At 62.8% G+C, this 64,952-nt stretch overlaps 3 protein-coding genes across 3 annotated transcripts; 1 reads left to right on the forward strand and 2 right to left on the reverse strand.

Moving 5' to 3' along the window:
- Positions 1–1,709: 1,709 nt before the first annotated feature.
- On the reverse strand, positions 1,710–21,045 carry SMIM35 (small integral membrane protein 35). Its single transcript, XM_089773261.1, has 4 exons — positions 20,165–21,045; positions 5,055–5,171; positions 2,455–2,488; positions 1,710–1,815 (listed from the first exon to the last, which is right to left on the reverse strand). The coding sequence occupies exons 1-4, from the start codon at positions 20,169–20,171 to the stop codon at positions 1,710–1,712; spliced, it is 264 nt and encodes an 87-aa protein (XP_089629387.1). The 5' UTR covers positions 20,172–21,045.
- On the forward strand, positions 15,746–38,913 carry TMPRSS4 (transmembrane serine protease 4). The gene is made up of 13 exons (XM_075909329.2): positions 15,746–15,902; positions 23,297–23,330; positions 23,414–23,527; positions 25,413–25,565; positions 25,759–25,888; positions 30,029–30,130; positions 31,183–31,223; positions 32,266–32,425; positions 35,093–35,259; positions 36,320–36,415; positions 36,489–36,631; positions 36,921–37,070; positions 38,776–38,913. Exons 1-13 carry the CDS (start codon positions 15,900–15,902, stop codon positions 38,785–38,787), a joined length of 1,305 nt encoding a protein of 434 aa, XP_075765444.2. The 5' UTR covers positions 15,746–15,899; the 3' UTR covers positions 38,788–38,913.
- On the reverse strand, positions 37,704–54,150 carry SCN4B (sodium voltage-gated channel beta subunit 4). The gene is made up of 5 exons (XM_075909331.2): positions 53,981–54,150; positions 49,352–49,515; positions 47,750–47,972; positions 46,956–47,085; positions 37,704–45,724 (listed from the first exon to the last, which is right to left on the reverse strand). The coding sequence occupies exons 1-5, from the start codon at positions 54,012–54,014 to the stop codon at positions 45,631–45,633; spliced, it is 645 nt and encodes a 214-aa protein (XP_075765446.1). The 5' UTR covers positions 54,015–54,150; the 3' UTR covers positions 37,704–45,630.
- Positions 54,151–64,952: the final 10,802 nt, after the last annotated feature.

The raw sequence follows: 64,952 nt of genomic DNA on the forward strand, positions 1-64,952 counted from the left end.
GCTCTTCTCTGGACCCTCTCCAATTCTCCACATCTTCCCTGAAGTGTGGTGCCCAGAACGGGACCCAATCCTGCAGCTGAGGCCCGATCAGCACGGAGCAGAGGGAGGAATGACTCCTCGTGTCTGGCCCCCCACGCTCCTGTTCATGCAGCCCAGAATCACGTTTGCTTTTCTGGCAGCAGCGTCCCACTGTGGGCTGATGTTCACCTTGTGGGCCACTCTGACCCCTAGATCCCCTTGTGCAGGGCTCCTTCCTACGTGCTCATGTCCCATTTGTACGTGTGCGACTGACCGTTCCTCCCTGAAGGGCAGCGCTTTGTACTCGCCTTTACTGACCTCACCCTACTGACCACTTTAAAACACAGCCCCACCCTCCCATGCACGTGTAACCCCGCCCGGCGTGGTGTCCGCCGCCAAGCTTGGCAGCGTCTGTGTTCTGCCACTATCTGAGTCACCACGGAGTACAGAGCAGAACCGGCAGGGCCCACTTGCTCTGCCCTTGCAGCATGGCTGTGACCCACAGATAGCTGCTCTCTGGGAATGGCTCCCTGCGCGGCTGGGCCACACGCCTTCTCTGGAGGCTCGGGGGAGAGGCGGCTCTCCGAGCGCTGTTGGAGGGGAAGTCACTTGCCTCAGACTGAGGCTGTAGCCCTGGGCTGACCTGTGAGCGAGGGAATTGAAACAGGAGCCTGGGGAAAACCCAGGATTTCCCACCACCCGACAAGCCTCAATCATGGCAAGGGGGTTTTCTGAGGGGAACTCTCCAGAATACGGGAAAGCCGGCCAGCAGCCGGACAAGAGGCGGCTCTAGCTACACCACTGCCTGCTTGGCTCCTCCAAGCACCAAGCAGCAAGGCCAGTCAGGCTGCAGACCAGCCAGTCGCTGCCTGGCCTTGTGTCTTGCTCCTGCCCAGGGACTGCACAGTCCACCTGTGGAACTCCTCGCCAGAGGATGTTGTGAAGTCCAGGACTTTAACAGGGTTCAAAAAAAAGAGCTCGATGGATTCATGCAGGTTGGGTCCATCAATGGCTGTTAGCCAGGATGGGTAGGAATGGTGTCCCCAGCCTCCGTTTGTCTGGGAATGGGTGACAGGGAGGGATCATGTGAGGATTACCTGTTATGGTCCCTCCCTCTGGGGCATTGGCCACTGTGGGCAGACAGAACACCGGGCTGGATGGACCTTTGGTCTGACCCCGTCTGGCCGTTCTTGTGACAGTGACACGTCGGGCAGCGTGTTCAGCGGGGCTGTGTGTGGGCGAGGCCTTCCACTCTCTGTGCACTGGGGTGGGGGCCATTTACCTGTGCTCTTACCTGGGTCTCTCCCTGCCCGTCTGTAGGGCCCACCTGTCATCTCTCCCATCGCCCTGGGACAGCAGGTTCCCCCGTCCCGTGTGCACAGCATCTGTCAGGGCCCAGACCCACAGCGAGGGCCCCGCATGCTACCGGGCACCAATAATGAGCCGTGAGATGCGGGCGAAGGAGATTTTTCCCCTGAGGAACGGAGGGGGATGGGGATTGCTGAAGCCGGCTGCCCTCACTCTTCCCCGTCCCGCCTGCCGTAGCACCGGGAGGCCAGCACTGCTCTGCCTTATCAGCCACGGTGCCACTAACTGCGCTGCTGTATCCCAGCAGACTCAGACTGAGGCTCTGGGGAGGACCCGCCGCCCGGCTCCCGGCCCTGCAGGGACTGAGCCGCAGCCTCTCACCTTCAGACGTGCCTGTCGTGGAACCGCGTGTAGCCGCCTGCCCTGTCGCTCATGGAGCCGCTGACCGTGAAGGGCGGGCCCAGCTCCACCTCCACAGACTTGAGGCTGCTGAAGGGAGCCAGAGAGAGGCGGGGGCCTGATGGAGCCGCTCGGGGCCAGGCACACGCCCACGCCCACGACTGGTTTGTACCAGGCGCTGGGCTGATGGGGACTGGGACGCCCATCATGGCTGGAGCCACCCACATTACGTGCAGAAATGCCCCAGACCCCGGCAGCCCAGCCCTCGGCTCCATCTCGACCCGAACCCAGAGAAACACCGCCCCCTCCACACGTCTAGAGCGAGGGCCTGGGACTGTTGACGTCTGACGCTGACTTGGGGCTGGGCTTGGCTCCAGTAGGCTGTCGGCCTGGCACTGCAGCTCCTGGTCAGCACACAGCACTTAGGCGGAGCGCGAGGGCGGTGTAGCCGAGTAATGAGCCTGGCATTTCCCTTCCATTCCCACTGCTGGGACACTCCAGGCAAAGGCAAGAGCTGGAGCAAGAGACTAGCTGACATCTCCCTGCAGGGAGCGCTGGAAGCACAGAGGGACACACAACTGCCTGGCACCCCCCCCCCCCCATGCTGCACAGTGCCACCTGGCAGGGTGAGCTGTCCTCTGCCTGGCTCGCTGGTACCACAGGGCACAACTGCTGAAGCGCCCTCCCCCCAGGAGCGCAGCCCGTGCCCACCGAGTAGCAGATACTCACCGGATGTGGTAGAGGTTGAAAACAAAATTAGGCCCTGGGAAGGAGAGAGAGGGGCAGAGCGTTAGGCGTGGAGAAGCACTAAGACCACACAATGCACGTGGCCCTGGGAAGGAGGGAGGGGGGGGCAGAGCGTTAGGCGTGGAGAAGCGCTAAGACCACACAATGCACGTGGCCCTGGGAAGGAGGGGGGAGGGCAGAGCGTTAGGCGTGGAGAAGCGCTAAGACCACACAATGCACGTGGCACTGAGAAGGAAGGAGGGGGGTGTCACGTTGCTGAATTGGAGGGAAGCAGCCAGATCGCTGCTGCACCCCTACGTGGGGGTGTTGGCCCCAGAAATTGGTGTGGGGGGAGCCATGTGGGGTATTGAATGGGCGATTATTGTTTGTTGATCTTATGTACGTTATTTATGTGAGTGTATAATGTCTATGTGTGTAGGTAGGAATCTGTAATCTGTGTGGAAGCTGAATATTTCTGTGAATGTGGTTAAGCATGGCTATGGACAGGCTGAGTAGCAAAGCCCTGTGGAACAATGGCTGTCAATAGGCTATGGACACACCCAAAGAATGGGATTTGTCACCTGAGGGCAGCCAGCAGGAAACATAGAGATTGGCCTCTGACCAGGTGACTTGCTGCATACAAGAAGAGGCCAGGAAGGAGATAAAGAGGCCATGTGGTCGATGCCATTTTGTTCTCAGCTCAGCACTTCATCCCAGAGGCAGCACTGCAGGGATTGAAGAGCCCGGAAGACCTGTGAACCCATCCTGATCGTAGGATGTGCAATAAGGACTTTTAAACCAGCAGCTGCAACATCTCTGCTAGAGCCTGCATCGAGAACTGGGGGATTCGGTGCATGTAACGTACTGTACTTTAATAACCTTACTCTCATGCTTTTCTTTCTTGTAATAATAAACCTTTAGATTCTAAAGGATTGGCCCAGCGTGATTTGTGGGTAAGGTCCAGAGGGTAAATTGACCAGGGATCTGTGGCTGGTTTCTTGGAACTGGACAGAACTTGTTCGGGGTAGGTGGGATTGGGTGCTAGGACCCCCCACCTATGTATAGGCCCGGGGCCATCTGGGGCACGGATATTGCTGGGGTGTCGGAGGGGTTTTGCTCAGGAGGCTTCAGGCAGGCAGCTGAAGCGCTCTGTGGGACTGGTTTGTGGCCTGTGTGAAGAGGTCGCCAGTCGGGGGCTGTAAGGAGCCCCGGATTTGAGCAATTCGCCCTAAGCGGACGCCCTCAGCTGTGCCCAGACACGGCCCGGTCTGTCACAGGGGGGCAGAACGTTAGGCGTGGAGAAGCGCTAAGACCACACAATGCACGTGGCACTGGGAAGGAGAGAGAGGGGCAGAGCGTTAGGGGTGGAGAAGCGCTAAGACCACACAATGCACGTGGCACTGGGAAGGCGAGAGAGGGGCAGAGCGTTAGGCGTGGAGAAGCACTAAGACCACACAATGCACGTGGCACTGGGAAGGAAGGAGGGGGGGGCAGAGCGTTAGGGGTGGAGAAGCACTAAGACCACACAATGCACGTGGCACTGGGAAGGAAGGGGGGCAGAGCGTTAGGCGTGGAGAAGCACTAAGACCACACAATGCACGTGGCACTGGGAAGGAAGGAGGGGGGGCAGAGCGTTAGGGGTGGAGAAGCGCTAAGACCACACAATGCACGTGGCACTGGGAAGGAGAGAGAGGGGCAGAGCGTTAGGGGTGGAGAAGCGCTAAGACCACACAATGCACGTGGCACTGGGAAGGAAGGAGGGGGGGCAGAGCGTTAGGGGTGGAGAAGCGCTAAGACCACACAATGCACGTGGCACTGGGAAGGAGAGAGAGGGGCAGAGCGTTAGGGGTGGAGAAGCGCTAAGACCACACAATGCACGTGGCACTGGGAAGGAAGGAGGGGGGCAGAGCGTTAGGCGTGGAGAAGCGCTAAGACCACACAATGCACGTGGCACTGGGAAGGAGAGAGAGGGGCAGAGCGTTAGGGGTGGAGAAGCGCTAAGACCACACAATGCACGTGGCCCTGGGAAGGAAGGGGGGGCAGAGCGTTAGGCGTGGAGAAGCACTAAGTCCACACAATGCACGTGGCACTGGGAAGGAGGGAGGGGGGCAGAGCGTTAGGGGTGGAGAAGCGCTAAGACCACACAGTGCACGTGGCCCTGGGAAGGAAAGAGGGGGGCGTAGAGCGTTAGGCGTGGAGAAGCGCTAAGACCACACAATGCACGTGGCCCTGGGAAGCTCGTTCCTTGGCCCACCCGCCCACGCGGGGGGCAGCGTGCAGTGCTGGGCGGGGATGTGCTGCCATGTGCGGCGGGGAGCTTCCTCGGCTCAAACACGGACCCCTCCGCCCCAGAGCCCCCTGCCCCAGGCCCCACCTAGCCACCCAGCAGACCCCACTCCTGGAACCCAGAGCAGTCCAAGGCTGGGACAAGCTGATCTGGCCTTCGGGGGCCTGGTTTCATGCCCAGCGGCTCTGGGGGGATGCTGCGGCCAGGAGGCTGCTAACTCGGCCAGGCCGTTGTCCCTGCCGTGTGCCCGCGGAAGGGAAGGTCGGTGGGTGGCACTGCCAGCGCCTCTGCGCCCTGCTCCCCCGGCCCTACTCACGGTGCCAGCCGGCTCCTCTCAGGTACCACTTGATCAGGGAGTAGCCGAGGGTGCCCAGGAGCAGCAGGGCCAGGCCGATGCCCAGGATAAGCCCGAGGATGCTGATGGGCTCCACTCCTGCAAGTGAGAACAGGGGTGCTCAGCAGAGGGCCTGTCCCCAGGCATGCCCAGGACATTTCAACCCACACAAGACAGCGCAGTGTGTCTGTCGGCCTGCGGCCCGGACAGGTCAGCCCCACGCCTGTCCCTGCCCCCCAGCCCCAGGCGTGTCCCTGCAGCCCAGTCACAGGCCCCAGGCCAGGGGTCCCTGCCCCCCAGCCACAGGCCCGCAGCCCGGGGGTCTCTGCGCCCCAGCCACAGGCCCGCAGCCCGGGGGTCCCTGTGCCCCAGCCACAGGCCCGCAGCCCGGGGGTCTCTGCGCCCCAGCCACAGGCCCGCAGCCCGGGGGTCCCTGCCCCCCAGCCACAGGCCCGCAGCCCGGGAGTCCCTGCCCCCCAGCCACAGGCCCGCAGCCCGGGAGTCCCTGCCCCCCAGCCACAGGCCCGCAGCCCGGGAGTCCCTGCCCCCCAGCCACAGGCCCGCAGCCCGGGGGTCCCTGCGCCCCAGCCACAGGCCCCAGGCCAGGGGTCCCTGCCCCCCAGCCACAGGCCCGCAGCCCGGGGGTCTCTGCGCCCCAGCCACAGGCCCGCAGCCCGGGGGTCCCTGCGCCCCAGCCACAGGCCCGCAGCCCGGGGGTCCCTGCGCCCCAGCCACAGGCCCGCAGCCCGGGGGTCCCTGCGCCCCAGCCACAGGCCCGCAGCCCGGGGGTCCCTGCGCCCCAGCCACAGGCCCGCAGCCCGGGGGTCCCTGCGCCCCAGCCACAGGCCCGCAGCCCGGGGGTCTCTGCGCCCCAGCCACAGGCCCGCAGCCCGGGGGTCCCTGCGCCCCAGCCACAGGCCCGCAGCCCGGGGGTCTCTGCGCCCCAGCCACAGGCCCGCAGCCCGGGGGTCCCTGCGCCCCAGCCACAGGCCCGCAGCCCGGGGGTCCCTGCGCCCCAGCCACAGGCCCGCAGCCCGGGGGTCCCTGCGCCCCAGCCACAGGCCCGCAGCCCGGGGGTCTCTGCGCCCCAGCCACAGGCCCGCAGCCCGGGGGTCCCTGCGCCCCAGCCACAGGCCCGCAGCCCGGGGGTCTCTGCGCCCCAGCCACAGGCCCGCAGCCCGGGGGTCCCTGCGCCCCAGCCACAGGCCCGCAGCCCGGGAGTCCCTGCCCCCCAGCCACAGGCCCGCAGCCCAGGGGTCTCTGCGCCCCAGCCACAGGCCCGCAGCCCGGGGGAAGCAGTCAGCGGTTGCCTCTCGCTTCCCCCGGCAGCCCAGGGGCCCAGGCTGCTCAGCCAGCGGCCGGCCTGGCTGTGGAGAAGCCGGAGGGGGGAGCTGGAGAAGCCCGGTGCTGGGAAGAGCAGAGTTAAGCTCCAGGCTGCTGAGCTCTGCACCGCCTGGGCTGTGGGGTGCTGGGCAGATCTGCAGCGGCTCGGTCCCTGGGCCCACCATGCCGTGGGTCGGGGGGCTCAGCCCTTGGCTCAGCGTCACCGGGCCGGGCAGGACGCGGGGCCCAGCGCCCTGTGGCAACAGCCCCCGGGGGCAGCCGGCAGCCGCCCACCTCCCTGGGCAGGGCAGGTGCTGGGCAGCGGCTCCCTCTAGCGGCCACATCCCCTAATAAGCCATCTTGTCAGTCTGTAAAGTGCTGCATCGGCCTGGCGCTTTCACCTGAGCGGAAGGAGCCCCTGGCCAGCCCCCTTGCTGCTGCCCCGGCCCAGACCCACGGCCCCCAGCTGGGGTGCAGACCATGGAGCGGGGCCATGAAGCCTCTGCAGCAGCCCTTTGATAACCCCCCCGTCCCAGCAGAAGGGGGGCTGGGCTGGTCTCTGCCCCTTTCTGAGCAGCCCCTCGGCAGCAATTTGTCCCAGGGCTCAGGCAGATGCCTCAGAGACCCCAGGGGTCTAACCCCAACACCCCGTTTCCAGGGGCCCCCTGGAAATCCTGAGGCCTGTTCCTGCCCCCGGCCCCCGGCCTAGTCTCCAGCCCCCTTTTTTCTCAGACTGATCTATAGCAATGGCTGCCTCCCGCACACAACGGGCCTTCAGCTGGGCTCCGGGAATGCAGCATCTCTGGGCCTGCCCCTCAGCCCGGCAGGGGGCACCCGCAATGGCTTCGCCCCGCGCAGGCCTCCATGCGGGGGCTCAGTAGGGATCCGCTCCAGCCAGGCCGTCCACCGAGCTCCTAGCCATTGCGAACATGGAGGACGGCACCTCTGCGCAGAGCCCCCCGGCCAGTCAGACCTGCGCTGCGGACCCGCCCCGGGCAGAGCAGAGCAAAACCCGAGTGCGCTGGCTCAGAGACGGAGCAGGACCCCGGCCCGCAGCGCCTGGGCATGGCGGGAGGGGGCTTTCTGCAACTCCAGCACTGCCCGCTCTGGCCGTGGAGGCTGCTGGCTTTCAGTCCGTGTTTCATTTGCAGGCCCCTCCCAAATTCTGAATGGTGATGTGGCCCCTCTGGAAATCTTGGGACCCCCCCGGATCCCAGGCTGAAAACCACAGGGGGAGGGAGGGTGTTTGGTGTGAACCCAGCTGCTAGAATCACAGGCTGCCGGGAGACCTTCCACCTCCTCTAGAGCTTGGAAATGTGGCCCCAAAACTAAACCCCCACGTTCTCCTTACCGTGGAGCATGCTGTGCAGAAGAGAGAATCTCTCACCTGCGTGGCGCTGGGTGACTACTCCTGACTTAGTTCTGGGATACTTATTTATTATTATAAATCCCGTCAGTTTTCAGCCCGTCTCAGGACCTGTGCCCCACCTGATTTCCAAATGGCTGGGGTCAGCAGTGGTTTCCCTCAGTCACCCCCTCCCAGCCACATAAGCACAAAATGCTCATTGCGAATTTCCCACTCCCTGCTCAGTGGACAGTACAGTAATGCGGTGGCTGGTGTGTCTGGCCTCTGCTGGTGGGAACCAGAATTGTTTTGACTGTGTGTCATAGCCCCCATGCAGCTGACAGCCAAGGAAGATTCTCCTAGGGGGCCTATGCTTTCAGAACAGGAGGAGCTGAGTCCTGTCCCTGTGATATTCCAGCCATGATGTGCAGCACAGTGACGGCTGTGAGGTGGGAGCTGGCCACAGCTTGTTACAGTGCCTGAGAAAGAGGCTTCAGGTACGTCTACACTAGCTCGTTAGTTCAAGCTAGGTAGGGTAATTAGGGCAGGCGGAGTTGCTAATGAAGCCCAAGATTTAAATATCCCGGGCTTCATTTGAATGTTCCCGGGCGCCGCCATTTTTAATCCCCCTTAGTCCGAACTCCGTGTCCGCAGCTACACGCAGCACAGAGTAAGTACTTCAAATTAAAGATCCTAATTCAAACTACCGTTACTCCTCGTGCCTGCCAGCTCCACTTTGCAACTCCAGTTGCCCTCATTTGCCTACCTAGCTCGAACTAACGAGCTAGTGTAGACGTACCCTCGGTACCATGGCACCATGCAGCACACGAAAGTAGCCCCCTCGCTTTGATTTCAGGCCTCTGGCCCCATAGACCGCCCTGTGGCCTCTGAGGTCACCCCGGGCCTGGCATGCCTGGCGGAGTCCTGGGCAGCTGTATGCCTGAGTCAGATCCCGGGGGCCCTAGCCCAGGGGCAGCAGCGCCAGCCAGCCCCAAGTTCCCACCACAAGGCAGCAGAGCGGAAGATCTCGCCAGCAAGCTACAGTGAGATATAAACTTTCCCCAGCAGATCCCAGCATTGGCACAGCCTGCGACACCCCACACAGCGTGTGCCCCGGGGCCATCTCCCCCCTGTCCCTTCAGAGGGCAGCGGCGGACCTGGCTGGAGCAGAGTCCAGATTCCCAGCCCACAGCTGGGCAAGGGGGAGCATGGCTGCACATGGGCACCCTGCAGCCCTCCCCACCCCCAGCCGGCCAGAAAGGCAGCGCCCCGGGAGCCCAGCTGGAATGGGAGAGCCGCAGAAGCAGGAGTTACCTACATCCCAGACCTGAAGGGTGCCTGGGGGCCACGTGGGGAGCACGGTCACAAGTCCCTTTGGCCCGGCCTGGAACCAGCCGGCTCCGTTACCAGCCCCTGGCCCCGAGTGCTGAGTCACACCGGCCTGGCCAGCCGCCGCACGCAGTTAAAATGGCCCCAGCGACCCCACAGCTCCGCTCTCTGCAGGTCAGAGCCAGACCTGCTCCCTGGTCCCTCCCATGAGCCTATGGACGCGGGCTCTGCTCTGCCTCCTCTACAGAGCCACTCCTGGGGCGTGAGGGGCCGGAGCAGCAGCCTGGGTGGAATTTGCCAACTCGTCCGGCTCTTGCTGAGCCCCGGGAGCCACCACTAACCCAGGGGCCTGTGGCCCTTTGCAGCTGCGCAGCACCGGAGAACAGCAGACCCCTGGGGCTGCCTCCTGCCACCAGCTCCCCCAGCACCCTCAGGCCTGATTGAGGGGCTCCCGGGTCACTAGCTGCACTTGCATTCGGCCGCGTGTTGGGGAACCTCGGGCCAAGCCCCAAGCGCCTGGTAGTTCCAGCAGCTCTGCCGCCCTCCTTGCATGCCCGGCTCTGCCGCTGGCCCCGGAGCAGCCCCCGCGGGTGGTCTCCTGCCTCGCTGGGGGCCGGAACAGCAAGTCAGGAGCGAGGGGCATGAGCAGAGATTAGCGGGGCGCCTGGCTGCCGCCAGCATCTCAGTCTCGCCCTCCGGCAGCGCCATTAACGAGCCCCCGGGGCCCAGGGGAGAGAAAACGCTGTTTATTTACCTGCCTTCCGCTCCGCCTGTTCCCTGGCTCCCTGCGCCCGTGGGGGCAGCTTATGTAACACGCCCAGCCCGGCAGATCGTCTTCGCCAGGCGCAGCGAGAGCCGTGCTGGGGGAGACGGGCTGCCCTGCCCGGCGCTGCCTGCGCCTCTCCCCGTTGGCATGACCTGCTGTGTGCGTGCTGGAGGCACGGCCGCTCCTCAGACGGCCCCCGTGGCAGGCTGGCTCCCGGCCACCTCTCGGCCTCCACGTGCCTGTGTCCAGGCCCAGGGAGTCCCTGTCCTCTCTCCTCGTGCCCCGCACAGCCCGGCCAACCCCAGCAGGGTCGCCTCAGCCCGGCTGGCCCAGGCCGCCACAAGTGACTCCCTGCACCCAACAGTAGCAGCGGGCTCGGGGCCGTCCTGCTCCGCACAGCCCTGCGCCCCAGGAGGGGGTGGAAGGGAGGCCGAGGGGGATCTGCTGGCCCGGGGCAGGCGGGAGGCAGAGCCTGGCTGGACAGTCGCCCTGGCTGAGGACTGAAAACCTGCCTGACCCCCGATAGCCCTGGCGGAAGGCTCCTTGCCCTGAAACGGGCTGCCCCACAGGGCACTGGCACTGGCAGCTGAAGGAATGGAGCCGGGCCCTACTGCGCAGCGAGCAGGGCTCAGCAGGAGGCCAGGCAGGTGCCAAAGCTGGGGCTAGAGCGCTCCCGGGAGACAGGGCCGTTGATTGCTGCCTCGTGGAGGGGCAGGCTCCCCCGCGCCCAGCACCACCCCTCTCCGGAGTGGCAGCACCCGGCTGCCCTGTCCGTGCGCAAAGCAGAGAACAAGCAAGAGCAGCCCGGCTCCCCGCAGAGACCTCAGCCAGCCTGGCGCTAACGTAGGGTCTGCCAGGCATTGCCCCGGCTGTGACGTAGTGGGGGGTAACCTGCTAACTCTCTGGCTGCTGTCTGTAGCACCACCGAGCAGACAAGCGATGAGTCACTATGCAAAGAGGGTATCCCAACTGGTTTGGCCAGCTGACCCCCATGGAGAGGAACAAAGGGAGGTGGATGCTGCCCTGGCTGGGGGGCAGGGCTGGAGGAGAGTGAGTGAGTTCCTGGCTGGAAAGCAGGGGAGAAGGAACTGGGGAGGGGGCTGGGATCCCCCCATCTCAAAGGGGGCACTGAGGCCTCTTAGCCCCAGTTCCTGGAACCAGATTACATCTGTGCTGTATCCTGGAGGAGCAATAAACCACCCTCAAATCCACTGGCTGGTGGAGTCTGTTTGTGCCATTTTGGGGTGCAGGAGACGGGGGACCCCCAATGCGCCGTCACACCGGCCCACTGCTAAGGCCGCTGGGAGCAGAGAGCAGGCTGGCTGGGCTGGAGCAAAGCAACTGGTCACCTAGCGGGCCAGAGGGAGTTTGAGAAAGGCCATTGTGAGAGGTAGCTCGTCAGTCTCTCTCTGCCGCCTTCTCCTAGGGCCGGGCTCACCAAGTGCCCAAGCCACAGGCCCAAGGCATCTCTGGAGATCAGAGAGTTTGCAGCAGGCAGGAAGCTGGACCCCCGTGTGGCTGCGTGGCCCTGCCATGCACAGCCATGAGGTGTGCAAGCAGCCCGCCGGACATTCATCGTCTGCCGAGGGACAGCCGCACATCTGCAGACGGTGGGTTATCACCCCGGAGACGTGCAAATTGCTGTGTCACTAGGGCAGGGGTGGGGAACCGAAGGCCTGGGGCCCAGATTTTGCCCCCATCTTGCCTGAATCCAGGCCCCCAGGCTCAGGGCTCCCTCCAGCATTGGGGAGCCTGTGTTGCCCCCCACCTTCGCTGTTCGCCGTGGGGCTGGAGCACACAAAATCTACTAGCCAGAGGAATGTGGAGAGTATCTTTCTCCTTCCATGAATTTATTTAGTTCTTTTTTGAAACCTGTTAAAGTCCTGGCCTTCACAACATCCTCTGGCAAGGAGTTCCACAGGTTGGCTGTGCACTGAGTGAAGAAAAACATCCTTTTGTTTGTTTTAAACCTGCTGCCCATTAATTTCATTTGGTGACCCCTAGTTCTTGTGTTATGGGAACAAGTAAATAACTTTTCCTTATTCACTTTCTCCAGACCTGTCATGATTTGATGCACCTCTATCATAACCCATCAAGTGATGCGATCTGACCCTCACAGACAGGGGCCCTGGGGGTTATGCGCAGACACGCCCAGAGAGAAGACCCCCTTTTGAGTAGAGGGTGATCTAGTGCTGGCATCCCGGCCTGCAGCCCACCCCTGCTTAGTGCAGCATGAGCCAGGTCCCGGCTTGTGGCCCTGACTCAGGCTGTTTAGCTGCCAGCGAGGGCCCCTCGGCTCACCAGTCGCTGGTGAATCCTAGCAAGAGACTGCTGTGGCGGGTGTTGGGGTTTCCCCGTCTCCTGCACCCCCGTAGTGGCACGAACAGACTCCACCAGCCAGTAGAACAGAGGGAGTTTATTGCTTCTCCAGGATACAGCACAGCACAGATGTCATCTGGTTACAGGAACTGGGGCTAGGATGCCTCAGTGCCCCCCCTTGAGATGGGGGAGACTGGGCCCCTAAATTCCAGCCCCTTTCCCTAGGTTGTCTCCTCCATGATCCCCCGACAGAAACTAACCAACTCACTTCCAGCCCCACCCCAGCCAGGGGCGGCTTTCCACCTTCCTTTGTTTCTCTCCCTGGGGGGTAGCTGGTCAGACAGGTTGAGAGACCCTTGCCTAGTGACTCATCCCCTGTCCTGCTGGGCCGTGCTACAGACAGCAGCCAGTGAAGGTCACTCACAGCCCACTGCCCAGCATAGCAACCAGCCAGGTACCCCCACTACACAGTTCTCCCCCCTCCCAGAGCGAACTGAGCAGGGTCACTCCGCTCGTGACCTAGGGAAGTTCAGGTCCTCTGCGTGGGTGTTCCCCTTGACTCGGGCTGGCCACAGCGAGCCCCCCCCCCCCCTTTCCAGAGGCTTCTGCAGCGCATCCCCATCCCCCGGCGCCTCGGAGCCTGCCAGCTCCAATGGCCCCGCTGGCTTCGCCCAGGCTTGCGTGCCAGGCCCGCCAACGGGGAGGGGAGGCAAAAGGAGCAATTGCCAGCCCCCGGGTGATTAGAGGCTGGTACAAGTGGAGCCCAGGCGGACCGTGGGCACGCGGGCACGGCTTGTGCGTACATGGGGGCCCGTTGCCTGCTCTGCCCTGGGCCCAGCATTGCTGTTGGCGGCCCCGCTCGCTCTACCTTCCGCTGCCCTTTGTTTGGCCTGGGCCAGCCCTGGGCTACTCGGGACCTTGTCACGACGGAACAAGGTGTCCTGGCCCCCACGGCCCTGCAGCCTGCCCCGCTGCTTACACCAGAGCCTGGTGCTGCCCAGTGCACCAGGACGGCGGCACGTCCCGCCGGTTTGCACGGGGCAAGGCATACGGAGCACACGTGTGCTTCGGAGACACCCAGGCAGAGGGAAAGGGGCAGGCTGGCTGAGCCCAGGCGGGCGGCGGCTGAGCCAATGAGGGGCGCGCACAGCCAGGCCAGGGACACAATGGCGCAGGGGAGCTTTGGCTGCCGCCTGCCGCCATCCAGCCCAGGGTAGGCAAGCGCTGTGCAAAGGGGCGATTTCACATCAACGCGTGCGGCTCACAGGAGGAGATGCTGGCGCAGCGACTCAGAGTACCCAGCCAGAAGGGATCCTGGTGATCTGGTCTGAGCCCTTGAATAGCGCCGGTCAGGGACCAGCCCCAGAGCAGATCTGGTAGAGAAACTTCCGCTCTGCAGAGCCCTGCGCGGATACATTTTGCATCCACATCCGCCAAAAGGCACCGCGGCTATCTGCAGCCACAGCCCCGGGTGCTCGCGGGTATTCAGCGACGCGCCATGTATTCGCAGGGCTCTACCACGCCGCGTTTCAGAACCGCCAGTGACGGAGACCCCCCGCGCCCTGGGTCAGCGGCTCCACAGGTTAACGACTGGCGGGCCGCACCTCTGTATTTTCCGGCGCTACCACAGGTATTGGCCATGCAGCTCTCCTTGGCCGTGGAGCGCCGTTCACCTTTCTCCAGTGATCCCTTGTAGAGAATCAACAAATATAGTGCTTTGGCCACGTGACAGGGCATCCCAAGGACGAAACCAAGCAAGAGTCCTGAGCCAACAATAACAAAATCTGCCCGAGTGAACGACCTTCGAGAATGCTGTGTTTGGGACTGTGAAGAAGCACAGTTTATGAAAAGCAGGATGTGGACTTTTGGGAAGTTTGAGAGGGTATAAAGATAGTTGTAATCTTGCAATAAAACGATTTCTTGCTTGCACCGGCCGGAGTCCGTGCCTTCATACACCACAATCCCTCACTTTGAAAAAGTGACCTGCCTGCGGCGGCATATCCACTCCCCAATCCGTGGGCCCCTGGGCTCGGCCAGCAAGGGCTGACGAACTCAGTGGAGACCCCCCATGCACAGTTACCTGGGATGCTATCGGGCAGGGCTGGCGGATACCGAGCTAGGTCCAGCACTGACCATCTCATCCCGTTTGCGTAACAACCTGGGCCTGCTATTCTGGGAAGTGCCACTATGCTAACTAGTCAGCAATGAAAATAGACACCCCGCCCCACAGCGTCTAATGGGTTTACAGATGCCGGAGCTCTCTAGCAGGCTCCTCTCGACCTCGCCACAGACCCTCCGAGCTCATTCTCCTCCGTTGCCACGGACTAAATCCGTTAGGCAGCCGCATGCCATACGTGGGGGGGCACTGGCTGCCCGTACCCACCCCCCTTGGCACTGTCATGTCATTCCACCCTCAGCCTGCTGGGACCTGCTCTGGCGCCCACAGCCCGCCCCTTTCGTTACGGCGCAGAGCCAGGGCGGACAGGAACAGCCGCTCCCTGGGGGTCGGCGTGCGACGCGGGAGGTGGGGGGGGCCCTTGGCGCGGCGTTGCACGAGGTTCTCCCGGCCAGCAGCCTGCGGGAGCAGCCCCAGCACGGGAGGGGCAGGCGCCCTGGTGATGTTCTCACGTGAATGGGTTTTTAATTTCCAGTCATGACCGGTTTCGAGACCATTTCCTCAGTCTCATTGCACCATACCAGGGAGCATCTCTGGTCACGGCTGGGACGGGCTCCTGGCCCACTGACGTGCACCCTCCCCTGCGCGGTCCTGCCCCAGGGCCCTGGAGGCTCTGGCGCGAGCCCCTTCTCCGGCAGCTCCCTGCCACGGCCCCCAGCACGTGGCAAATCTGAGGGAGTGACGCTGCACGACCCACGGCCCGCAGGGTGCTCAATGTTACCCGGCTGAGACGCGGCGCCCGAGACGCCGGGCGCGCCCAGGCCTCACTCCGCACTGGTGTGCTACGGGAGCGTCATCGTGATGTCCCCATGGCCAGAGAGGTGAGCGCCTGTCCCAGGGCGGGTCTGGCGGCAGCGGGAACTGTCTCTGCTTCGCGGGCTCACGGCGCTCCGCACCACGCACACAGGCCAGGCCAGGGGTACGTAGGTGGAGCACAGCACCCGCCCCTGGAACGAGGCCCTTCCCGGGTGCCGCGTGGCAGCCGTCGAAGGCCCAGCAGCCGCACAGCAGCCAGCGCAGGCCAGGGAAGGAATGTGCATGAAGAGGGGGGCAGGGCCGTGTGCTCAGTGACTCACTGCAGAACTGTGTGTCCCCTCCAGGAACAGGGCGAGCTGGTGACCTGAGAGGCCAGGCCTGGGGACTCCCGCGCCCCGCTCTGCCCCTCCCCAGTAATGCGGAAAGAAGGGCGCCGGGCGGAGGGGAGGCTGCGGGCGGGTGCCTGCTACCCAGGGAGAGGACGCGCCAGCCAGGCCAGCCTTGGCAGCCGCTCTGGAGGTGAGTCCCGCCCCGGGGTAGCGGCAGAGACGATTAGGCAGGTGATGTGGATCTGACAGGTGGGTATCGAATTACAGTCCAAATGAGAATTCCTGTTTGGCGACTCCGGACGGGGTTTTAAAGTGCTCTGCCCCTGTCCAGCCGCCAGTGCTGGGACACGGCCCTGGGGAGCGGGGCAGAGCGGGGACCGCCGCAGAGCATCCGGGACCGAACAAAACGCCTGGGTCCTAGGCGCCCAGGCCTCCCCTGGAGCCGGGAACCGACTCTCCAAGGGCACCTGGGAGCGGGGCAGCCATGGTGAGTCACCGGCATGGGAGCGCAGAACAGCTTTTGGGCCACCGTCCTTCCCCAGGGATGGGGGACGCGCCCCTCCCTATTCGCTGCCATCCCACGGCTCTCCGGCGAGAGTGCCACGCCTGGTGGGCTGGCGAGCAGCGCCGCGCCGCCGGGGTAGGGGTGGGGGGAAGCCCTGGCTCTCCCGGCACCGCTTTCAGATGGCCTGTTCTCCCCGGGCTCTCGTAGCCAGCTGTAGCTCTCAGCCCAGGCGTGTAACCCCCTCTGCCTCCTTCCTTCTGGGCTTCCTGGCTTGCTTGCTACTGCCCCCAGCCCGGGGCTTCCCTGCCTGCCTCTCCCCGCTAGGAGCAGCACAAGCACCCCGTGGAATTCGCTGCCCCTCGCACGTTTGCTTGCCGGGCTCCGTGGCGGGGTCCTGAGGTCCACGTACGTGTGTTCTTAGAAGGGCCGCTCCCTAAGAGTCTCGGAGACAGCTGGGCAAGACCAGGGCCCGCCTCCCCGGCAGAGCCCCGGGCGCTGGCCTGCCCCACACCTCGCACGCCGCCCAAAGGGCAGGCGCTGGGGAAAGTGGGTGCACAGTGCACTCACACGACGGCTGTGTGCACAAGGCTCTTGGGAAAAGCTGCCCCTCCCCCACGGCAGCTGCAGTGCGAGGCGTTTCCCCGCGGCCTGGCCCGTGCGGGAGGGGAGAGCACGGGGCTTTGCTCAGAATTCGTCCCCAGACGAGCGGAGTGCAGGCCCAGGGCAGCAGAATCCCTTGATCTCCAGGGCAACAAGCCCCAGGCCTGCGCCGACTCGCTCTGAGGAGGACGCACCCCTGCTGCAGCTGACAGGCATGGAAGGGGCCAGGGCGTGACCGCGCCGTGGAGGTGGAGGTGGCATCTGGCCCGTGGCTGCGTCCCAGAGGCCTGGCGGGCGATAGAAGGCTCTGCAGAGAGCCCGGCTCGCGCTCACGCGCCGGCTGCCTCCTCTCTCTGCGCCCTCCCCCCGGGCTGGCTGTGCCACGCGGCCAGCGGGAGCGGGGAAGTCAGACTGGCGCAAGCAGGGTCACAACCCACCCCGAGGCCCCGGTTTCGAACGCCCATCTGGGAGTCACTCGCTCGCTGGTTTGTGTTGCCAGGGCGCCCAGCCGCTGCCTGTTCTCGCGGCGAAGACGGCCAGGTCACTGGAATTACTGGCGGCAGCTCCCGGATTCCAGGGCAGCGATGTGCTTGCTTTACTTCGACCAGCGCAGGTCCTGCCTGGCTTTGCCTGGAGCCAGCGCGGCGTTAATGCCACGGCGCGCTGAGGTCAGCCAGAGAGATGCTGCCCCCTCCCTTGGGCTGGTGCGACCAGGCTCAACTGGCCACGTCTGCCTCCGACACGGCAGCAGGGTTTCGCTCCTGCTTGGCCGGGACGTGTCCCCGAGGCAGCCGCAGGGCCAGAGCGTTGCAAGGGCCCCGGCTGGGCTCCGCAGAGCGGGAAGCTCCGTGGCTGGAAGCCGCCGCGTGGGAGGAGGCGGGAGCTCAGCAAAATCCCTGCCAGCGCCGGCCCAGCGTGGGAATTTGCCCCTCGGCGTTTATGCAGCTGCCCGGGATGACTGCAGAGGGGCTCTCCTTGGTGTCCTCTCCCCACGCTGGCACAGGCCCTCTTGGTTGTGAGACAGGCTCCAGGGGCTGGGCGGGGCGGGAAGTCGAGGCCCCGGGGGGCGCTGACACCCGCACCCGGAAGGACTGGCCACATCAGAGCCCTGCATGGCGCCTGGGGGCAGCGCTGGGATTTTGCGGGTGAGCAGCAGGGCAGGCTGTTGCCAGAGGCTGAGGCAGGGCCCACACGTAGCAGAGAGAGGCCGCCTGGAGGAAATCAAGTCAGGGATGGGCAGATGAAAAGGCAGAAAGCCAGACTGGCCCCTGGCCAAAAACACATCCCGCCCCCGCCCTGCGGAGGCCAGTTTCAGTTGGACGCGTTCCTGGAGCTTTCATTACGCTACAGAATCTTTAACCGGAGATTAATTTTTAATTCCCGGAGACTCCAGGGCAATCCTGGAAGGATGGCAACCCGAGTCCTCGCCCCGGCGCCCTCACACCCACTCCTCAGACACAGGCTTCTTCACACCAGACTCCTGCACCTGCCTCCTGGCAAGCAGCATGCTCCGCCTTCCCCCCGCCGGCCGCCCTGCCAGGACCCGCCGCGGAACACGGGCGTGGAGGAGAACGCTCCTGACCAGGCTGCCCCCGGGAGCAATAGCTTGGCCCATGAACATCCCTCCCTGCGCCACTGAACTTCAGGGGAAGTTTGTTAGCAGTTAGCGCATTGCACGGGCTGTGAGGCCTAGTGGGAGGATCGGGGCGGTATTGCAGAGCACTGCCGGACAGCTCAGTACATCCCCGTGAAACCCCCATTCTAACACCAAACCACCGGGACTCGTGGGAACCCCACGCGTGGGTTTCCCAAGGGTTTCCAGTCACCTCGGAAAAGGTATGCTGGAATTCGAAAAGGTTGAGAAAAGGGGGTATGGAACGGCTGCTGTGTGGGGAGAGATGGGTAAGACGGAGACTTTTCGGTTTGGAAAAGAGACATGGCATGATGGTGGGCTATAAAATCATGACTGGGGTAAGCGAGTGGACAAGGAAGTGCTATTTACTCCTTCCCATGACACAAGAACTAGGGGTCACAAATAGAATTAACAGGCAGCAGGTTTAAAACAAACACAAGGAAGTATTTCTTCATACAATGCACAGTCAACCTGTGGAACTCCTTGCCAAGGGATGTTGTGCAGGCCAGGACTTTGAAAAGGTTCAAAGAAGAGCTGGATAGATTCATGGAGGGCAGGTCCATCAATGGCTATTGGGCAGGGAGGGTGTCCCTGGCCTCTGTTTGTCAGGGCTGGGAATGGGCGACAGGGGCGGGATCACATGAGGATTCCCTGTTGTGTTCACTCGCTCTAGGGCTCCCAGCATTGGCCACAGTCAGCAGCCAGGACGCTGGGTGAGACGGGCCTTTGGTCTGCTCCAGCCTGGCCGTTCTGATGTTCTTAATGGGGATCAACGCCTGCATTTCCACAGCAGCCTGCAGGGTTGGGCAGGGGGTCAGCAGACCCTGGAGTTGAATCCTGAGCCTGACATCACGGGCAGTGCAGGCGAGGGAAGGCCTGTCCCAGACCCCACCCCTACCCTGTACAGCATCCCAACGCCAAGAGCCAGCCCTGAGCAGACAGCGCAGAGGGAGCTCAGCACAAGGGCCCCGACCCCAGAGGAGAAGGGTGGCTAGTGCCAGGGCACTGAGGCACCGTCCCTGCCTTGTTCCCCAGGGACTCGGCCCTGCTCTAGGGAGGGACAGGCCGGTGCTGTGCCAGGCCCTCGGGCAGGGGGAGAGCCGTTCTCACCCAGCGGCAGCGTCTCGAAACCCGGCGCGGGGAGCAGCCTCCGCTCGGAACAAAGGGAAATGGAGGGGGGAGGCGAGACCCGACGGAGGGGGGAGGCGAGACCCGACGGAGGGGGGAGGCGAGACCCGACGGAGGGGGGAGGCGAGACCCGACGGAGGGGGGAGGCGAGACCCGACGGAGGGGGGAGGCGAGACCCGGCGCCGGCTGAGCCAGACACCGCCCCTCCCCGAGACAATGGGTCACGGTGCGTGGCTCCAGGGAATGCAGGCAGAGCCGGCGCCGGAGCGTTTGGGGGCGGGTGTGGGTCTGCTCCTCGGGTGTGGAGTGTGAGGGGGTGGCATGTCATGCCCATTTGCTCTCCTCTGCCCGGGTGCAGGGCGGGGAGGGTCACTCGCCGTTCCTTGGCAGCCATGGGGCCATGCCTGCCCTCGGCTAGGACACATGGCGCAGTGCCCTCAGCTCCGCTCCGCATGGCTGTCCCAGACCGTGTTGGGGGCGTCTCTCCAAGTCCTGCCTGGAGGCCTGGGAATCGCAGCTTCCATTAAAAACAAGGCCAGTCTCTGCCCCGGGGCTGGGGAGGAGGCGAGAGCCCCCCCGGCTGGGAAAGAGGAGCCAGAGGGCGAACGCCACCAACGGAGCCGGGGTTGAGATCCCGTGACGCCGGGGGCCTGACTCCTGGTTTTCACACGCTGGGGACGGGCAACCCGCTGCTGGATCTTTAACTGGGAACAGTCGAGAGTCGGAAACCACACAACCCTCCCCCCCACACACTGGGAAAGCGGCTCCCCTCCCCCCCAGCAGCTCCCCAGCCTCGGGCCCTGCTGACTCGGCGTCCCCCGTGGGCCACTTTGCCCTAGAATGTGACGCCCACCCTGCAGGGGCACAGAGCCCTGACGCTTACCTGCCATGGCGCGTCCCACGGCGACTCGCGCAGGGCCGGAGGGGACACTAACGCGCCACGGAAAGGGGCCGGTTCCCACGGGCCAGGCGCTCGCGCTGCAAGTGAAAGCGGCCAGGGCCAGGGTGCAGCTCTCGGCCGCACGGCCAAGGCATCCGTGGGAGAGGGAGAGGGGCTAACCCCACAGCCTCCCCGGGGGCCCCGCCACGCTGCCCGGCCTCTGTCGAGCGGCAAGCGAAGAGAAAGGCGCGGCGGCTCCTAGGGCAAAGCGCGGCTGGTGTGTGCAGCAGGGCAGGGCCTCTCCTGCACGCCGGCCTGGGGGATGGATGGGGCTCGGTGTCACCACGGTCTCCTGAGACGCTGCTGCACGGGGGTTGTTTACGCGTCTCCTAGCAGCGGCAGTAGCTGTCCCTGCTCCTCTGTCTGCCCTTAGTCCCTGGGGGCGGGGGTGGAGCCCTGCCTGGCTTCACAGGTGTCACATCCACTCTGCACGGGGCAGCCGACCCATCGCACTGGACCCGGCTGGCCATGCAAGACCGGAATGCGGGGAATAAAAGCCGCCTGCCCCTTGCTGCAGCTTTATTCCTGGGCTGGGCCGGGATTTGCCCTGGGGAAGTTCCCCTCCTGCCCTGGACAGTCACTGGGCTGCTTCCACAGTGTGTCCACCTGCACCGAGCGGCAGGCTCAGCAGTTCTGCCCTGGGGCAGGGTCTGCCGCCCACAAATGCCCAAGTCTCCCTGGTACTGACACTGCTGAAAGACGCCAGCCGGGGAGGCCCAGAACAACCCCTCGACCCAGGCGCTTTCAGATCTGCACCTCGGGCGAGCTGGGAATTTCTCACCCCTCTTGAACATGGGTTGAGCCGGAAGTCTTTGTTGAAATCCGGTTCTTGGCCAGATGGCTGCAGGTAATCCCTCCCTTGCTCCTCCTGCCCCCGAATCACACCCGGCAGCCCCGCTGCTCTGCGCAGACGTTCCCCGCCGCACAGCTTCGCCCAGCGCGGCCGAGAGCTGCTCCTGGGCTCCGCCAGCGCGGCCTGGGCGCTAGGAGCCCGTTCCCCAGACAACTGCAGCCTTTGTTCTCGCAAACCGCAAGCTGAGATCCAGGGGTGAGCTTATTCCTTGGGGCCAGTTTGTGCGCCAGGAACTGGGGGAAAGGCCCCAGCTGAGGCGTCAGGCCCAGACCCAACAAAGCATCCTCACCGAAATGTCGGGCTGCTGGGGCCTGGAGAGCTCACCTCCCCCTCCCCTCCCCCCCAGCGGCAGGACCGGAGAAACGGAGCCCTTCCCGGGACAGGGATTGCGCAGCCTCGGCGGGAGCCTGTCGCGGGGCTGAACGACTTTCCCACCCTCTGACCGTGCTGTAGGGTACGCCCGAGGCACCTTGCCCGCCTTCCGGGGACAGGGAGAACAGGGGAGCCCCGCCCTCTCCAACACAGGCTCTGCTCGGGTCCCCCTCACTTCTATTGTGAGGCTAAACGTGCCCAATTTTTCCAACTTTTCCACCCTGGTGAGATTTTTCTAAAGCTTCTTGTGCTCGCCTGGGCTCTCTGCCACGTGCCCGTCTCTCCCCTAGAGCGCGGTGCTGCCCAGTGCCGGGCAGAGTGAGGCAGACAGCCCCCGCGCCGCCCACACAGCGCTCCTGGCAGTGCCCCTCAGTGCGCCAGGAGCCTTTCTCACTGCGGCATCAGGCCGCTGAGTGGTTCAGTCTGTCGGCCGCTGGCACCCGGGCGCTTGGCGGCAGACGGGCCCCGCGCCGTTCCCCAGTTTGCAGCTGTCGTGTGATTCGTCCGTTCCTGTTCCGAGTGAAGCGCTTCGCCCTTGTCTGGCAGATTTCGGCCTGTGGCCGTCAGACACGTTCGCCGTTGGGCCAAGCCATTTTGAACTCTGACCCGTCCTCTGACGTGCTCGCAGCCCCTCTGCACCGATAGACGCGCACTCTCCACCCCGCTACTGACTAGCGCCAGCCCTGGGACTCCCCGCTCCACCGCAAACCCCTGAGAACCTCCCCCACGGATTGCTGTGCTCACGGGCTGCCAGGTGGGACTCTGCGCAAACTCGAACGCCTCCCTCCCACCCAGGAAAAGCTCACACGCCTCGCGCTAAGCAGAGGGACTATCCCCTGCCTATGCCCTTAGTGACCCGGGAGAGCGCGCGTCCCCTCGCCGCCCTGGACGCGCACGCCGGCGCCGTTCAGCCTATGCCATGCAGCTCTATCGCTGGCAAGGGGCCAGGGGAACAGCCAGGCACTTCCCCCCGCTGGGCCCACGCAGCACCAGAGACCGCTAGCATAGCCTGGCTCAGGGCATCGCCAGGGCACAGCTCGAGTGCCGGTCTGCTCAAGACCTACGGCGGGACACCTGGGGCACCTGTCGGGCGAGTCTGCTGGGCTCAAACCCCAGGAGACAAGCATGTGACGGGAACAGACCTCTTGGGGCCATTCGGTTGCCTGGGCAAAAGCAAGCTCAGGATCTTAGCCTTTAACAGGGTGTGACGGCACGTTGGGGGTCCCCCGTCTCCTGCACCCCGAAATGGCACAAACAGACTGCACCAGCCGGTGGAATAGAGGAAGTTTATTGCCTCTCCAGGATACAGCACAGCACAGATGGAGTCTGGTCACAGAGCTGGGCTAGGATGCCTCAGGCCCCCTTGAGATGGGGGAGACTGGGCCCCTAAACTCCAGCCCCTTTCCCTAGGCTGTCTCCTCCATGCTCTCAGACAGCCAGCAACTAACTCACTCTCTTCCAGCCCTGCCCCCCAGCCAGGGCAGCATTCCACCTTCCTTTGTTCCTCTCCACGGGGGGTGTCTGGCCACTGGTTTGCATAGTGACTCATCCTGTTTTGCTGGGTCGTGGTACCCACGGCAGCCAGTGGGGGTTACCCCAGAGCCAGCAGCATAGAAACCAGCCAGGTACCCCCACTACGTCACACAGGGACCACGAGGGTCATTCCACGGGGGACCAGTGGGAATCTCTCCTGCCCTCAGCAGGCTTTAGATCCCACCCGAGCATCCCGGCCGTTGGCGTCCAAGCAAGCAGCCTGCACCGTGCACTCTCTCCCCAGGAGCCCTTCCCCCACCAGCTGTCCTTCCACTGCCTGGATTCAGGCCACTGACAGCTGTCCCCTTCCGTTGCAGGAGCCGGACGCTGCGTGGCCCCTGAACAGGAGAGGTAAGGGCCTCCGGGTCTCAGGCATGGTGAGCTGGAGCTGTGCTCCAAGACCCCGTGCCCACGTGCTGCTCTCTATGTTGCAGGCCCCCCTCCGGCCCGCAAGCCCCGCACTGTGGCCCAGAACTTCAAGCGCCTCGGCATCCCGCTCATCGCCACCATCCTGAGCCTGGCCACCATCATCGTCATCGCCTTCCTCAGTAAGGCCCCCGCCGGTCACGCCTGCACAGCCACGCGCTGCCCTCTCGCTCGCACGCCACCCCCTGCCACGCAGGCCTGGCCACGGCACCCTGGCAGGGCGCTGGAGTGAGCGCGCCGGAGGCGCCAGCCTTTCCCCGGCAGAAACGGGGCCTCACGCCGGCTCAGCCATTTGGTCGCGGGAGGAACAGGGCACGATGCAAAGCTGGAGCCCAGAGCCCAGTCCCCTCCCAAAGCCAGGGGCTCTTGGGGTCCAGGGGCCTGGGGAGGCTGCCTGTGCTCCGGGATTTCATCCCAATGCCACCTCTGTGCCGGGTGGCGTTGGACTCCGGCGTCGATGCAGAACTTGGGGGGCAAACTACAAGGAGCCTTTGTCTGCCCGCGGGGGCGGGCGCAGTGAGGCCTGGGCTGGAGTTCTGTGTGCCACGAGAGGAGGGCTCCCCCGCGGGCTCTGGGGCTCGGTAGCCAGCCGGGCCCGCCAGCGGAGTCCATCGGCTGGGCTGCAGACAGTGCGGAGTCTCATTGCCCAGGGGAGCAGCCGGTTTTCTCCCTCTCTGCTTGTGGCTTTGCTCTGCAGCAGTTCTGCAGAAAAGGCCCTGGGGGCTACAGTGGATGAGAAGCTGGATATGAGTCAACAGGGGGCCCTTGTAGCCAAGAAGGCTAATGGCATATTAGTGTGCATTAGGAGGAGCATTGCCAGCAGATCCAGAGATGTCATTATTCCCCTTTATTCCGCTCTGGTGAGGCCACATCTGGAGTATTGTGTCCAGTTCTGGGCCCCCCACTATAGAAAGGACGCATTGGAGAGGGTCCAGCAGAGGGCAACCAAAATGATTAGGGGCCTGGAGCACATGACCTATGAGGAAAGGCTGAGGGATTTGGGTCTGTTTAGTCTGGAGAAGCGCAGAGTGAGGGGGGATTTGAGAGCAGCCTTTAACTTCCTGAAGGGAGGTTCCAGAGAGGAGGGAGAGAGGCTGTTCTCAGTAGTGACAGATGGCAGAACAAGGAGCAATGGTCTCAAGTTGCGGTGGGAGAGGTCCAGGTTGGATATTAGGGAAAACTATTTCACTAGGGCTGTGTCTACACTGGCACCCTTTTCCGTAAAAGGGATGCTAATGAGACACTTCGGAACTCAAGTAGGAATAAGGGCTCTTCCGGAAAAGGGCTTATTTTCCGCAAGATCCCGTCTAGACTGGCGCTTTTCTCCGGCAAAACCCCGAGCCGGAAAAAAGCGGCAGCCATGTTCATGCAAATGCCACGGGGGATATTTAAACAGGAGTGTTGTGAGCCAGACACGAGGAGTCGCTCTTCCACTCCACTCTGCGCTGGTCAGGCTGCAGCTGGAGGGTTGTGTCCAGCTCTGGGCACCGCATGTCAAGGAAGATGTGGGAATTGGAGAAGGCCCAGAGAAGAGCAACACGAATGACGTAAGGTCTAGAGAACAGGAGCTATGGGGAAGACAAAGAACTGGGTTTGTTTAGTTGGAAAGGAGAAGACGGAGGGGACGTGATAGCGGTTTTCAGGTATCTCAAAGGGTGTTATACGGGGGAGGGAGAAAACTTGTTCTCCTGGGCCTCTGAGGACAGGACACGCAGCAAGGGGCTCAAACTGCAGCCAGGGAGGTTCAGGTTGGACATTAGGGAAATGTCCTGCCAGGAGGGTTAAACGCTGAAATAAGTTGCCCTGGGGGTTGTGGAATCCCCATCCCTAGAGCTATCCAAGAGCAGGCTGGACAGACGCCCGTCAGGGATGCTCTAGACAGTGCTGGGTCCTGCTGGGAGGGCCGGGGACCGGACTCGATGCCTCTCGTGGTCCCTGCCCGTCCTGTGATTCTATGAGTGTAAGATTCTGTCCCAGCCACGTTGGCCTCTGTCCCTTTCCCTCCAGTCAAAGCAGCTCTGGAACGCTACTACTTCCTCTGCAGCAAGAGCTTCACCTTCATCCCCCTGCAGCAGCAGTGTGACGGGCAGCCAGACTGCCCCTGGGGCGAGGACGAGGGGAACTGCGTGCAGCACGTCCCGGACGGTCCCCCCGTGGGAGGTGAGTGTGCCGCCTCGCTGGGGGCAGGGGGCGGGCAGGCCAGGGAGGTGCTAGAGCAGACAGAGCCTTTTGCTGCATTTAGAAAGCACCGCGCCCAAGGGCCCAGGGCTGCAGCAGGGATGGGCGCGTGGGCCAAACTGCAGCTGGCTGGAGGGGGCCTGCGACGCGGCTGACTCTCTGTGTTTCTCCCCAGTCCGCACAGCCCAAGACAGAGCTGCCTTGCAGGTGCTAGATAGAGAGACCGGAGCCTGGTTCTGGGCATGTCACGATAACTTCGATAGGACCCTGGCAAAAGCAGCCTGCAAGCAAATGGGCTACAGCAGGTACCTGCCTTGCATCTCGCTCCCCCTGCTCCCCGCTCACCCCCTCCCTCTCCACTCCCCCTGCGCCTTGGAGATTAACACTTCCCGGAGTGGGGAGGCGGGAAGTGATTAATGCTCATTAGCATGCAGAGGTCAGGCCCAATGGCCAGCGCTGTCTCTCTGGCACCCTTCCCGCTCAGCCTTGCCGGCCTATTCAGAGCTTCCTCTCTGCTCAGGCTGTGCCTGGCTTTGGGGGTTGAGGGCCCTGGCCCCCATGTAGCCCCCCAGAGTTCCTGCTTCTCCAAGGCCTAGCTCCAGTCTCACACACCGAGTGCGATCGCCCCAGCCTCCCCTACTGAAACAGAAGCACCCGTAGCCCTGGCCCCGTAGCTGGCACCCTGAGGCCCTTCCAGGAGCTCTGCAGTCACCCTCGGATCAGGGCTTCCCTGCATGCTCCCAGCCAGCTTCACCACTAGCCCTTACTGCTGCAACCCGCCCAGCCCACGCGTCTCCATCGGCCCAGCCACCCCGGTGCTTTCCCGCTCCCTTTGCCAGAGTGAGGGCCAGCTGCTGCTTTTTATAGCCTGCCTTGCTCACATGATCGGTCACATGACTTCAGGGTGATTTTCCCTCCCTCAGTATTCCCAGCTGCTCAGGATTGCAGCCCCAGAACAGCTGGGCTGGCCTGATCCACCCACAGCCATTTCAGACAGACCCGCCCCCAGCCAGGCCTGAATGAGTAAGCGAGCGTGAAAGGCTGCGTGTGCCGCTCTGGCCTGCAGCTGCTCTTCCCAGTGAGCAGGGCTCAGTGCCTGCTGCTCGGCTAATTGCAGCCTGGCCAGCTCCAAGCATCCACCAGGAAGGGCCCCGCGTCACGAGCCTGGCTGAGGAGCACGAGATTCACACACTGGGAGGGCGGGGGGGCTGGTTTTGTTTGTTTTTTCCTCCTTCAGGTGTTGGAACCTTTAAGGTTCAAGTTTTTGAATGTTCCTCTAAGATCCGGGGGGGGGGGGGCTAGAAACTTCCTTCGTTAGGGCAAAAACGCGAGGACTCGCACCTAATCCCTGACTCCCACAAGGTGGGGCTGAAGCAACGGGGCTGAGAACTGGTAACAGCTTATGGGCACCTAACTCCCTTGGGCCCCTTTGAGAATGCAGCCTGCTCGTGACGCGGGCCCTTCCTGGTGGATGCTTGGAGCTGGCCAGGCTGCGAGCAGGAACTGCCCCTCACCACCCTTCCCCGCACGCCAAATCCTTTCCCCTGAACAGCGACTGAGGCATTTTACTAGCACGTACAGAGCTATCTGCAGGGGAGCCCCCAACGCAATACGCCCTCCCGGCACCCCACTGGGCATGCAGTGTGCGAACGTGCTCCGCTCCCGACAACGAATGCAAAAGACAAAGCGCCCCCCAGCTCCTTTCGGGGGACGGGGTTGCTACGGAGACCCGGAAGAAGGGTGCCCCTCTGCAGTGCTCACTGAACAAGAAAGGCCCCCCCTTGGTTCTTCAGCGGCCTGTGCCCTGAGTGGGGTAGCTGGCGCTGGCCGTGGACCTCATGTAAGTAGGGGAATGGTCCTGCTATTGTGGGGAATTTTCCTGGCTTCTATACCACCCCAGTGAAATGAACCAGCGAAAGGATCCGAGTCCCCGCTCCCACTTCCTTTACCCCACGGCTTCCCTGATCCTGAGGGCTCCCCTTCACTCTCCTGAGTAGCAGAGTCCTCGAAACCCCAACAAGGCTGGGCCCAGGTTTCCTGGGGCTTAATCCCTGACCTTGTGGTCACTAGGGGCAGGAGTTAGGGTGTCCCCACTCCGAGGTGCTCTCTGCACACTGCAGGCCTTCTTGGCCCAGTGATCACTTCATAAGGTTCTAAGCAAATACAATTTATTAAACATCAACTGATTAAAGAGAAAAGAATAAGAAAAAATGAGAAAGTTTAAATGAGAACACACAGCCCTGCTCTGTAGCACGGGGACACCAAAACAGCAGCCTGCAGAGTGTAAGGACAGTTCGCAGTCTCTTCCTTAGAGGCCCCTTAGAGGCCCTGGATGTGCTGCAGGGGGGCTGCAGGCTGGACACGCTTGCTCTGGCAGTGACCACACAGCCTCAAGCTCTAAGTGGCCAGACCCCTCTCCCAGTCTGGCCTGCTGGGCCTCTTGGCTGGTGATATCTCCCTGCCCAGAGCCTCTCCCCACACTTTGCTGGTCCCAGCTGCTCACCACACCCAGCTGCAGACTGTGCTGCTTTGCCAGTCTCCAGCTCCTTGTGTTGCTTCTCTGTCCCTTTTGGCTCTCTGAGCACTGCCAGTCTGCTGCTCAACACAGGGTCTGCGCTCCTTGGGCTGTGTGTGCCTGGCTCTGGTGCTGCAGGACTGCCCCTCAGCACAGCTTGCACTCCTTGGGCTGTGTGTGCCTGGCTCTGGTGCTGCAGGACTGCCCCTCAGCACAGCTTGCACTCCTTGGGCTGTGTGTGCCTGGCTCTGTCCCTGCAGGACTGCCCCTCGGCACAGCTTGCACTCCTTGGGCTGTGTGTGCCTGGCTCTGGTGCTGCAGGACTGCCCCTCAGCACAGCTTGCACTCCTTGGGCTGTGTGTGCCCGGCTCTGGTGCTGCAGGACTGCCCCTCAGCACAGCTTGCACTCCTTGGGCTGCGTGTGCCTGGCTCTGTCGCTGCAGGACTGCCCCTCAGCACAGCTTGCACTCCTTGGGCTGTGTGTGCCCGGCTCTGGTGCTGCAGGACTGCCCCTCAGCACAGCTTGCACTCCTTGGGCTGTGTGTGCCTGGCTCTGGTGCTGCAGGACTGCCCCTCAGCACAGCTTGCACTCCTTGGGCTGCGTGTGCCTGGCTCTGGTGCTGCAGGACTGCCCCTCAGCACAGCTTGCACTCCTTGGGCTGCGTGTGCCTGGCTCTGGTGCTGCAGGACTGCCCCTCAGCACAGCTTGCACTCCTTGGGCTGTGTGTGCCCGGCTCTGGTGCTGCAGGACTGCCCCTCAGCACAGCTTGCACTCCTTGGGCTGTGTGTGCCTGGCTCTGGTGCTGCAGGACTGCTTCTCTACACATCTTGCTCCTCTTAGCTGTCTCTCAGCTCTCCCCTTGCTCAGAGAGACCCAGAACAATCCCAGCTCACAGGGAGGACGGGGCCTGGCCTCTCACTTTCCTCACTGGCCTGTCCAACCTGTCAATCAGGCCGAGCTGAGTGTTGGCTGCTTTCCATTGTCTCTGGGGTCTGTCAGTCTCAGGGCCCTGGTTTCTCATGGACCCTTCCCCTTTTGACACTGGGAGCTGGCGAACCAAAAACTCCCACCGAGTTTCAGTAAGGGGCTATCAGTCCCCTCACACTCACAGGGTCCGGGGCTGTTTGGGGCAGCCTGCCTCCCCGTGGCCATTGGGGCTGGTTTCTTGTTCCAGCCCCGTTTTTCTCTGCCTCCTTCCTGCTGCTTTCTCTCCTCGGCCCCTGCCTGCCGCTCGCCCTGTCTCCTGTGAGCACGTTGCCGACGCAGCGCGAGCGCCCCACAGCGAGATCAGACGTGCTCTGGCATCTGGACGTCCCTGCCCTTCCCGTTCCCAGGGGGATCCCAGCTGGGAGGGACGGGGGGGCAGCACAGTCCCACTGGGCCATGCACGCTGCACCCCCACGGCTTTCTCCCCGAGCGTTCTCCATCCGGGGGGCTGCCCCAGACTCAGCCCCACTTCCTGCAAGGGACCATGTTCTGCTGGCAGAGCCCCCCTGCCCAGCCCGTGGGCTCCTGTCTGCTCCCAAACCCGCTGGGCCAGGACCCCCAGACGGCAGCCCTGGGCCTTTGCCAGGCGCCGCGATGCTGCCTGTAACGAGGAAGATTGCACTGGCCACCCCACACTTTCCCCAGGAAAGGTCCCGTCCCACAAGGCCGGGGTGAACCCCAGGCCCGGGTGCCTGATGCAGCCCCTGGGTTGCCTGGATCTGGCCCCCGAGGCTTAAGGCCTCCCCCGGCAATAGGGAGCCCTGCTGGCACCCCCGGCCCCCGACTGAGTTTTCTGTGGGTCAGTGGCCCCCAACCCCCAAAAAGCTCCCCACCCCTGCACTAGGCCATGCTACATCCCCGGCCCAGCAGCAGGGAGGGGGCTGGTCATGGCCAGCTGCCGGGATGGGGCTGTGTTGGTAAAAGGCTGCCTGTGCTCTCCAGCACCCCCACGTTCAGCGCCGTGAGCATCGCCGACACGCGGGGCCTGCCCCTCAGGGAGGTCACACTGAGCCACGGGGGCCTGCAAGGGCAAGACTCTGGCAGGTGAGTGGCAAAGCGCCCGGTAGGTCCTCTGAGGGCGGAAGAACGTGGCCGTTCCCGTGCATCGGGCACAGAAGGGCTGCTGAGAGCCGCAGGGGCCTGGCCTGGTTCCTGGGGCTGAGAGCGGAGGCGTGGCGGTCCTTCGCCTTCGCGCCTAGGCAGCATTTCCCTGCAGAGCATGACGTGCACGTGGCTGCTCTCCTCGGCGTGGCCAGCCGCTCCGTGGCCCTCTCCCCGTCTCAGCGGGAAAGCGGAGGCCCCAGACCCAGGATTTTCTAAGGCCCTGTGCTCAGACCACGTCTTTCTCCATCAGGCGGTGGAGATGTCAGCTGGCGCCCCTGGGATTCAACACAGCTGGCTGGCACGCCCCTTGCGGACGGTTCCCAGGAGGGCCTCCACCCTTCCTGGCTGGCCAGCTCCCCACCACCCTGAGCTCTTAGTGCTGCTGGCCCCAGAGCGCTACTGAAATCCCTTGGGGCCAGGGCCAGAGAGATTCCCATGCATGACCAGCTCCTGCAATCTGACCGGCCAGCAACGCTGGGCCTCACGGCTGCGCTGCGGCGTCACTGACCCTGGGCTGGCCCAGAGCTGCACAGCCCCCCCCCCACTCCCATGGGACAGGCCTCCAGGCCTTGGCAGGGCCTTTCTGCCAGCCAGTGCCCGTGGGGAGCGCCTGGCAGCTGGCCCTGGCTGCCCTGTGGCACAGCGTAGCCGGGTGCCATTAGGAACACGGCTGCCCCTTGCCGGAGCAGGGGAACGTGTAGCCGGGTGGGGAGACCAGCAGCGTGAATCGTCTCTGGGGTGGTGCCTGCAAAGTGCAGGTTAAACCGCTGCTGTGCTGGTCCATGGGGCCTTTGCACGGCTCTGGGGGCGGCCAGTCGGGAACCAGCACCGCTGCAGGCCTCCGCGCAAGCCCCGGGGTTTGAGGGCACAAAGGGTTCCAGTCCATGGGCCGGAGGTCGCGCGTACTTAGCACTGTGGGGCACACGCCCTCCGGCCCACGGGCAGAGACGCCCTGCGAGAGGCGCAGCGTTTCACCCGCCGTTCTGTTCCAGGCAGTGCCTCTCGGGGGCCGTTGTTTCGCTGGTATGTGCCGGTAAGTCTGGCTCCGTTATTAGTACGACTATGGGGCAGCAGTGGGGCAGGCGCCGTTCTCGTGGCTTGGCGGGCGGAGTTCAGGGGGGACAGACGTGCTACAGGCAGGAGCCCCGAGCTGCCTGCGCTGGCGGTTACGGAGCAGTGGAAGGAAGAGCAGCTGGTCTGCGCCGGGCTTAATGTCGTTGTGACGACGCGTCGGGATTTTCCCGTCTCCTGCACCCTGAAATGGCATGAACAGACTCCACCAGCCAGTAGAATGGAGGTTGTTTATTGTTCCTCCAGCACAGCGCAGCACAGATGTCATCTGGTTACAGGAACTGGGGCTAAGAGGCCTCAGTGCCCCCCTTGAGATAGGGGGGTCCCAGCCCCCTCCCCAGTTCCTTTTCCCCTGCTTTCCAGACAGGAACTAACTCCCCCTCTTCCAGCCCTACCCCCAGCCAGGGCAGCATCCACCTCCCTTTGTTTCTCCCCATGGGGGCCGCAGGTCAGACAGGTTTTTGAGTCACCTTTGCATAATGAGGTTTTCCCTGCTGGGTCTTGCTCCAGACAGCAGAGGTCACCACAGCCCAGCAAGTCCCCCCACTACGTCACAGTCGTTCATTCTGCTAAGCCCATGAAGGGAACCGTTGGGAAGGGAAGGGAATAAACTCGTTGATTTAAGCAAGCCTGGGGAAAGTGCAGAGTCTGTGACGTATGTGTGAGCCCAGCGGTGTCAACGGAAGGCAAAACACAACCAGATCCCTGTGTTCATCCCCAGTCGTGTGGCCCAGGCTTACGCTCTGCACACACCAGTCTGGAACATGTCTAAAGGCACCTTTTCGGGGGTGGCATGTTCTTGGGGGTGGCACTTTCTCGGCGGTGGCACATTCTCAGGGTGGCACGTTATCGAGGGTGGCACGTTTTCGGGGGTGGCACGTTATGGGGGTGGCACGTTCTCGGGCGTGGCACATTCTCGGGCGTGGCACGGTGGGCGGGGATCGCGCTCCCACGTGCTGAGCTCAGCTATTGACTTGCTGTCTCTTCCCGGTCCTTGGACGCAGCCTGTGGCCAAAGCATCAAGTCTCCCCGAGTGGTTGGCGGGGGCCTGGCCAGGATTGAGGCCTGGCCGTGGCAGGTCAGCTTACAGCACAGAACCCAGCACCTCTGTGGGGGCAGCATCATTGGGCCCAGCTGGATCCTCACAGCAGCACATTGCTTCAGGTGAGCCTCCCCGTGCAATCCCACCGGGAATGGGGGCAGGGCTTGCATTTAACTGCGCACACAAGCCAAGCCCTCCCTTCGGGCGCTACAGGCCAGGGCTCCGTGGAACTGGCACTTGACAGCCCATGAAACACTTGGCTGAAATGAAAAGAATGGGATGAGCATTCACAGCCTGTTGTGATTATAGGGGCGTCGCTGGAAAGCGAATAAGCCATTTTGTTGCTGTTTTCAATTGTAAAAAAATAAATAAAAAGAAGCCAGAAGCCAGTTTGGGATTTGTTTGGGAATCCCCCCCCCCCCCCCACACACCCCGTATACATTCCCACAAAACCTTCCAGTTAGCCACAAAGCTGCTGGACATGAAGAAAAGTTTGGATAAAAGCTTTTCAACAAGCGCTAATTCCAGCTGTAGCCAGCTATACACACACCTGGCTGTATATAGCAGAGCGCGTGTAAAGAGTGTGTGTAAAATGCTACAAGCTTTAGCTCCTGCCAGTAACTAGAATTCCCCCTCCTTTAAGTAATTTCTTTTAATATTGCAAAATTATACTCTAGTTAGATGCTTAGATCTCTTAGGGTTATTTTTGCTGCTTGGTGGTGCTTTACAATTCATGTCACGTCTACAATGCATCACCAATTCAGAAAGAAAACAGAATTCTTTATAGTTTCTCTAATCGTAGTGGACCAAGGCTGTATGGGCTTTGATTAGATGTAGTGCTTTTCCTTTCACATCCTTCAAGGCCCACTGGAGAACTCGAGTCATTATTTTGAAGCAACAAGGCAGCTTATCCGTATGGTAAGTGGCAGTGCCTTTGATCTGTAAAGCCAACACATGTACAGCCGCAGAGTTTGATTTCTGGAGCATCCAGAAGTTTGACCTCTGCAATGTTTTGTTTTCTGAGCCTCACAGCAAGTTATCCCTGATTCCCCCTTTCTCTTCCCACGCTCCCCAAAGACGGGCGAGGTGGAAAGTCCATCACAGGCTTCGGTCGCAGGAACAATCATTTGAAGAGTTTGTTAAGCAACGGAACGTGCGTTCTGGAGGAAGGCGACGTTCAACCTCAGTTTATCTGAGACTCTTTCGTCAACGTGTCTCATGCTTTGTGCGCGTTGATCTTGCTTTGTCTTAGAATCATAGAACCATAGAATACTAGGACTGGAAGGGACCTTGAGAGGTCATCGAGTCCAGTCCCCTGCCCTCATGGCTGGACCATCCCTGATAGACATTTATCTAACCTGCTCTTAAATATCTCCAGCGATGGGGATTCCACAACCTCCCTGGGCAACTTATTCCAGTGTTTGACCACCCTGACAGTTAGGAACTTTTTCCTAATGTCCAATCTAAACCGCCCTTGTTGCAGTTTAAGCCCATTGCTTCTTGTTCTATCCTCGGAGGCCAAGATGAACAAGTTTTCTCCCTCCTCCTTATGACACCCTTTTAGATACCTGAAAACTGCTATCATGTCCCCCCTCAGTTTTCTCCTTTCCAAACTAAACAAACCCAGATCTTTCCATCTTCCCTCATAGCTCATGTTCTCTAGACCTTTAATCATCCTTGTTGCTCTTCTCTGGATCTTCTTCAATTTCTTCACATCTTTCTTGAAATGTGCCACCCAGAACGAGACACAATACTCCAACTGAGGCCTAACCAGTGCAGAGTAGAGTGGAAGAATGACTTCTCATGTCTTGCTCACAACACACCTGTTAATGCATCCCAGAATCATGTTTGCTTTCTTTGCAACTGTTGACTCATATTTAGCTTATGGTTCGCTATATCCCCTCGATCCCTTTCTGCCATACTCCTTCCTAGACAATCGCTTCCCATTCTGTATGTGTGAAACTGATTGTTCCTTCCTAAGTGGAGCACTTTGCATTTGTCCTTATTAAACTTCATCCTGTTTACCTCAGACCGTTTCTCCAATTTGTCCAGATCATTTTGAATTTTGACCCTATCCTCCAGATTAGTCACAACCCGTCCCAGCTTGGTATCATCTGCAAACTTAATAAGCGTACTTTCTATACCAATACCTAAATCGTTGATGAAGATATTAAACAGAGCCGGTCCCAAAACAGACCCTGGCAGAACCCAACTTGTTACTCCTTTCCAGCAGGATTGTGAACCATTAATAACTACTCTCTGAGTACGGTTATCCAGCCAGTTATGCACCCACCTTATAGTAGCCCCATCTAAGTTGTATGTGCCTAGTTTATTGAAAAGAATATCATGCAAGACCATATCAAACGCCTTACTAAAGTCTAGGTATACCATGTCCACCACTGCTCCCTTATCCACAAGACTCGTCGTCCTATCAAAGAAAGCTATTAGATTGGTTTGACGTGATTTGTTCTTTACAAGTCTTGAGTTCCTTTAGGAGGACCCTCTCCTCGGAGGCAGGGTTACTAAGAGCCTGGCTGCAAGCAGTGTAGGTGCCGTTATATCTTGTATTGGACCAGCTTCTCCTGGGGGCAGAGACAAGCTACGGCGCTACCCCCAGCCTCCTCTGCAGGTTGTGCCGCGTGATTGCTTCCTGCCCAGAGGGCGGAGGGGGAGCGCTAGTTCTGATCCCCAGCAGAGACTCAAGGCCCGTGTGACTTCTCTAGCTCTCCCCTGAGCGCGACACCGCGGGAGGGAAAGAGCCAGTCACCACAGGCTGTCTTTGTGCACAGGAACAACCTGGCCCTTCAGCACTGGCGAGTGAAAGCCGGGTCCGAGACCCTCTCCAGCTTCCACGCCCTCCCTGTGGAAAAGATCCTCCTCATGGACAGCAAGTCTGTGTTTCCCAGAGACAGCGACATCGCCCTGGTGAAGCTGGCGGCCCCTTTCGCTATTTCAGGTGAGCAAGAGTCTGTGCTAAGCCACCTTCAGACATGCTGTCGGAACGAGCATCCCATGCCAGTCGCTGGGCAGCCGCAGCCTCTGGCTTTGGCTGTGTGGGCCAGATAGCTGGAGCCTCTGCTCCCACCAATGGTGCGTGCCCACATCACAGGCTGGGGGGACACGTGAAGGAGTCTGATGCAGCCCTTTGGGGAGGAGTGGCACGCCAGCATGGCACAGGGGCTGTTAGCAAATCCACGTGGGTGACATAGCGCCCTGGCAGTGCCTGGCTCAGCCCACGAGTCTGATGCAGCCCTTTGGGGAGGAGTGGCACGCCAGCGTGGCACAGAGGCCATTAGCAAATCCACGTGGGTGACGTAGCGCCCTGGCAGTGCCCGGCTCAGCCCACGAGTCTGATGCAGCCCTTTGGGGAGGAGTGGCACGCCAGGGTGGCACAGAGGCCATTAGCAAATCCACGTGGGTGACGTAGCGCCCTGGCAGTGCCCAGCTCAGCCCACGAGTCTGATGCAGCCCTTTGGGGAGGAGTGGCACACCAGGGTGGCACAGGGGCTGTTAGCAAATCCACGTGGGTGACGTAGCGCCCTGGCAGTGCCCGGCTCAGCCCACGAGTCTGATGCAGCCCTTTGGGATGGAGTGGCATACCAGGGTGGCACAGGGGCTGTTAGCAAATCCACGTGGGTGATGTAGCGCCCTGGCAGTGCCCGGCTGCGTGGATCAGCCCACGAGTCTGATGCAGCCCTTTGGGGAGGAGTGGCACACCAGGGTGGCACAGGGGCTGTTAGTAAATCCACGTGGGTGACATAGCGCCCTGGCAGTGCCCGGCTGCGTGGGTCAGCCCACGAGTGCACCTGGCAGGCAGACAAATCCAAGCCAGTGAGCGAGAACAGAACAGACCCACCGGCCCCGCCGTGGTGCACGGTGGCTGAGGCCACGGAGTGGCTGTGTAAATCCCAGCGTGGCCGTCCTGGCGGGGGTGTGGGCCGATCCGTCTCTCATGCCTGGGCAGCCACAGGAATGTCTGACGGGCCTGGTCTCCTGACTCTGCCTGTCCCCTGCAGACACGGTGAAGCCCATCTGTCTGCCCTCCTTCGATGCGGAGCTGCCCCCTCAGGCCCCGCTGTGGGTGGCAGGCTGGGGCTACGCGGAGCAGGATGGTGAGTTCAGGCGGCCGGTCCCCCCGGCGCGGCGGGGCGCAGGGCAGCTCTCACTCACCTGTCTTTTCTCGAGGCGCGTTGTCTGAGGCCCTGCGGCAAGCCCAGGTCCAGCTGGTCGACAGCAGCAGCTGCAACGCGAGTGCCGCCTACCAGGGGGCCATCTCCCACGAGATGATCTGCGCGGGCCTCGTGCAAGGGGGGGTGGACACCTGCCAGGTGAGCACCTCGGAGGGGTGAGTCCCGCACGAGGGGAGCAGCCGGCTCGTTCCAGGGGCGCACGGGGCCCTTGCAGGACTGAGGGGCCGGGCCGTGCAGGGTGCTGCAGGGGCAGGAGGGGGGCTGGGCCAAGGTGTGTGATTCCAGACCGCACCACGCACCCACCACCTGAAAACCAGGGGCTCCAAGTTGGGCCCAACCCACCGTTCACTCTGGGCCTGGGCCCCCTCTGACCGAACGCCTCAGGCCGCGCTCGCGGGGGCTAACAGCAGGGTTGTGTCCCTCCCAGGGAGACAGCGGCGGCCCCTTGATGTACAACCCGGGGCGCTGGCAGGTCGTGGGGATCGTCAGCTGGGGCCACGGCTGCGGCAGGCCGAGCACGCCCGGCGTCTACACCAAAGTGCAGGCCTATCTCAACTGGATCTACAGCGTCCAGAGGGTCAGTGTCTAGGGCTGCCAGGTGGCCAGTTGAGCCGGACGGTCCGGGATTGGAGCTTTCTGTCCGGGAAACAAACTGAGAAAACACCGGCCACAGGACTGTCGGGTGTGAACGAAGGACGTTTTCTTGTTCTCATGAGTATCCGGACGTAGCTGCTCGCGTGAGCGTGTCTCCCGGCCAGGCAGCACGCGGCTACGCAGTAGAGAGGAGGGGGGCGGTGGCAGGAGGGAATCCCTGGGGCCAGACTCGCCCACGCGCCCCGCCAGGACCATGCGTGGGACGGGCAGCACCCTAGCATTTACGTGCGCCCTGGTCAGCCCCACTCCCCGCCGGCCGGTTCCCCTCCCACTCGCCCCCACGTCAGCCCTGCTCCCACTGACCCTTCCCAGCCAGCCCCGCTCCCCGCCGGCTGGTTCCTTCTCCCCACACTCCCCCCCAGCCACCCCACTCCCACTGACCCCCTCCCATCCAGCCCCGCTCCCCGCCGGCTGGTTCCTCCTCCCCACACTCCTCCCCAGCCAGCCCCACTCCCCCTGAACCCCTCCTGGCCAGCCCCGCTCCCCACCGGCCGGTGTTCCCCCCGGATCAATCCCGCTCCCCCCGCTCCCCTCCCGACCAGCCCCGCTCCTCTCGTGGCCACCACTCCCCGTTCTGAGATGATGTGTGTCCAGTATTTTTGGTAGCACTTTGTAGACTAACAAAACATGGTGGGATCACGAGCTTTCGTGGGCACAGCCCACTTCTTCGGATGCCCGAAAGCTCATGGTCCCTTCTACGTGTGGTTAGTCTATAAAGCGCTACCAGACCATCGGTTGTTTTTGTCTGCAACAGACCAACTCAGCTACCCCCTGACGCTTTGGGATTTTTTCGAAACCCATCTGGTAACCCTGTGAGTGTCCTGCCGCTGAAACCTGCTGCTCCAGGCATCCCCTGATGGGGTCGTCCCTGCTCCAGGGCTGGGGGGACAGGGGCGGCACCCCTCGGCTGTGAGCCAGAGGCCAGGCCCTGGGGCCTCCCCGCACTGTTACTGCAACACACGGCATGGCCAGGGCACAAGCACCCGCCAGCCTGCCCCCTGCCTCGCGGTGCCCGCCCGCAGCACAGCCCTATTGCGCCCACGGCTGGCACGCAGGCAGTGGGGAGCCAGCCTGCACCGCACAGCAGCAGAGCTACGGAGACAGGCCTGACTCGGGCCTCCTGCCGTCGGGTTCCCAGAAAATCTCACGCAGCGCTGCTGGGGCTGAGCGAATCAGAACTGCTCCTAGGCTGCGCCCTCCGTAAAACGAGTGTCCCTGGGGCGCTTGGCCGCAGGCCGGGAGCGCTGCAGAGTGGCCCCCCGCTAGGTAATCAACCGGCCCCGGCACAGCTGGAGGAGTGGGGTGCTGCTCCTCCCCTGGAGGAGACTAAGTGGGCAAACGCCCATGGAGAGGCCAGCGCAGGTGGTGCAGGGGGATGCACGTCCAGAGGTTGGTTGCCCAGGCTCTGGCCCCTGGCAGCACCTGCCCCAGAGGGACCCGGCCTGTGGGGGACTGTCCCTGCCAGCACTAGAGGGGGCTGCAGGGGACGGAGGAGGGCCAGGGCCTGTTCCACCCCAGCCTGGCTGTGCTTTGGGAGCTGAGTGGGCATCCGAGCCTAGAACCTGGTCCAACATTTACTCCCGTGTCTGTGATGCCGGTTTTAATTGCTTGTCTGCTTCCCCTCCCAGTCCGAGCTCTGAGACGTCGCCCACGGCAGCTCCCCGTTGCCAGCCGGTGTGAACCCCCCAGCCCTGCCTTGGGTTCTGAGCTGCTGGGAGACCAACGTGCCGCCCCTGCCCCCGGATCCCTGCTCCGACGGCCGGGCAGCGACAGGACTCAGCTGGAACCAGGAACCCACCTGGCTCGGCGCCACCCCCAGAGCGGATGGGGCCTGCTCTCTGCAGCCGCCCGAGGCCATGCAGCCATCCTGTGGCACTGCTGATGGAACGAGCCAGCCTGTCCCTTGCCGCCTGGCCTGGCTTGGCTCGGGAACGGGTTCTCCGGAAGGGGAGGCCCTTGCGACAGGATGCACCGGCCGTTCTTTGCACAAGCAGGTGGGATGCAGCCCCCGAGCCCCACAGCACCAGGCTTCGGGGCCATCCAGCCCCGGTGAGCCCGACCCCCCTGCACCTCTTGGGTGTACAATGGGTGTTCTGTCAGAGGCGGGCCTGCAGGCTTTGCTGGGGGAGAACCGGCTGTAACATGAGCCAGGAGCAGGGTTGCCAGATGGTTGAAACAAAAATACTGAACCCTTCCCCCCCCCCCCCCAAAAAAAAACACTAGGAAAAAATTCTGTTGAAGACCAAAGTTGTTGAGCAAAAAAAAAAAGGACTCCACTCCAAGACTTAAACAAAAATAAAATAAAATAAAAAATTAAAACAGCATGTCCCCTTTAAGAGTGAGTGCAGGGATAGAAACTGGGGATAGGTTGAGCACTAAGACCCAGGGGAGTCATTGCTTCCCCTTGATCTTTTTGCCAGCAGCCATTTTGTGCGGGCAGCCGTGCGGAACCAGGTAAGCATGGGGTCTGGGAGGGAGGGCGGGCACTGAGTGTCTGTAGGGTTGCCAGGTGCCCGGCATTTTTGCCTCCTGGCCAAGGAAAAAAATTAGAAAATATGGGACATCTTAGGCATCTGGTATTTTCTGAATTTTTTACCAGACAGGAGGCAAAAATATCAGACTGACCGGGTGAATACCGGACACCTGGCAACCCTAGCCAGGAGTAAGAGCAGTCGGACACCAGGGTTCACAGCCATGGCTCAGGAGCGCAAGGGGAAGCCAAAAGGGAGGCCTCACTGACTCAGACTGTAAGGGCAGAGGGGCCCATCGTGACCAGCGGGTCTGATTTCCTGCAGGCTGCAGCACCTCAGCCCCACTCCTGTCCTAGACTCACTGCCTCCGAGTTCCTGACCCCAGCCCAGGAGGTCGAATGACAGAGAATCCACCATTCGCACTAGTAGAAACCAGCAAGCATCCCATGCCCCTGCTGCAGACAAAGGCAACCTTGCCCACCCAGCCCCCAAGGGCTCTGCATGTCTGCCCCACCGCCCGGCAAAACCCTCCGCCCAAGCCCCGGGAAAGGGCTCTCTGGAGCCCCTCGGAGCAGCCTGGCCTTTGGCCACCCGCTGAGGAAGGAAGGGCCAGGCCCCAGGAAGCCTGAGTGCAGGTCTCCCAGTAGGGCCCCGTGGAGCGCCCGGGGGACCCACGCTCTTTCCTGGAGCAACGCAAAGCCGCAGGTCTCCGTGTGTACAGGTGTGACTAGTGAGGGGGCTGCCTACTCCAGTGGCCCTGGGCCCACGCTGGTGGGCATGCACTGGCTGCCATGTGTGCTGGGGTGACCCCTGCTGGCCTCTGGCTGTAAGCACTGCCCAGTGCTGGTCGCCCCCGCCCCAGACAATGCCCAGCAAAGGTTTCTCCCCTAACCATGAGAAGGGGGTGGCTACCCGGGGGGATGGGTGTTCTGTGGTTTTTGAGGAGCAGTTTTGGAAAACACGAGGACAGACTGAGCCGACTGCTGGGGGTTGAGGGGCCTGTGGACCCCACCCCAAGGGGTTGGAGGCTGCCCGCCCTGACCCCTATGCCCACGTCGAACCCGGGCCGTGCTGTGCCTCTGAGAAGCAATAAACCCCCGTTCTACAGCTGGCAGAGTCACGTCTTGCTGCCGATGGGGGTGCAGGGTCGGGGGGTCCCCCCAGGCGGCCCAGATCCGTCGATCGGCGGCTCAGTCCGAGAGACGATGCCAGTCGGGAAAGCCAGCCGCCGTTCCCTGCTCTGACTGCTACCCAGCGCCACAGCCAGGCCCAGTGGCGGGGACAGAACCCAGCAGCCTTCGCTGCCAGGCCTGGTAGAACTGCTTGCCCCCTGCCCCCCCCCAGCCCCATGCGCTCTCCAGCCCGGGGCTCAGCTAGCACTGGAGCTGCCTGGTGCCAGCCAGGGAACTGGGCCTGCAGCAGCTCTCTGGGACTCAGCGGCACAGGCCGGCCTGCGAGCCTGGCACGCGGCCTTTTGGCACCGGGACGTTTTGTGCCCCGCCAGGCAATAGCCCCGCCCCGCCCCGTGGGTAGCATCTTCTCCAGAGTGGCTGCCATTTTCTTCGGGAGCCACGCCTGGCCTGGAGGGGGAGGGGAAGAGAGCAAGAGAGGAGGGTTTCAAAGGCAGAATCCCCCTCGGGGCCCTTCAATAGCGTCCCCCGTGCGCTGTGGGTCGGGCCCCAAGATCTTCCTGCCACAGCCTGAGGGCAGCTCAGCCTGCAGCCACCCCCGAGCCCGCGGCGGAACCTGCTGAGGCGCCAGGCTCCGCCAGTCCCCCGGCGCCCGCCAGAGGTTCCCGTTTTTACCGGGGGTGCGTGAAAGGTGGGCGGGTCTTGGTGGGGCGCGGCCCCCGGGCTCAGAGGAAGGCAGCCGGAGTGCAGGGCTTTCTAGGCGGCTCAGCTCTCCCTGCAGCCCGCTCCCCCCGGTGCCAGGGCGCGGCTGAGCCCAGGGAGAGCAGAGCACGGGGGCCGCGCTGCTCGGCAGAGAACAGGGTTCACCCCGTCGATGCACCTAACGATGAGCGTGACACTCGGCTCTGCCACCCCCCAACCAAGCGACTCCAGCCATCCCGGCAGCGGCTGTACCACGCACTCACCCACAGCCCGGCCTAGGGCTCCCGCCGCAGACCAGTGACCGGGGTGGGACAGATGCCCACGGACGGCCACACTCTGGCAGACGCTGTCTCGGGCCTGGGCTTCTCCGCTCAGCACAGGAGGCTCTCGTGCCTGCGCGTGCTCCTCCAGCTCCGTGCCCACGCCGCACACCAACGGCCAGGCCCCACGGCAAGGGCAGAAAGGACCCAGGCGAGGGAGTTTCTCTACTAAACATAAACTTTTATTTCATTCAAGGCAAAGCTAAATAAAACTCTATAGTGCAAAGTGTTTGGAAAGGCATCGGACAGTGTCCCTATACATTCAGTATTTACAACTATGTACTGTGTCTGTATGTACACATATACATGTGTGTGCGCATAATGTACAGTCCCCTCCCTGCCCCTCACGGGACAAGGTGCTGGGGGACACCCCGTTTTAAAGCGGGGGAACAGCTCGGGAACTAGTGGATTTTCCAAGCTGGCGGAGCCCTCGCTGCATGCCCATTGTGCAGTATATCTATAAATCCAGACGTGTACAGGCCCCTAAGGGTCTCAAAGGGATTGTTACGCGGTCTCTAGGCAAGCCGGAGGAGTGGGCCGTGCACAGAAGAGCATTGCATGTCGCGTGGTAGGTGGGACATCCCCAACACCACTTCTAGAAAAGACTAACGGCTCATGACAGCTAACAATCATTCTAACCCACCCTCTCCGCAGCGCCGTGGGCGTGGAAGTGCTGCACAGAGGCTGGACTGGGGATCTCACGGGGCAAGGGAAGATTTTTGCGTCTTTTGGTCTAAAACATCATGAGCGACGATGACCCGCGAACCGGACTTTGCATTTGCGCAGCCCCTTTTGTCCAAGGAGCCGAGCGCACGTGACAAGCAACCCCCGAGGCAGGTCAGTGCTGTCAGCCCATTTCACAGACAGGGAAACTGAAGCACAGAGATTTCCCCGGGCTGCCCACAGACACACAGCAGCAGAGCAGCAAACAGAACCCAGCAGGCCTACCTGCCTACTCTAACCAGTGGCCAACACTGTCAAACCTTTCAGAGCGTATCCCCATTGCCCTGCATCCTGAGGAGCTCCGTGAGTAGACAAGGGGCCGGAAAAACCCTTGCAAACTGCCCTGGTGAAAAGCACAGTCACAACCGCACCAGCACCCGGTGCTTTGGGGGCTTCCCCCTCTTCCAACAGTCCCTCCATGGGCAGACTTGAGCACGGTTACAAGCAGGCAGGCGGGGCTCCCTGTCGATCGCTACCAGAGTCAAATTGCCATCGTACTCCTGTCTGCAAATGAACTGGCACGTCCCCCCCCCCCCCACACACACACACACACACTGCTCTGGCCAGCCGCTGAGGCAGCCGGATCAGGCTGGTCCATACGCTAACTCCAGAACACACCCATGCAGTGCAAGGTTCTTGCACCGCTCATCCAGAGCAGGCTCCCACTCGCTGACAGAGCAGCAAAGCCGGTCCCCAGTCCCGAAAAGCCGCCCCGCCTCCGATCCTCACAGCGAAGGGGCTGGGGAGAAGGGCCCAGTTTCGGTCCTTGGCCCATTCACACACACAGATACAGCCCGCCCCAGAAATGAAGCAGCTGGCTTGTGACACGCTGCCCATAAAGGGCCACAGTCAACGGATTATTTCAGGCTGGATACAGTTCGAAGCCCATTCGCAGCTCTAGCGCCTTGAGACGCATGCCCGGGGGGGCAGTCTCCTGCGTTTACAGGCGGATTTCCCCGCGCACTCAAGGGTTTAAGTCCCACCCACCTCAGTGTCTGCTCCCCCTCCTGTCGCTTATACGACCACCCGGCGCCGCGGCACCCACGCCTCCGAAGCTCTCCCTGAGCACCCGCCTGCTCTCTCTGTGGGCCCAGTGGGCTGCTGGGGGGAGAGGGCTGCATGCATGGAGCTCCCAGGGAGCTCTGCCGTCGGACCAGAGCACGAGCCAGGGCGCCAGCCCACGGCAGAGAACCAGGGGGCGCAGAACCCCAGCGCAATGAAAAGGGCTCTCGGGCCTCGCCAGCGGCACCAAGAGAAAGTGGAAGTGTCCAGGGAGAGACTGACGGTGTCCCTTTGAACATCACCCTAACCAGCCTTCCCGGGGCTCCTCCTCCTGACACTGCTCCTCCAAGCGCCGCAAAGCACCTTACAAATCATACTAAGGAGGCCTCACAACATCCCCTGTGAGGTAGCTCAGTATTGTTATGCTCATTTTAAAGGCGGGGAAACTGAGGCACAGAGCCAGGAAAAGAACCCAAGCACCCTGAATCCAAGCCCGCGAGCCACACGGCTGTACTCCCTCCCGGCAGAGTGAAAGGAACTCCCCGCTCTTTCTGCAGCGAAAGGGAAACTGAATGAGTTGTTTCCCCTTTAAGCCCATCAGATACGTGATTTGCATAACTAATTAAAGCCTTGATAAGCCAGCGTCTTCCATGTCTATTACCCTAAGTGCCAAGCTTTAAAAAAAAGAGTAACCCTGGAACCGATGGAAAACGCTACAGCCACTTCTCCCGAGAACGCCAGCCTGGTGCGCGCCCCAGGACAGGGGAAGCAGCTGAAGGTACCTTAGACACAGCTGGCTCCGGGACAGAGTGATGGAGCATGCTCCAGGCTGCTCTGCCTGGCCTGAGCACAGGAAGAGAGGCCGACCTGGCAGTCCCACACCATGCCCCAGTGCTCCGGAGGGAGCAGCAGTGCCAGGGAGCGGTACAGCCGCAGGACCGGTGACAGCCTCCTCGTGGCCAGCCTGTCCATCAGACACAGCCACAGGGACACCCAGGGCACACTCTGCCTCGGCTGGGCCCACATAACAGGAGGCAGAGAGCGGCGCACGGCCTGGCCCAGGAGCTGCCCTCTTTCCCACTGACTTGCTGCCGAGGGGCCGGGAGCGGAGGGAGGGTAAAAGCACAGCCGGCCCTGGACACCGAACTCGCTAGAGCCGGGGGCCATTCCTGCAGCTTCTGTCTTGCTCACATTTCCTCTGCCCCAGGACAGTCAGAAATGTGAAGCTTGTCAGCCCAGCTGCCTCTTCCCAGGCATGCGCCCATCACCACGGCGTCTTGGCTGAGTCCCAAAGACCCTCCAGAAGGGAGAGAACAGGAATCACAGCCCAGAGTCCCAGCCGCCCTGCACCCTCCCCCACCCCGTGTGGCACTGCTGGCAGCGGGACACGGCACAGTCCAGAGCCAAACAAGAGCCATGCCCGCAAGCCGGGTGAGTGGAGCGACGAAGGGCAGGCAGGGGGGCCGAGCTCCCATTGCTCCTGCACCCTGCGCGGCCACAGAGCTGCCCCAGCCCGGACTGACGCAGGGGCACTGGAGCTGGAAGGGGAGGGAGCTGCCAGGTCAGCCGCAGCCCCGGCTGCTCCCCCTACCCAGCCAGGGCGAGGGACGAACGCCCGGCGTGGCAAAGGGGCCCCCGTGGTTTGCTTCAGAGGGGGGCTTGGCAGCAGAGCCCTCTTCCGCCTGGACCCAGCCCCACTCTCAGGCTCTCTCCTGGCAGTGTCCCAAGCAGCCTGGCCCCCAGAGGGCTCTGCTCCAGGAGCCGGCTGCCCTCTGCATGGTGCATGGCCCCCACCCAATGCCGAGCTCCCCGGGAGCCAAGCAGGGGACGTGCTCCCTGCCTCCCTCCCCGCTCCCAGGGCAGCGGTCTGGCTCGGCGCCCTCACGCCCGGTCCCCGGTGACGAGCTTGCCGCTCTCGGGCACACGCCGCACCCAACCCCCCGGCCCAGCCCACACTGCAGCGCAAGGAGACCCACCCCGGCCCTGCCTCCCCGAGAGAAAGGGGCTGGCCAGCTCCCTTCCCCGGCGCGGCTGAGGCACGGCGAGAGCGGAGCACAGCGCTGCCCTGAGCATGGCTGGGTTCAAAAGCAAAGAGACCCCCCAACCCCCGCCAGCAGAGCGTTGCTGCGCTTGCGTCAGGCCTTTGGGGGCGCTTTCCGGTCCGCCCTGGAGCCCGCCAGGCCGTTCTCGGTGTTGTCGACCCCCGAGGAGCTCACGAGGCACTCCTTCCTAGGACAGAGAAGGGCACCTGCAGCACGGGGCCGGCACCCGCCGCCCCGCCCCGCCCCGCCTGCAGCGACCGGGCCCCGGCACCCACCGCCCCGCCCCACCCCGCCCCGGGCCCCGGCAGCGCCCCGCCCCGCCCCGCCTGCAGCGACCGGGCCCCGGCACCCACCGCCCCGCCCGCAGCGACCAGGCCCCGGCACCCGCCGCCCCGCCCCGCCCGCAGCGACCAGGCCCCGGCACCCGCCGCCCAGCCCCCCCGCAGCGACCAGGCCCCGGCACCCGCCGCCCAGCCCCGCCCGCAGCGCCGCCCCGGCCCCGCGCCCCACCCGCAGCGACCAGGCCCCGGCACCCCCGCCCAGCCCCGCCCGCAGCGACCAGGCCCCGGCACCCGCCCCCACCCCGCCCGCAGCGACCAGGCCCCGGCACCCGCCGCCCCGCCCCACCCGCAGCGACCGGGCCCCGGCACCCGCCGCCCCGCCCCGCCCGCAGCGACCAGGCCCCGGCACCCGCCGCCCCGCCCCGCCCGCAGCGACCAGGCCCCGGCACCCGCCGCCCCGCCCCGCCCGCAGCGACCAGGCCCCGGCACCCGCCCCGCCCCACCCGCAGCGACCGGGCCCCGGCGGTGACGCTCTCAGAGCGAGGGGAGCCGGGGAGGGAGGGACGTCCAGGCACCAGACACTTCGCCAGCACGAGCACCCAGCTCCTCCTGCTGCCATCGCTGCAGGCGGCAGGGCGCGCGGCACAGGCCAGGGCAGAGAGGAAGCAGGCGGCAGAGCCCAGGAGCTCCTGGCCCGCACGGCCCAAGAGCCGGGCCCTTCCCTTGCTGGGCAGAGGGCTCCGGGCTACAAGCCTGGGCCGCGGCCTCCCGAGGAAGCAGGGCAAGGCCTGAGCGTTGGGCACTGACTGAGGACTGGGCAGGGCAGGCCACCGGGACAGCCCTGCACGGACAGGCCTTCGTGGATGCCGGCACAGCTGGGGGGCGGGGGCCCAGGCAGGGCTGTGCAGGCCAGCTACGGGCAGAGCTGGGAACACCGCTCAGCGTGGGCCGCTTTCCAGGCCAGGACCGTTCGCTGGCCCACGCTGCCACCTGCCCCCCCTGGCCGTGACGCAGCCCCGGTGTCTAGGCTGGGGAGGCGGGCCCGGGAGAGCACCAACATCCCTGCCCACGGTCCGCACGGCGCCACCCCCACCCCGGCGCAGCGGGGCTGAGAGAAGGGACCCCCCCCATACTCACTTCTTGCCCTGGGACCTTTTGAGGACGAGCAGGACGATTTTCTTGATGACCAGGATAAGGATGAGGAGGCCGACGACCCCGCCCACCACGGCCAGGATGATGAGCGTCAGGGTGTTGTCCACGGGCACCACTGCAGGAGAGAGGCCCAGAGGAGTGGTGAGGGGCAGCCGGGCGGGAGAGTCCCACCCGCACGGTGCCTCTGGTCCTGAGCCGGGGGGCAGCCCCCAGAGATGGCGCCTACTCGTCGGACCCCAAAGCCTCGGCCACCCCGCAGCTGCAGGGCCCCTCCGCATCCTCCACCTCATCTCGAACACCCACCGGCCTCACTGTCCCTGCTGCTGCCAGACCTCCCTCCATAGCACGGCCCGTGGCTCCGCTTGACTGCCAGCCACGGAGGGAGCTTGGCGAGTGGACGCCCTGCTGGCACCCGTGGCTACCGGCCTGTGGCAAGGCCCCTGCCTTTATGCCAGCTCTCCTTGCCTCGGGGGACTGTAGGTCTCAGGGGTGCTCAGTGGGAGAGGCCCAAAACAAATCCAGGGAGCTACAAGCCAGGGCCCACTCTGAGAGGTCGGCCGCCTTCTCGGGGGGGTCAGTGGAAAGTCCCCCCAGCCCAGGTCCTCTCCTGAACAGACGGCTCTCCGGGGACTCCGTTCTGAGGCGGGCAGCATGTGCCCAGTCCGCCATGCCAGACTACAAGTGTTGGGAGCAGACTCCACTCTCCTGTGCCCCTGGAAACCCGACTGAGCTCAGGAGCCGAGTCCCGGCCCAGAGGGCTCCCCGGGGCAGACACTCACTCTCGGGGACCACCCTGAGGGTGATGGTGGCGTTGTGCTCCGCGCCCTTCTCCTTGGGGTTCCTGACGTGGCAGGTGTACTTCCCGGCATCGCTGAAGTCCACGAACATGGAGATGGAGATGTTGTTTTCCTTCCCAGTGGTCGTGCCGATTAGCTGGACCCGAGGGTCACTATATACAATCTTCGGCTCGGATGCCTTGTTCTTGATCTTCCCGCGATAGATCTGCAGGGGTGGGCGGGGGAGTGCACCAGGACACTGAGCAAGCGACCAGCCTGGCCAGCCTGCACGCTCAACAAGCCCCAGAGAGCTCTGCCGGCTGCATCAGACACAGCCCAGGGTGGCAGGGCACAGGCTGAGGGCTGGGGCCAATGTTCCCTCTAATCTTTTCCAGCCATGTGCAGAATAACTTTTTTATGTGCACTGAAGTACGTGTGAACGTGCACCACCTGCAGAACCAGACCTAGCTGTGGGTGCTCTGCTACTCAGCTGGGCAGCACTGGAATCACAAGCGCCCGGCGTACAGGGCACCCTGCCTGGGGCCCATCTTCATGATAATCGGCAGCCGCGCGCCCACGCCAGGGACAAGCCAGCTGTGCCAGTGCCAGTGCCATGCAGATGGAGCTCTGGCCCCACTACAAGTGGACAAAACTCTCTTGGGACCCCCCTTTGCTTCCCCAGGGTTTTGTCTCCTCCAGCCGGGGGAGAACCCAAATGCCTGGCTTTTGCCCCGGGCTCCCAAAGCCAGTTACTCCCCCCAGCACGCCCCTCCCCACCCCAAGCGGTCTCCTAGGGCGCCCCAGTGAGCGCAGCAGCCAGCCACAGGGACCCCCAGGGAATGAGCAGAGCGGAGGCAGAACAGAACTGTGCTCCATGCACCCTCCCCTTCCTGGCTCTCCAGCCCCGGGCCCTCCCCAACTGCACAGGGCCAAAGGCGGGGGTGGGGGATGGCTCCTCTCCTAGTTAAGCCAGGGTCACGTGAAATGACAACTTTGTTCAGCTCCTGCTGGGCCCCGGAACCTTCTCCTCCCTTATCTCTGCCCCCTCCCGAAAGGGGAAAGCAGCTGAATGGGGCAAATAAGGGCAGGACAGGCCACAGGCTACCCGGGAAGCAGCAGGCCGGTCTCACTTGCCAGGTGGCTGCATCGGCCGGAATCCACTTTCCACCCTAGGAATCCGGGGGCTGCAACCAGCAGCAAGAGCACCGGCCCAGGCACACGCGGCCAGAGGGCAGCTTCGTGCTGGCCCAGGCTGGAGGGGCAGGGCAGCCGGGCTGGCCGGCAGAAGCCCTACCTCACTCTGGCAAGCGGGGGAGAAGGTGGCCCTGCTCGGAGCCCCTGGCTCTTGGGCGTCAGGGTGAGCACGAGAAGGGGCCTGTGGAGCTGGAAAATTCACTGGGCTTCGCTCCAAGCGCGGCGTGAAACGGGACACGGTTGAGCCCAAGGGGAGTGTTTAACCCATGGCCCCGCCGGCCTCGCCACTGCTTCCGAAGCTCACAGACACGGCTGCAGGCGAGGGCCAGGAAATGGGTTTGGGGACTTGTCTGGGGCCAAGCCGAGTGGAACCCCCCCCCCCCCAAGGGCTGGCCGTCAGAGCCCACGCACCATTTCAGTGCTGTTGTAGTACCAAGTGAAGACAAGGTCCTCGAACCCCATGCAGGTGGTGAAGATGCAGGACAGCTGCACTTTTGTGTTGTTCAGGGCCGTCACCACCGGGGTTTTCCCGACCGACACCTCCAGCGTGACTGCCATGGAGAAGAGCTGTAAGCCTGCCCGGGGATGGAGAGAGAGACCGAAACCAGGTCAGCCGCACCGGAGACCCGCTCCCCACCGGGGACGGCCTCTCCTGGGGCACCCCAGGGCTACGCAGCCACGCAGTCACCTGGCAGCAAGGCCACACGGCCAGTCCGCTACCTCGCCAGGCCGGGCTGCCAGCCTAGAGGACACAGGACAGGGCCTCAGGGCTGAGCCCTGGGGAAAGGCGACTGCGAGGAGCCGGACCAGCAGCCGTGTCGCTGGTCAACAGGGAAGGGAGCGTCTCCCAGCGCCGGCCTTCCACGGCCAAGCCCCTCGCGGCCGCCCTGGTACCCACGTGGCAGCCCCGCTGGCCCTCCCCAGAATCCAGGCACGCCAAACTCTCAGAGCCCCTGGGGGCCCACAGAGCCGTGGCAGAACTGGACTGGGATCCGGGAGCCCTAACTCCTCATTCCCAGGCTGCTCCAGGGACTCCGAACAACCCTCATGTGACCATCCCTCTCTGCACCGGGCTCACAGGCCAGCTCAGCCACAGCACCCCAGGCAGCAGCCCGGGGAATGGCCTGGCGCAGCCGGGAACGGGAGCCAGAGGGGCCCTGCTGCAACCCACGGCTGATCCCCTCAGTGGCCACTGGGGGCCTCTCTCGGTTTGCAGAAGGGCTGCAGAAAGAGCATTTCTATCCCTGCCCCCATCTGGCCCATCCCCCAGCTCACCCTTCCCAGGCTGGGGGCTCCTGCTCCCAGCCCCTGCCACACGGCACCAGAGGGAACTGCGCACAGGCCACTTGGAGCTTGCCGTCTTCAGGGGACCGTCATGCTTTGGCCCTTTTCCTAGGGACCTCAGCAGGCTGCCAGGGAAGCGGGGGGCGGGGGACAAGGCCAGGCCGTGCCGTGGCACAGGAGTTAGGCCATCTGGGAGAGCCCCCGGAGACAGCTCGGAGCGCTCCGCTGGCTGTCGCAGCCAGGTGCTACTCCCTAGGGTACGGCCACACTACGGAGATCCAAGCTGCCGCCGGCGATCTTCCAGGGTTCGAATTAGCGGGCCTAGTGAAGACAGCGAATTCGAGCCGAGGGGGCGCTGCGGGAGCCACGAGGAGTAAGGGAAGCAGTTTCCTGCAGCGTGCCCAGCGCCGAACGCCGAGGGAAGGCACTTCCACCTCATATTGTCACAGCTGAAGCTGCGGATCTTACTCGACCTTGCCCCTCTGCGCCCCAGAGCCTTGCGGGCTAACCCGACCATGCAGCGCGCCTCAGCCTCAGTCACCGAAGAGCAGAATCACATGACTCAGCTGCACTGAGGTGTCTCTTTCCCCCACCCCCTTTTTTTGTAGCAGGGCTGAGTTGCCGGAGGTACAAAGGGGTCTGATTCCCTTCCGGAGATCCGAGGAGCCAGCGCCTGGTCTTAGAACTCAAGATGACCCAGCTTACAACAGCTGAGCGTCGGTTCTAATCATGACGACAGTCTTTCCTTCTTAAAATGAGACTGCGCTTGGGCTATCTGGGCTGGGAGTTTCGAAGAAGCCTAAGGGAATTAGGCACCTAAATCCCACTGGAATTCAAGCTCCTTTGAAATCCCAGTCCCCCTCCCTCTCTCATTTCTCCGGCTTATTTAAAATTAGCTTGAGAGCCAACAAGCTCCTGTGCTGTCCTTGCCCTACCCGAAGCCCCTCTCGGGAGTTTTCTAACCAGTGCCGGGTTTTAAGTACCAAACATTCATTCGAATTCTTGGGTTCAGATTCTCCGATTGAGAAGGAGCCCCTGCACACAGTAGGGTAACAGCCCGGCAGGGGGCACAGGGAATTCTGAATCCCGTCGGAGGGGCCTCCTGGGAGCCAGCAAACAGCACCGGAAGAAGCACACAGAATGTCTTGGCTCCTAGCCCTGCGATGCAGCCAGGGCATTTTACAGAACCTCCCCCAGACTCAGATCTGGGTGGCTCCAAGCAGAGCCCCAGAGCTCCATTTCGTTCCTCTGCTGGGAAGGAGGCTATGACAAATACTTTTAACCCTGTCATTATTCTCAGCTGCATGGAAGACAGTTGTTTCCCGGGGCCCCTGCCGTATTTCCCCCCTGCAATGCTGGCAGCAGCGAGCAGCTGGACTCCCCGCCAGCAGAGCGAGAAGGATGGAGCGGAGATGAGAAAACCCCGAAGGAGCCGCCGCTGCATGTCTACTAGCAATTGCTGCCGGCAGAACGGAGGCCTGGATGCCAGGGTGACTGGGCTATTCCTGGAGCGACCTTGGCAAGTCGCTTATGCTCAGTGCCTCCGACTGCACATCCGCAAACCAGCCATCAGGTTCCCCAGCCCGGAGGGAAGCACTTGGAGATCGTGCACAGAAGGGCAAGTGCTCCGCCGGCTCGGCACGAGAGCAGCGGGAATCAAAGCAGGCTGCTGGCGGTGGGCTTTCCTCGCGCCAGTGTCGAGCCTACATCCCTGATGTTGGTCAGAGGGAGAACAACAATGTCGATGATTAGGGGGTTCTAGCAATGGTTACAGCTACTGCGTTGCCACACACTCTGACCGGGGCGCACGGGGGCTGGAGAGGTACAGGCGCACTGACCGGGGCGCACGGGGGCTGGAGAGGTACAGGCGCACTGACCGGGGCGCACGGGGGCTGGAGAGGTACAGGCGCACTGACCGGGGCGCACGGGGGCTGGAGAGGTACAGGCGCACTGACCGGGGCGCACGGGGGCTGGAGAGGTACAGGCGCACTGACCGGGGCGCACGGGGGCTGGAGAGGTACAGGCGCACTGACCGGGGCGCACGGGGGCTGGAGAGGTACAGGCGCACTGACCGGGGCGCACGGGGGCTGGAGAGGTACAGGCGCACTGACCGGGGCGCACGGGGGCTGGAGAGGTACAGGCGCACTGACCGGGGCGCACGGGGGCTGGAGAGGTACAGGCGCACTGCCACACAGGGCCAGGTCCTGACAGATGGGACAGCACAAAGTCCAGAATTCACTCCCTCCCTCCCTGTGTATTTGAGAGCCTGGCTACCTGTGATGTCCCCCTTACAGCCGCACTCTTGGACTCATGGGAGCACATGAGGCTCTGGGGTTCCCTTCAGAACACTAGGAAGTTCCAGCCCTGGCTGCAGGCTCCCTAAAGGCTGAGAGACCAGCCAGCAAAGGGAGAGCCCGACATTTGGTATTTTGTAAGTCTGGTGGATTCGAGGGGCCCAGCCGCAGATTTTTGAGCCGTTGGCATTGGCCACACTAAGCCATTGCTCCCTGGCCAACAGCCTGCATCCAGCCTCCAGACACACACGCCCCACCGCCAGACACACCTCACCACCCCGCCACACACCCCCCAACATCCCACCCCGCCCCACACACCCCAACACCCCGCCCCACCCCAACACCCCAATACCCCACCCCCGCCACACACACACACCACCACACACACACAGCCCAACACCCCACCTGCCACAAACACTCCAACTCCCCACCCTGCCACACACCCCCACGCACCCCAACACGCCACACACACACCCCACCCTGCCACACACACCCCCACGCACCCCAACACGCCACACACACACACACCACCCTGCCACACCCCCCCCACGCACCCTAACACCCCACCACGCCACACACACACACACCCCACCCTGCTACATACGCACCCCAACACGCCACACACACACACCCCACCCTGCCACACACCCCCCCCACGCACCCCAACACGCCACACACACACACCCCACCCTGCCACACACACCCCCACGCACCCCAACACGCCACACACACACACCCCACCCTGCCACACCCCCCCACGCACCCCAACACGCCACACACACACCCCACCCTGCCACACCCCCCCCCCCACGCACCCCAACACGCCACACACACACACCCCACCCTGCCACACCCCCCCCCACGCACCCCAACACGCCACACACACACACCCCACCCTGCCACACCCCCCCCACGCACCCTAACACCCCACCACGCCACACACACACACACCCCACCCTGCCACACCCCCCCACGCACCCCAACACCCCACCACGCCACACACACACACACCCCACCCTGCTACATACGCACCCCACACGCACTGCCACACCCACCACTCTGACAGTCTCCCTTGGCCCAGGACTCCAGCACTGGGCCTTGCGCTGTCTGAAACTCCCGGAGCCAAGAAGCGACTCCAGCGCCGGACGTGGCTGCCACCGGATAACCGGGTGGGAGAGGCCCCGAGGGCTGAGCCCTGCCCGGACCCAGCGCGTCTGCTCTGCTCCGCCTTGGCGGCGCCCCCCATGCCCCGTGCCGGGGGGCTCCCGGAGCCGGCTGGGGAGCGCACCCCGCAGCCCCTCGCTCTGGAGCCACCTGGCCTCCCACGGCCGGGCTGGGCGCGAAGCGGGAGACGCGCTCGGAGGGGGAGCCCCGAAAAGCGGGTCCCCCGGCCCGGGGGCAGCGCAGCCCAACCCAGCCCGCGAGCGGCGGCTCCGAGCCGCGGGTCCCGCTGCGCCCTTACCCAGCAGAGCCGCCAGCCACCGAGCCTCCGCCATCCCCGGGCCGGCCCCTCGCGGCTCCTGCGCCGCCTCCGGAGCGCCACAGGCCGGCAGGTCCCCGCAGCGGCTCCCGCATCCGGCCGGCGCGGCGCTGCAAGTTGGTCGGACGCGGCGCCCGGGCAGGCAGGGCAGGGCAGGGCGGGGCGGACGCGGCGGGGCGCGCTGCCAGGCGGGGCGCTGCAGCCAGGGAGCCGCCCGGGGGTGGGGCCCGGCCCGGCCACTGGGGCTGCGTTTGCGGCTCTGCAGCCCCTACGCGGCCGCGGCTGCGGCGGGGCTCTGCAGTGCGCGCTGGGCCGGGGGGGGGCGCGGGGCTCCCGGCTGCAGGCAGGGCCCCCCCGCGCCCCGGGAGTCCGCCTGAGCCGGCCAAGCCCCAGGGCGCGGCTTTTCCCCACCCTGCCCCCCTCCACTGCACCCGCAGCCTCCCCTCCTCTGGCTACACCCCCCGGCCTCTGCCCCCTGCGCTCAAGGAGACTCTCCTTCGCTACCAGCCGTACAGGGTCTATGGCACACAGCTGAGCGTGTGGAATCCAGCCGGCTGCGAGCGCAGGGACACCGGACAGTTACTTTGACTGCTGGGTCGCTTCCACTGCTCTGTCCCCTCGGCAGCGAAGTATCTGGGGCTCCTAGAGCAAAGCAACTAACACCCCTCTTCTCACACCAGCCCTCCCAGGGCTTGTAGCAGGGAAAGAGCGTGGCTGTAACCATTGGACCACACTCCCCTTCTCAGCGCTGGGCGGGTTCCAGGCTTCTCACTAGTACTGGGCATGTTTCGCTTTCTGCCTGTAGGGTCCCACAACCCAGACCCTCAATTCTGGTCCGTTCATGGTCACAGGGCTTGAGAATGTCCCACGACAGGGTCCTGGCCCACGGAGGATTGTGCTGGGTTGCAGTTGTGACGGCGCGTTGGGGGTCCCCATCTCCTGCACCCCAAAATGGCACAAACAGACTGCACCAGCCGGTGGAATAGAGGAAGTTTATTGCCTCTCCAGGATACAGCACAGCACAGATGGAATCTGGTCACAGAGCTGGGCTAGGATGCCTCAGGCCCCCTTGAGATGGGGGAGACTGGGCCCCTAAACTCCAGCCCCTTTCCCTAGGCTGTCTCCTCCATGCTCCCAGCCAGCAACTAACTAACTCCCTTCCAGCCCTGCCCCCCAGCCAGGGCAGCATCCACCTTCCTTTGTTCCTCTCCATGGGGGGTGTCTGGCCATACTGGTTTGCATAGTGACTCATCCTGTTTTGCTGGGTCCTGGTACCCACGGCAGCCAGTGGGGGGTTACCCCAGAGCCAGCAGCATAGAAACCAGCCAGGTACCCCCACTACGTCACAAGGGGTTTATCGATTTTCCAGGATCCAGCCCAGCACAGACGTGATGTGGCTCCAGGGGCCAGGGCCAGGATGCCTCAGACCCCAGGGTTAGGGGCTGTCTCCCCCAGGCCCCAGCTTAACCTCTTCTCTCCATGCTTCCCAGACCGCAAGTGCCTCCCTCCCCGGCCCTGCCCCCCAGCCAGGTGCTGGTCTCCGCCTCCCTCCCTTTGTCTCTCCCGGGGAGGCTGAGCCAGGGTGTCGGGTTAATTCACATTCGGGAGAGTCAGTGAGAATCTCCCATCCCAGTGCAGGGGGACCCGGGTCACAGGGCAGACAGCCCCCCCCAAGCCACACCCTCACCCCTCAGCAGCCCCGCTGGTAGAGCCAGGTGGTGCTGCTGGACCCTAGTGGCAGGGCCACCGATGGGGGGGAGCAAAAGGGGGAGCTGCCCTAGGGGGGCCTGGTGATTTAAAAAGGCCCAAGGCTGCCACTATTGCAGGAGCCCTGGGGATCCTGGCTGCTGCAGCAGGGGAGGTCAGGAAGGACTGGCTGGGAAAATCTGGCCCACAGCCCCCTCCTTCTGCCCAGCCCCCCTCTCCCCAGCACACACACACTTTGCTCAGGAGGGACCTGCCCACTGGTCAGTCCCAGCACTTGCTTTCCCCCCTGTATGCTATTGCCACCCTTACTTCTGCACCTCTGCCTGCAGAGCTGGGCCCTCAGCAGCTGCTGCTGTCCGGCTGCCCAGTGCTGAAGGCAGCAGTGCACAAATAAAGCTGTCGGGGGGGGGGGGGGGGTATTGCCACCTTTACGGCTCTGCTGCTGCAGGTTCCTGGCCCACAGCTCTGACATCAGCTGAAGTGAGGGGGGCAACACCATGACCCTCATAAAATCTCCTGTGGTCCCCTTGCAACTCCCTTTTGGGTCAGGCCCCCAGTTTAAAAACCACTGCTCTCCCCCATGAAACCTGTATTACGGATTAGAGGGAAGAGCAAAAAGACCAGATTTCATGTCTGGGATGCATCTTTCGTGGCCGTGAATTTGGTAGATGGCCCTGCACTGATCCCAGGCGCTGGTTCCCTGTCACGTTAATTACAAATGGATTGTGGGTGGGTTTTAAGGAACTAGTGACATAATTGTATTGGCAAAGCTGTGATTGCCATAAGAGAGTCTTGGGTTTTCTCCAGTCACGGCGCATAATCAGATCGACTCCAACTGCAACTGACTGGAACCTTTTACAAGCCTCTGTGCATTCCCGATGAGACGCCATTTTGCTCCCACACGCCGTGCTGGGTGGCCGGGTCTCAGGGCAGAGTGTGCAGAGAGCCTGTGGAGGGCAGCGCAGTTGTGTGACTGCAGGGAGAGTTATTCGTCAGGGTGGAACTGCTCTTCGTTTGAGTAGCAAATCTGGCCCCATGCCTGGAAGTAAGAGCAGCACCTGCCCATGTGCGCACTGAAGCCAAACTGTTCAAAAGTGGCCACTGATTTGGGGGGGTGATGTAGTCGGGGGGTACCTTGCTGGTTGCTATGCTGGGCAGTGGGCTGTGAGTGACATCCACTGGCTGCTGGCTGCAGCACGGCCCAGCAGGGCAGGGGATGAGTCATTATGCAAGGGGGCTTCAAACCTGTCTGACCAGTTATCTCCCAGGGAGCGGAACAATGGGAAGAAGGGGAGTGGAGCCCTGGCTGGGGGCAGGGCTGGAAATGAGTTGGTTAGTTTATGTCTGGGAGCATGGAGGAGACAGCCTAGGGAAAGGGGCTGGGATTTAGGGGTCCAGGCTCCCCCATCTCAAGGGGGGCTGAGGCATCCTAGGCCTGCCCTGGAACCAGATGACATCTGTGCTGTGCTGTGTCCTGGAGAAGCAATAAACACCCTCTGTTCTACTGGCTGGTGGAGTCTGTCTGTGCCACTACGGGGGTGCAGGAGACGGGAAAACCCCAATGCGCCGTCACAAGGTGTGTGACGGACCGGGCCGTGTCTGGGCACAGCTAAGGGCGTCCGCTCAGGGCGAATTGCTCGAATCCGGGGCTTCTTACAGCCCCTGACTGGTGACCTTTCCACACAGGCCACAAACCAGTCCCACAGAGCGCTTCAGCTGCCTGCCTGAAGCCTCCCAAGCAAAACCCCTTCGACACCCCAGCAATATCCGTGCCCCAGATGGCCCCGGGCCTATACACAGGTGGGGGGGTCCTAGCACCCAATCCCACCTACCCCGAACAAGTTCTGTCCGGTTCCAAGAAACCAGCCACAGATCCCTGGTCAATTTACCCTCTGGACCTTGCCCACAAATCACGCTGGGCCAATCCTTTAGAATCTATATCTAAAGGTTTATTATTACAAGAAAGAAAAGCCTGAGAGTAAGGTTATTAAAGTACAGTACGTTACATGCACCGAATCTCCCAGTTCTCGATGCAGGCTCTAGCAGAGATGTTGCAGCTGCTGGTTTAAAAGTTCTTATTGCACATCCTACGATCAGGATGGGTTCACAGGTCTTCCGGGCTCTTCGATCCCTGCAGTGCTGCCTCTGGGATGAAGTGCTGAGCTGAGAACAAAATGGCCTCGACCACATGGCCTCTTTATCTCCTTCCTGGCCTCTTCTTGTATGCAGCAAGTCACCTGGTCAGAGGCCAATCTCTATGTTCCCTGCTGGCTGCCCTCAAGTGACAAACCCCATTCTTTGGGTGTGTCCATAGCCTATTGAGAGCCATTGTTCCACAGGGCTTTGCTACTCAGCCTGTCCATAGCCATGCTTAACCACATTCACAGAAACATTCAGCTTCCACACAGATTACAGATTCCTACCTACACACACAGACATTATACACTCATAAATAGCGTACATAAGATCAACAAACAATAAGCTCCCATTCAATACCCCACATGGCTCCCTTTCATACCAATTTCTGGGGCCAACACCCCCACCTAGGGGTGCAGCAGCGATCTGGCTGCTTCCCTCCAACTCAGTAATGTGACAGGGTGTCATAGTCCTGGGGGGCCCAGCCTGACCCCTTGGGCAGGGCAGGGCAGCTGGGTGACAGTCACTCACCTGGGTTCACAGGCAGCCGAGGGGGCAGAGGGAGGCTCCCTTCCGGCTGTACCACTGGCCATGCATGGGCAGTGACTGACAAAGGAACAGCCGGTTCATGGAATTAAACCCTCTGGGCAGGGAAGGCCTCGGTCTAGTGAAACCAGCTCTTGCGGGCAGGCGGTGCCCTAATGCCTGACCGTGGAAGGTGCTGAGCGCCTCCAGGGCTGCACTGGTGGCCTCCCTCGCCGGGAGCAGGGGGCCTGGCCAGCGGAGAAGCCATTCGGACGTTCTCTAGTAGAAAACCAGTGGCCCAAACTCAAGCCCAACTGGCTGCCAGCAGAGCTGCCCTCCTAGGCCTGCCAGCGCTGGTGGCAAGCCGGGATCAGCGCCTGCGTCCCCTGAGTCCACGCCACGGACTGTGCGCCAGGCTGCTGCAAGCCCAGCTCTTCTCCTCCTGAGACGCCGTGCCGGCAGGCTGAGCAAAGCCCATCTCCCTGGCGTCCGACCGGGATGCAGCTCCTCCAGTTTGGGCTGGGGCAGGAGAGCCAGTCGGGAACCAGCAATGGCTCTCCGGGCCCAGTCTGCATGCGGGAGACACAAGGGGGCTGCTGGGGAGCGGATGGGAGGGTAACTGGCTCAACACGCTCTCTGTCCAGCAGCCACCTCCGCCTAGTAGCCCTGCCGTGCCGCGCCCACTGCCAAGCGGGAGGCGCTTCATAATGCAGGCCCCTGATAACGCAGTTGTGCTATTTAGGGGCCTTCCCGTCCCCCCTCGGCCACTAGATCGCACAGGCCCCTGCAGGGCACCGCTGCTGCGGGGCTCCGAACTTCCTGGCTCCAGAGGCAGGCCCTTGCGGGGAGGGAGAGCGGCTGAATGCCCAGGCACTTGGCAGGGACGGGAGCCAGGGCGGAGAGGCTCCTAAGCTAGTTTGCGCAGGATCCGGCCCACATTGGGAAGCTTGGCGAGACCATGGCTCATCCCGAGAGCCCTGCCTGGATACGGAACGTGTATCCGCATTGACGCCCATGGCCGCGGATACCTGGGAGACCAAGCGGGCAGCTGTGGACTTGCAGGGCTCTGCTCATTAGCAGCTCACTGAATACAGAATGCTGGGCGGCCCGCCCCTCGTGCGACTTGTCCCTTCCGTGCGAGAACTCAGGTGCGCGGGACGGGGCTGCAGACAGGCTGCGGGGCTGGGGTCCAGGCTGGGAGTCTGAGGGGCTGGCCCGTCCCTGCAGGCTGGAGGGGGCGACCACGGAGGGCCCAGCAGAGCCCCCGTCTGCTCTGGGGAGGCGGCAGTGGCAGCATGCACGGCGGGTAGGCGCAGGGAAGGTGGTTGGGGAGGGGAGGGGCGGGCGTGCCCCGGGGAACAGGGTGCCAAGGCAGGAAGAGCTGCAAGCCGGCCAGAGATGCCTTAATGAGGCTCTCTGAGCCTTCTGAGCCCCAGCTCGGCGCAAGCGGAAGCAGGGAGGGGGAGGGAGGGAGGAGACCTGCAGTAGCGCAACGGCTGTTTGCTGCAGTTTGTGGCACAGCCAAGGGCCAGGGCTCTGCTGGGCCTTGGCTCAGAGCGGAGCAGGAGCGATCGAGGGGCTGGGCTGAGCCCGGGGTGCAGGAGCAGGCTGAGAGCGCCTGGCTCAGCAGCACCAAAGCTGTTGGCCGCAGGGAGCTGACTTGGAGGAGTCTTGCAACGCTCGGGGGTCCCTGCCTGGAGCCGCAGGGAGGTGGGAAAGGCTGAGAGAACGCCCAGGAGCTGGGGGTGGCAATTCAGCCAGGCTGCCCTGAGGAGGGCCAGAGGAGCGGGAGAGCTAGGGGATGGCCTCCAGCCAGGTCAGCTCCGTGCAGAGTCTCCAGGGGAACAGGCGCCCCGGGCCCTGCGGTTCAACACCTCTGCTGCGGTTCAACCTTCGCCAGGCTGGGATATCCGCGCAAGAGGAGGAACGGGGGGGGGGCTTGCCAGGCTAGCTCTCCCCTGGTGCCTTGGGCTGAGGGGTGTGAAAACCCACCCGCGCCAAGCGCAGCGAGTTCCCGCGCCGGCGGCTAAGGCCCCAGTGCGAACCAGGTCACAGCCCCGGGGGCGGCCCCCAGCATGGACTGCGACTCCCCGGCAGAGGTGGCTTCCCTGGCGCGGGGAGGGCTCCCTCCAGCGCGGCTGCACTTAAAGATTTTAGTGTGAACAGAGTGTGACGTAGTGGGGGTACCTGGCTGGTTTCTATGCTGCTGGCTCTGGGGTAACCCCCACTGGCTGCCGTGGGTACCACGACCCAGCAAAACAGGATGAGTCATTATGCAAACGAGTAGGGCCAGACACCCCCCATGGAGAGGAACAAAGGAAGGTGGATGCTGCCCTGGCTGGGGGGCAGGGCTGGAGGAGGGTTAGTTAGTTGCTGGCTGGAAGCATGGAGGAGACAGCCTAGGGAAAGGGGCTGGAGTTTAGGGGCCCAGTCTCCCCCATCTCAAGGGGGCCTGAGGCATCCTAGCCCAGCTCTGTGACCAGACTACATCTGTGCTGTGCTGTATCCTGGAGAGGCAATAAACTTCCTCTATTCCACTGGCTGGTGCAGTCTGTTTGTGCCATTTTGGGGTGCAGGAGACGGGGGACCCCCAACGCGCCGTCACACAGAGCCCTGCCTCAGCCTGGATCAGGCCCCCAAGGCTCACGGCTCCCCCCTCAGCACTGGGGAGCCCAGCTGATGCTCCGGGTCCCCCCCCCAGCTGCTCCCCTTCAGGGCTGGAGCACCCGGCCCCCCGTCTCTGAGCGTGAGGGAATGAGGGAGCGTTGTTCCCCGCAGACAGTGCGGGCCGCGTTGGCTTCGGTTGGGGGGGGTTGACTTCTCAGTTGTGTGCAGCCCCCGACTGATTTTTCCGTGAGTCAGCAGCCCCTGACCCAGAAAAGGTTCCCGCCACTGCCCTACATAGCCCAGCCAAGCGCCGTGGCAGGAGCCGGGACGCCGCGCAGGTGCCTCTAGGCAGCCGTGTGATCCATGGCTGAGTGTTAAAATAGAAGCGGGAGGCGCCTGTGAACGCACGCTGGGAGGCCAGCTGTTCGGGAGAGCGGCGCAGCGAGGGAGGACGGGGGACAAAGGCAGAGCTGTCACCCCGAGAGGAAGGGGATGTGGGAGTCATGCTGGGGCCTGCATGTGGGGAATAGAACCTGTGCAGAGGCCGGCGTGTGGGGCACAGGGACAGCTGCTTGGGCACCGCAGAACTGGTGTGTGGACTGGGATCCCGCCTGGACCTCTCCCCACCCCCAAACTGACTCTTTTCTAGGGGTCACAAAGGTTTGGCCTCCTTTTCATAGACTCCCAAGGCTGGAAGGGACCTCTGAGGTCACCAAGCCCAGCCCCCCACCCAAAGCAGGACCAACCCCAACTCTGGCCTCTGTGTGTGTGGCCTGCGCCCTTCCCGGTTACAGCGTGGAGAGGGACGTGCCAGGACCCAGCACCCATGGGACTGGCCTGGTAACCCCAAGAACCCGAAATTCTCTCCCAGTTCCAGGACTCCAGGGACTGAGACTTAGTAAAACAGCAGCCGTAAGGAAACTCCTTGTCCAGTTGTGATGGTCGGCAACACGGCCAGGTCTCTGCCGAGACGCCCGGCCAGCGCAGCCGGCCCCCGGCTCAGAGAGCCCCTCTTCCGCCTGGCATGGCCGCATCAGGCGGAGCCGCTGGCTCCTGGCACCGCGCACAATGCTCACCCAGCCCCGCCCCCATTCACACCGGCGCACGTGAGGGCACACGCCAGCGGCCAGTTCGGCTGAGCCTGGGGCAGGTTCTGAGCACGCCCAAAAGCCCCCTCTCCGCTGCAGAGCCGGGCGGCTGTCTGCGGGCACGGTGAGCTGCACACACCCCGTTCGTCCAGGCAGCCACGCAGCCGCAGGGGTGTGTCCGCCACTTCGGTCCCTCTGTGCAGCCCGGGGCCCCTGCCAGCCTTGCGGAAGTGGCGCCGGGGTGGGGAGACCGGGTCGGATCTCGCCAGGGCCCCGTTCCGCACGGTCTGGCGCAAAGAGCCGCGTCTCGGCAGGGAACGCCGCGCGGCGCCGGCCTAGTCCGGATGGTGTCACCTTCTCAGCACGGCAGGGAGAGCGCTCAAGGGCTCCCTCCAGCTGGCCCGTGCAAGCCAGAGACTCGCGTTTCGAGGGCTGCAGTTAGTCTGAGGAAGGATGGAGACGGAGCCAGCAGCCGCAGCACAGACACAGCCGTGGAGCCACAGGCCTGGCTGCCTGCCCTGCCCCCTCCCCCTCATGTTTGTTATGTCCCCCCTGCCCGTCTTCCCCAGGCCTGGGACCTTCTGCGGGGCTCCTGGTTTCTTGGCCCCCAGCCCCTCCGGGTTCTGCTTTCCCAGTTCCCAGGAGAATTCTGTGCAGCATCCCAGGGTGTCAGTCACGGCAGGAGCTTAACCCACAGCTGCTAAGGGCTTGCTCCCATGTCCGGGGCCCGTCCTGGTCCTGGCAGCAGGGCGAGTGTGTTCCTGCCCCCTAGGCCTTCAGCACACACAGAATGCAGTGGGGCCATGTGACGGCGCGTTGGGGTTTTCCCGTCTCCTGCACCCCCGTAGTGGCACGAACAGACTCCACCAGCCAGTAGAACAGAGGGAGTTTATTGCTTCCCCAGGATACAGCACAGCACAGATGTCATCTGGTTCCAGGAACTGGGGCCAGGAGGCCTCAGTGCCCCCCCTTGAGATGGGGGATGGCTGGGCCCTACAATCCCAGCCCCCTCCCTAGCTCCTTCTCCCCTGCTTCCCAGACCGAAACTAACTCTCTTTCAGCCCTACCCCCCAGCCAGGGCGGCTTCCACCTTCCTTTGTTTCTCTCCCTGAGGGGTAGCTGGTCAGACAGGTTCGAAGCCCCCTTTGCATAATGACTCATCCCTTGCCCTGCTGGGCTGTGCTGCAGCCAGTGGGGGTCACCCACAGCCCACCGCCCAGCATAGCAACCAGCAAGGTACCCCACTATGGCACAGGCCAGCTGGCGGGTGCTGGCAGCCGGTGCCCTGCCCTGAGTCTGTGTCCACATTCAGAGCCACCCTGGCAACACACCTTGTCATCCATTAGTCAAAATCTGCCCCTTGTGCCACCCTGTGCCTCCCACCGCCTGTCACCAGCCCCTGCCTCCCACTGGCCAGCGCTGTGCCCCTGCTCCCGCCTCTACTCACCTTCTTCGTTCCCCTCTGCCCAGGCCACTTCCCGCCCTGCCCCCGGGCCAGGAGGCTCCAACTCCCTCCAGCTGCCCCGCTGCCATCTGGAGAAGGAAGCAGGCTCCTCCTGAGACAGTGCCCGGCCCTGCCCACACGCCCGCTGCAGCCCCGACAGGGCAGGGGAGAAAGCCCCGGGGCAGAGGTGAGCTCCCATTCCCAGATAGCCCCGCACCCCGGCCCCTCGGGAGGCACTTGGCTGGGACGTCAGAGCTGCCCTGCGGGAGCCGGGAGATGCTGACACGCACAGGCTGCGGACTGCTGGCAAGGTGCTGCCGCTCTGACCTTTGGAGACAAGCCTGCCAGCCAGCCAGCGGGCAGGGGAGGAGGGAGGGAAGGAGGCGAGAACAAACTCTTGGCTCAGCTGCTCTGCAGGGCAGTCCCAAGCGAGAGGAGGCAGAGACAGACCGAGCGCCGCTCGGAGGACTGAACGCAGCAGCCTGCGGTGAGTGCCTGGCAGCCTTTCCCAACCTAGCCCTTCCTTTCCAGCCTCCAGCACAGCGTCCTGTGGGGAATTATTGGTTAAATTGGAAAAGATAGGGATTAATATGAAAGTTGAGAGGTGGATAAGCAACTGGTTAAAGGGGAGACTACAGCGGGTTATATTGAAAGGTGAACTGTCAGGTTGGAGGAAGGTTACTAGCGGAGTTCCTCAGGGGTCAGTTTTGGGGCCAATTTTATTTAATCTTTTTATTGCTGATCTTGGCACCAAAAGTGGAAGTGTCCTAATAAAATTTGCGGATGACACAAAGTTGGGAGCTATTGCCAATTCAGAAAAGGATCGGGATATCATACAGGAAGATCTGGATGATCTTGTAAATTGGAGTGATAGCAATAGGATGAAATTTAATAGTGAGAAGTGTAAGGTTCTGCATTTAGGATTAATAACAAGAATTTTAGTTATAAGCTGGGGACACATCAGTTGGAAGTAACAGAGGAGGAGAAGGACCTCGGAGTCCTGGTTGATTATAGGATGACTATGAGCCACCATTGTGACATGGCTGTGAAAAATGGGATGTATGGTCTAATATGGTCTTGGGATGTATTAGGCGAGGTATTTCCAGTAGGGATAAGGAGGTGTTAGAGCCATTATACAAGGCATTGGTGAGACCCCATTTGGAATACTATGTGCAGTTCTGGTCTCCCATGTTTAAGAAGGATGAATTCAAACTGGAACAGGTACAAAGAAGGGCCACTAGGATGATCCGAGGAATGGAAAACCTGTCTTATGAAAGGAGACTCAAGGAGCTTGGCTTGTTTACTTTAACCAAAAGAAGGCTGAGGGGGGACATGATTGCACTTTTTAAATATATTAGAGGGATAAATACCAGGGAGGGAGAGGAATTATTTAAGCTTAATACCAATGTGGACACAAGAACAAATGGATATAAGCTGGCTAGTCGGA

This window comes from Pelodiscus sinensis, chromosome 25 (genome assembly GCF_052426305.1).
Source record: "Pelodiscus sinensis isolate ZL-2025 chromosome 25, ASM5242630v1, whole genome shotgun sequence".
Taxonomy (NCBI): Eukaryota; Metazoa; Chordata; order Testudines; family Trionychidae; genus Pelodiscus; species Pelodiscus sinensis.

Coding starts and splice junctions, on each gene's coding strand:
- TMPRSS4 (XM_075909329.2), top strand. Junction 30,131..31,182: donor CAAGGGCAAGACTCTGGCAG/GTGAGTGGCAAA, acceptor GTTCTGTTCCAG/GCAGTGCCTCTCGGGGGCCG. Junction 32,426..35,092: donor ACAGCAGCACATTGCTTCAG/GTGAGCCTCCCC, acceptor CTTTGTGCACAG/GAACAACCTGGCCCTTCAGC.
- SMIM35 (XM_089773261.1), bottom strand. Junction 2,489..5,054: donor GAGAGGAGCCGGCTGGCACC/GTGAGTAGGGCC, acceptor TCTCCTTCCCAG/GGCCTAATTTTGTTTTCAAC. Junction 1,816..2,454: donor TTCAACCTCTACCACATCCG/GTGAGTATCTGC, acceptor GGCTCCCTTCAG/CAGCCTCAAGTCTGTGGAGG.
- SCN4B (XM_075909331.2), bottom strand. CDS start 54,014: ATGGCGGAGGCTCGGTGGCTGGCGGCTCTGCTGG. Junction 49,516..53,980: donor GTGGCTGGCGGCTCTGCTGG/GTAAGGGCGCAG, acceptor ATCCCCGGGCAG/GCTTACAGCTCTTCTCCATG. Junction 47,086..47,749: donor CCTCAGGGTGGTCCCCGAGA/GTGAGTGTCTGC, acceptor TCTCTCCTGCAG/TGGTGCCCGTGGACAACACC.